The sequence below is a fragment of the Microtus oregoni genome, unplaced genomic scaffold, assembly GCF_018167655.1.
Source record: "Microtus oregoni isolate MIOR12 unplaced genomic scaffold, Mior012 000008F_ref0000371, whole genome shotgun sequence".
NCBI lineage: Eukaryota > Metazoa > Chordata > Mammalia > Rodentia > Cricetidae > Microtus > Microtus oregoni.
In genome coordinates this window covers 33,055,251-33,107,710 of record NW_024543067.1, presented here as the reverse complement: position 1 = coordinate 33,107,710, position 52,460 = coordinate 33,055,251, and the positions used below count along the sequence as shown (strand labels likewise).

Sequence of the window (52,460 nt, the reverse complement as noted above, 5' to 3'; positions counted from 1 at the left end):
GACACACATGGAGGGCCCCAAGAAGGGGAAATAGTTAAGATCTCCTGAGTAAACTGGGAAAGGGGGGTAAAGGAAGGGGATGTGGATAGGAACATGAGGGATAGAGATGGCCAAGTAGTGGGAGAAAAGGAGAGGGAGAGCGATGAAAGCAGTATCTGGAAAGAGGGGACCATATGATGTTAGGGAGAAACCTGATGCTAGGGAAACTCCCAGGAATCCACAAAGATGACCCCAGCTAGAAGTCCTAGCAATAGTGGAAAGGGTGCCTGAACTGGCCTGCCCTTGTAATCAGATTGGTGACTACTCTGTCATCATAGAACCCATATCGAGTAACCGATAGAAGCAGATGCTGTGATCCACAGTCAAGCACTGGGATGAGCTACTGGAGTTCAGCTGAAGAGAGGGAGGAGAGATCATATGAGCGAGGGGGGTTAAGACCATGATGGGGAAAACCAGAGACAGCTGACCTGAGCTAGTGGGAGCTCATAGATTCTGGACTGACACCTAGGAAACCTGCATAAGACCAAACTAAGCCCTCTGAATGTGGGTGACAGTTGTGAAGATGCTGCTTTGGTACAATTAAAGTAAAGTCAAAACTCTATTTGCCTGAACTCAACAAAGAATGTCTGTGGTGTGTGAATCAGGGAGCAGGACACCAAGAATGTGCAGGTGACTGTTTTGATGTCCTAGGCAGTCCCGCCCTACCAACCTCCAATGAGCTGAGCTAAGAGTCTGTCCTTTGGTCTTAGTATCTCTGTTGGTCCACAGAGCACGTGACATCCCATGGCCCTGGTAAGTACCTGGTGAGCACAGCACTGCTCACAAGGAAGATACATTGTCACTGCATTATAAGCCACTGAGTGACACCTCAATGCTAGGGGAAACAGTTGGGCCAAATCTCAACACTTAAGGGAGTTACTTCCCAGACACCTCCCAATATCATCTTTAGGCTATCTACACTAAGCAAGAATTCCCTATCTTCCTAGATTTCTATAGCTCTAATCTCTAACACAAATGCATGTGTAATTACTAAAATGAAAAAGAATTTATTGGAATAAGTTCCTTTCTTTAAAAAAATGTTTGGGCAGCTAAGGATAGGGAACCTGAAATGACCCTATCCTATATTAATACTGACGAATGTCTTGCATATCACCATAGAACCTTCATCTGGTGATGGATGGAGATAGAGACAGAGACCCACACTGGAGCACTGGACTGAGCTCCCAAGGTCCCAATGAGGAGCAGAAGGAGGGAGAACATGAGCAAAGAAGTCGGGACCACGAGGGTTGCACCCACCCACTGAGACAGTGGAGCTGATCTATTGGGAGCTCACCAAGGCCAGCTGGACTGTGACTGAAAAAGCATGGGATAAAACTGGGCTCTCTGAACATGGCGAACAATGAGGGCTGATGAGACTCAAAGGACAATGGCACGGGGTTTTGATCCTGCTTAATGTGCTGGCTTTGTGGGAGCCTAGCCAGTTTGGATGTTCACCTTCCTAGATATGGACAGAGGGGGGAGGACCTAGGACTTACCACAGGGCAGAAAACCCTGACTGCTCTTTGGACTGGAGAGGGAGGGGGAAAGGAATGGGGGGAGGGGGAGAAGGGTGGGAGGAGGGGGAGAAGGGTGGGGGGAGGGGAGAAGGGTGGGAGGAGGGGGAGGGAAATGGGAGGCTGGGAGGAGGTGGAAACTTGTTTTTTTTCTCCTTTTCTCAATAAAAAAAAAATAAAAAAAAATGTATTACGTTTCCAAATTGACAGTGAGCCATTTTTACACATAAGAAGACATGTTTATTGTGTATTTTGTGTTTACTCAATAGTGTCACTCAATTTCTGCTTAGATAACCATAACACAGTCACATTTATAGTGCTCTTACCCCGATGGTGAGAATTTATGTTTCTCTCATCTGCTTACATGGTTTCTAGAAGTAAGCAAAAAAAAAAAAATGTGATCTCTGTCTGTTCATTTCAACGAGTATGTCTCTCATTCTACCTTCTATAACTGTTCTAAGGAAAATTTTTATAGCTTCTATCATTATAAAAAAAAAGATGACTTTGGAATGAACAAGAAAGATCACTGGATAACCTTTCAGTGAAAGGCAAAAGGCTCCAGGAGTTATGTAACTCCACTGAGAGGTTACTTTACTATGCTATGCAATTCCAAAGGTGTGTGCTAACCTCTAATAAACTGACAGGAGTACAAAATGGTTGTCATGGAAATTTAAATTAGATGGAACCAGCTGGAATAAAACTATTGCCTTATAGGTAGACTAGTGTGGCAGCTTCATTTAAACATTTCCTTACTATATTACAATGCATATACTCATTCAATAAAACCTTCAACATGTGGATTTATATCTGGAAGTAATAGATCCTCTAGATTTTTGAAAATTAGCCTCTGTGGTCACAAATTTCAGTGAATTAGTATTGATTTATTTATTAGTAACATCAGGATGTGGAATATATTTTGATCAGCTATTCAATAAAACAGATACAAACTTCTTAGGACTTGGCAACATCAGGCTTTCTTTGTTGGTAGAACCCAGTGCCTTTTACCCAGATTTCTAATTGACTTGACAGGGACTCACACACTGGCTGGTCAATCCATTGCCAGTGTCACAACAGTGATAGAGACAGCCAAGTGGGGTGCTAGGAGGGTTTCCTTGTTTAAAATGTACATGGGGATGATGCCAGGACCTGGGGGAATGCTTGGATGAATCTAACACTTTATAATAACTATTTCTTCAAGTATCACAGGTCAACTTAGCTTTGGACTATTTAATGGTCTTACAGTAAGGAATCACAGCAAACAGCATTCTCTGCAGCAGTCTGTCAAACACCACTTGTCTGCATGTGGGTCGGTGAAAACAAATAGCAATATTGTTGGAGAAATGGGCAAATGCATAAAGCCATGGGCATCCATAGACCTCAGACAGCGTGTTCTGGATCCATCAACTACACAGAACAGCAAAGCTATTTGGAAGCTTGAGGACTGTGCAGGTGTCTGTCTACCAAGTTCCAAGGAAACTGTGCAATGCAAAAAACAGTAAACTAACTGTAGGTAGGTTTTTTTAACCACCTATATTTTTCCTGTGGAAACAAATAAAATGTATGGGAAAAGCAATAAAAAAAATATGGTAAGGTGGGGAGATCTTGTTCAAAAGTTTGAACCATTTTCCTCTTCTCTTTATGATTGTCTTGTCATACACAAAGAGCAAGTCTGTTGACACAAATCTATCCAGATCCCCGAAGACCTCCCAAATTGTCATCTCTCTTGTGCTGTCTTCAAGAAAAACAAGTGCAGTCTCTGCCTGCAAATGGCACACCAACATGGGGCAACTACACCCACATAAAACCTGAGAGATCTTGGGAAGGAATCCTAGACACAAAAGAACAGTTAAGCACAGCTTCTGGTAGCCACATTTTTTCATAGGCTCTGTTTGTTGGCAGCACAAACTCTGGCCTTTTGGGGAGGTCCTGCACTTAATGGAGTTTGTAAACAGCATGCTACAATTTGCTTAATGGCAACATAGACCTGCCGTGTCCCTGGAGCTGGAGTAATGAGCATGGTTGGCAGAGATGGTGAATGTACCTCCGCCATATTAAAAGGCCAAGAGAGGCAGAGCCAGGATCCAGGGCTGCCGCAACCACACTGCTTACCATTTTAAAATGCTCCTTGTGAGAAGAGGAATTCAGATACACAATAGGACAGATTCAAACACAAAAGACTTCAACACAAGACATAGTAAAAAAAATGTATGTAGGCTTGAAAGAGAGAAAAAAGAGTAGAGACTGTTATAAAAAGACAGACAGTCACAGATTAAAGAAATAAACGTAATAAAATAAAAAAATTTAAATGTAATAGAAAAAAAAAGCCCCAGAAAGATGGAATTTACACACAGAGTCTGGATTATGCATATTATTGTATTTTCTTTGAATTTTGATTTCAGAGAGATATTTGATTCTGGGGGCTCCTATGCTAAACCAGCATAAATGTATCTTGACTTCAAAATTTGGGTTTAAGGATATGTTACTTTGGAAAAGAGGTTCTGTTTTTATTTCCACAGAGGATTGAAACTGGCACATTCCTTCCAGGATAATGTGATTTGATGGGACAAAACCCCAAAAGGTCTCTATGAACCCTAAAAATACTTCACCCAACAAAAAAACAGAAAGCAGTTTCTAGAAAACTATGTCCAAATTCCCAAAATGAGTGTTTATAATTTTTTGTTTTTCATTTAAAGGGAGTTGTTACTAAGTGATTAATGGTCACAGTCAATTTCTTTAAAAAAATAAGGGAAATATGATATAGAGATGGATATTTTGCATTGGCATGGATCTTGGTCTATTGATACAAATTTAAGATTGATTTTGTTATATGTATTTCTGCTCTTGTTTAATGTGTTATGTTTGTGTGCAGTCCATTTAAAATGTAATATATAATTAAAAATTACAGATTAATAGATGGCCATTTATAATGGCCAAACTTGTAGTCATGTTAGTTAGTTTTTCTAGATATACAAAGATGTATTTCAGAGGTTTAGGTACTCTTCAAATTTTTCAAAGACCTGCAGATCACGGCATTTAAAACTTTTAGACTTTTTTCATGGTTAGACATGTCTGCTTCTGGCAGCACCAATTACTTCAGAAAGGTTGATGGGCATTGAAGAAACTCGTTATGGAATTTGCCTCCAATGTGACAAGGCTAGCCATTTGGGCAAGAAACTGCTCTTGCATGGTTTGCTTGATGGTATGCTGTATGAACTGGACATGCAGGCCCCCACAGAAAAGTGACTGTTGAACTTTCCAAGAGACAGAATGGTCCTTCACAGAAGAAACTGCCAGATATTCTGCAGGACACAGAAGAAAGTGACTGGCAAAAATGACAATATAGGAGAAACAGTCTTTTAAATTTCCTTCTTCATGGAAAAATTTTCCAGATGCTAGGGGCCTGTAGGCTGAAGATGGATGCTCTAACATTACAGAAGAACTTTGGGTGACTGTCCAGGCAGCAAGATGTCTCTGTCAATTCTAGACTTTGGAAGTTGCTTACAATGCACTTCCTGTTAACTTAGGTAATATTTTATCGTTCTGGGGTTTCTGGTGGAGTTGAAGACAGATAATTATAATTTTCCTTAGTTATGATAAAAGATAAATTAGATATAAAACTTTAGACTCACAAAGATAGGATAGATGATAGAGTATTTTCCTTAATTTACCAAATACAAATGAACTAAATATTGTAACTATAATTCTTGCTTGATAATTGTTTTGTATATGTAATTTCATTATGTTAAAGTTAAAACCTTTCTTTTTAGCTAAATAGGAAAGGGGGGATGATGTGGGATGTCCTTCTGTATATGTGTTGCTTTGCTGTTTTGTTCAATGGCTTAGCACAGTAAAACCAGGCAGGAAGTCCAGAGAGAGAGAGAGAGAGAGAGAGAGAGAGAGAGAGAGAAGAGTGAGAAAGATGCCATGTAGCTGCCAAAGGAGAAGGACATGATGGAACCTTAGGAACTTTACTGGTAGGCCACAGTGTTGGAGTGATACACAGATTGATAGAAATGGGTTAATTCAAAATGTAAGAGCTAGCTAGGAATATGCTAGAGTCATTGGCCAAACAGTGTTATAATTAATATAGTTTCTGTGTGATTATTTGGGTAGGGTAGCTGGAAAAACAAGCACAGTCTTCACCTACACTTTGTATTATCTTTATCTGGGTTTTGGATCAGAAATTTAGTGTGTCTGGAGCACAGAATGAATTACATTCTAATTGGTGGAAGTGTCCACATTTCTAAACTAGGGCAGCTTTCAGAAGTGGTGGTTGAGGTGAACTGCACAGACCTTCTGAAGACAGGCTTGTGACTAATTTCCCTGGCTCACTAGAAACGTCCACACCCATCGGCAGGGAGGTCTACGCTACCTAGGTTCTGAGAAGCTCCATATCTGCTTCTGCAGCCTCGTTAGGATCACTTTCTGCACTGGACTTACCTGCTGTTGTGTTTCCTGTATTTACACACTCTCAACGACATCATATTTCAGGAGTCCTTTATTTGCTGATAACTCTCCTGTAATGCTCCTTGCTTTAATGCATTTACTTCCTTTGATGTCTCTACTGATCTTTCAAAGGGGTCTCACAAAGGAGGTGGGCCCAACCTTCCATCAGGAGATGGAAGCCCACTGCTTCTCCTTGATTAACCCATGCCAGACCCAGCCTCAGTGTGTATGTAAAGCAGAATCAAATTTACTACCATAAAGTAGTACTTTGGAAACTAGATTATGTCGCCTAACTATTACCCGAAGATTTTCATATTTACAGAATGAGAATATCATTTGATTTGCCTTATAGCCCCAAACATGCAAGACAAAAACCACTGAACTCAGTTTTACAAGTTTTCATTCTAATCATATAAACATACAATAGAAGAATTTAATATATTATATATTATTCTAATTTGCTATCTACTTCTGTGATAAAGACTATGGCCAAAAGCAACTTGAAGAAGAAATATTTATTTGGCCTTCGGGTTCCAACACTGAGGGACCAAGGCAGGAACCAAAGCAGAGACCATGGATGGAGTCTGTTATTGGGTTGCTCCCCCTGGCTTGCTCAGTTTGCTTTCTTATATACCCCAGACCACCTGTTCAGATATGACGCCACTCGCAGTGAGCTGGGCCCTTTTCTATCAATCACCAACCCAGAAAATATCCCACAAACAGGCACACAGGCCAATCTGATGAAGGCAAGTCTTCAAGTGAGGCTCTCTCCTATAACAGGTGATTCCAGTTTGTGTCAAGATGGCAAAGAAAGAAAGCAGTACAAACACACACATGTATGTATATATGCACATGATAATATTGATATTTATGTATATGATATATGTGTATATGTCCATACATATATACATATCTGAAATTGTAGCTGTAAATTGATACTGAAATATCACATATGTTGGCCCTCTTTATTGTCTTTGAATTCTTAAATAGCAGCAAAATATTACCAAAACCTAAGTTTTTAAAATAATTCTTACATTCAGCAAGAATGGGTACTATTTGATACTTCCTAATTATAAAGATATTAGACAAATGTTATCAAGGAGTTAAATTTGAGTTTGGGATTTCCTTAGTAATGACAATTCTTCATTTTTAAAATTAAAGTCAACCAGTTTCTCCTGCAGTGGGCTGAGTACTTTAAGCCTTCTGAGGATACTTTAACATATTTCTTCATCATAAATTTCCATAGTTATTATACTCATAAGAAATTCTTCTGGCTCCAGTTTGAACTCGTCTCCTTCCCTCTTTTGTCTCCTAACATTTTGAAGGAGACCAGAACATACTGAAGGCATCACATAATCTCCTCCAAGAAGTCACACCTACCACGTCGTGTGACTTTTGAAAAATGCCAAGGGCTATTATCGTTAAAGTTGAACACCGCCATAGAATGATAATTAATTTGATCTTTAATGGTTCAGTGTCACCCCCTGCACAGAGAAGCAATGTAGGGGTAAGGAATGCACTGGCTAAGGGCACAAGGTTTCTAGTGGGTCAGGCAGAGGGTTTCCTCCTATCCCCGTGGGCATGCTGCAGAGCCTTATTGACTCCCATTTTCCTTTCTTGAAAATGGTTCTAAAACTAGTGCCACCTTTGCATGACTGTAAGGTTTAAGCAGGTGTGGCACTAGCCAGAAAGAGCCCTGCACTGACATGATCTGTTCCTTCCCTTGACTTGTTCTATCAGAGCATCCCATGTCCTAGACTGGGTCTGTAAAGCCAACCTAAAGATCCTTTCCATTTTCATCACTCCATGTGATCAAAGATGAAAGCAATGATGGAATTTTATTTATTTGCTTCGAAATTATTCTAGGTTTGAGTATGGGGGGGGGTAAATGTTTTTCACAAACTTTAAATAATTTTTAATGAAAATAAATATTTTCACACAGATGATTCTGAGCATGTCTTCCCTCCCCCAACTCTCCCCAGATCCTCTCCACATATTCCCCCCCTCCCCACCACTTTCACAGCAGTGTCCTCAAACCTGGCTGGCCAGGTAACAGTGGTACTCATGAAGTGACTCTGTTGGTCAAGAGTTTGTCAGAATTAAACGTGATAATTCTTAGATTGCTTCATTCAGTTCACTAGACAACTATGAATTAGTATCAAAGTAAGAAGAGGTAGCAGGATAAATAACATCCAAGCTATAACACACACACACATAGGGATTAGACAGCACTATTTTCAGGGTAGTCAGACATGGCATGGCAGGGGACAAACACAGGGATGCGTCAGTACGAGGACCTCAGCCTCTTTACTGCTCCAGCTGCCCTGTTCTGACATAGAGGGCCCGTTACTCTGGCATGCCCAGCCTGGAAACCACACACGGAACCTGGAACCCTCCAGAAATGAGGCAGCATAATCTATGCAAACTATGCTGATCATAAAACGGCCTATTGGGTTTGTTCCCTTTGCAAGCCAAAAGCAGATAGTTTAGCTGAAGTGGTAGCCACAGGTGAGAACCAAGCTCGAAAGAACAGGTCACAGGCCTTGTCTGACTTGGATGGGGTCTCAGCCCTGTTGTGAATGACGTCTGGTTGCTGTTTATTATCTATTATTTAGGTGAGGCAAAATTCCAAGAACGAACTACTTACCAAGAAAAAGAAGGGTTCCGTTCATTGATGTTGAAAGTCTGGTGGGGAGGAAGAGGAAGCCAGAAAGAGGCGGACTTCCACATTCTCTTCTGAGGCCCTGCTTCCTGAGACACCCTTGTCACTCTCCAGTCCACCTCTTTAAGGGGCCACAACGCCTCCACACCTCAAACCTAGGAGCAGCCCCCAACACATGAACCTTTCGGGAGAACAGATTTAAACCATACTCAAACCACACCAGGCACTTTTCACATTACCCATTTCCTCCAAAGGCATTCTCTTCAGTGTTGATCAAACCATGCTTCCTACTAAAAAATACAGAACTTATAGCAGGTACCCACGTCCATCCATGCCATGACTGCACATGCTACTAAGAAAGTCTCTGGAAATAATGTGAAGACTCCAAACAGCAGGTTTAATTACTGATTTTATCTTTTAATTTAAAACTGGTGGAGCTTCGGGTCCTGCAGTGTTGAGTCCCTGCATCTGTTCTTCATTCATCAAACGTTTATTGGCACCTTCTGATACCTGGAAGGGAAATCTAAATTCGTAACGGCAGCTGCACTCCTGGAATGGTGCTGGCATAACTCTGAGAATTGGGGGCTGGAAAGGAAAAGGTAGATGCAAATTTCAGAATCAAAATACCGTGGAATATATTCCATATTCTCTATAGTCAAGATTTCTTTGTTGATTTTGAATTCTAAAACCTGAATATAAGAAAGGGAATAATCTGGGGAGAGGAAGAACATGGAGACAGAAAAGTGGGGCGTAAGGAAAGGATGTGTAACAGATGTATAAAAAGTGCCAACAAGGAGGCCATTTCTTGTATGGCAACCTATACTGGTCAGTTTTTATGATCAATTAAAATGTAGAGTCACCTGGGGAGGGAAAACCCCAAATGAAGAGTGGCTTGGTCAGACTGGCCTGTGGCCATGTCTGAAACGAATTGTCTTGATTGATGATTGATGTGGGAGGGCCCAGCCTACTATGAGTACTAGACAGATGGGACATAGGTGGCATGCTTTATTTATTAAAACAAATGATATACCACTATATTTTCCCTTTTTGTCTAAAATAAAAAGGCTATAACTAATATAAAAACTATATACAATAAAATCAGTAACTATATGCAATATATACAGGCAATGAGTATATCAACAATGTCTAGTTCATTTGTATTTGACAAATTCAGAAAAAATACTCCATTATCTATTCTATCTTGATGAGTCCAAAAGGTTGTACCTAACTCACTTTCTATTCTAATTTGTGTTATCAGATTCCCTTTTAATGTCAATTCTTTAGTGAGTTCCTTTTCTGAGTCTAGTAAAAAAGGAAAACTATAACTATCTAGTCTTAAACTCCCTCAGAGACCCAAGAAGGAAATAATATTAACTGAGTAAGCAGAACGTGCAAGCAAGTGACTTCCAAAAGAATGTGAGAAATGACAGAAACAGCTGGCTGCCTGGACAGTCACCCAAGTTTCCTCTGCAACATTAAGTCATCCATCTTCAACCTAAGCAATGGTAGAAATTCACTTGCCTAGGCAGATGGGCATCTGGTGTAAGAAAACTAATAGAGAGCAATACAGAGAACAACCCAGCAAGCAGCTGCGGTGGATTGAATGAAAATGTCCCTAGGCTCATATTCAAGAGACTGATCCCTAGTGGTGGAACTGATTTGGAAGGATTAGGAGGTGTGTCACTCGGGGGATGGGCTTTGAGGTCTAATTAGTCCCAGTTAGTTCTCATTCTCTCTCTCCCTCCCTCCCTGCCTCCTTGCCCCTCTCTGCCTCTGGCCTAGGGATCAGATGTAAGCTCTCAGCTGCGGCTCCAGCACCATGCCTGCCTGGTGCCATGCTCCCCACCATGATGGTGATGGACTAACCCTCTGAAACTGTAAGCCTCCACTTAAATGCTTCCTATGGTCATGGTGTCTCTTCACAGCAATAGAAGTTATCAGAACAGCACCTCTCATCCACGGGTTCTGCCGCTGCTCCTGCTGGAGTTCTTGCCCTGGCTCCCCTCAGTGGGGGACTGTGATATGACATAAGCCAAAGTCTTTCCTCTCCAAGCTGCTTTTGACCAGGGGCTTACCACAGCAACAGAAAACCAGACGTAGAAATCTAACCTTTGAAAACGCTGAAGAGCCCCATTCCTCCCCACCTTATTGTAACAAACAATCCCTGCACCAGTGCCCCCTCAGAGTCCCATGTCGATGCTGGTTCTAGTCCAGCCCAAGTCTCCACACCTCAGGAAAAGGGTGTGTGGGTAGGGATGCTCTTGGTGTGGCTGTGATGGCAAGGCTGCTCTGGCACTCCAGTGCTTATGATTGACACAAAAACAAACCATGTGGACGCCCGGGAGTTTTCTCGGGGGTCCACAGCATATCTCAAATAGGGATCCTTAAATTCAAATTTTCTTAACTGCACTATGCTTTAGTTTTAAATTTCATATTTCAAAATTATACTCAATAGATTTGTTCTTTAAACATAAAATATTCTTATTAGAGTCTCATATGAAACTCAGTATATGTTCTCAATCCTACTTCCTCTTCCTACTGGCTCTTTCCCAGCTCCTCTTTTGACTAGTAGCTAAAGACCACGTGATTAGTTCCAGGCAGTAACATGAAGGTTGTTGTAGAATATTATTTTAAGGTGTGGTACTTTTGTTTATGCTCTGGAACATTTGTTTAATGATGCAAAAAAATGTGTTTGATTAAATAAAATTCACCTGCAGTCAGGAGGCTGCGGCCCAACTAACTGACCGGAAGTTGTAGGGAGGAGCCAGATGGAGAAGGGCTTATAAGGAGGGATGAGGAGAAGCACTAAAACGTTTGAAGGGGCGGTTAGTGGGGACTTTTATGTCAAGCATAGAAGCCACCCTGACATCCCAAATGAAAACCACTCCGTTGAATTCTTAATTTAAAAAAAAAATACTTTTACAAAATTGAAAACACTCTAATACTCTTGCTTCAGGAAACTTCTGACATACTAATAGTATTGTCTTAGCAGTAGCAGAGAAAAATCCATGAACTCAGACTCGTAGAAGGTGAATCAAGAGTTATCCAAAACGGATGCCCCCTGGGCATGAGAACTTCTTCTTTTTTTTTTTTTTTTTTTTCATGAGAACTTCTTAAGAGACTGGAGGAGGTGAGCTAGGGGAGCTGCTTGATATTCAGCCTAGTTGGGGAGCAGGATTTGACCTCAACCTTTGAACCCTGAGTTCTTCGGAGGGACAAAGGTTTAGATAAATTGCTCTGTAACTGAGAGTAGAGCCTGAGGGAGCAGAATTTCCCCAGGCTGTGGCTCTGGCAGCCTAACCTGCTGGTGGGGTGGAGCTGCAGTTACTGACAGGACAGCTCTAGCTTAAAAGGCGGCAGCAATTAACAAAGAGAACAAAGGTAGAAATGGCCCATCTCTCTTCCTGTCCATGCTTATTCTTTCCCTCCAGTGGAGACTGCAAAAGCCATGTTCTGAGTGTGGTGCTGGCACTGGTGAGGGAAATAAATAAATAAATAAATAAATAGGAATGGATGCATGCTGCTTCCCACATGGAGAAGGGACCCGGATTTCAGGACCTTCCTTCTAACACAAACTAGGAATAGACTTTATTAGGTTTAGTCACAGATGGTGGATGATTGGACATGGCTTCTCATTACGGGGACATACCCTACATATTATGATGAAGAGATGGGGGGCTGTTCTCCTGTTTCTTATCTTGTGGGTCAAATGTATGTTCTACTTACAAGAGACTTTTGTTTCTTGGTTTTGGTTTTGAGAGAGGATCCTCTTCTGTAGTCCACATTGACCTGGAATTTTCATCTTTCCTCAGCCTCCTTATTATGTATGCATCGTCTGCCCAGGGTGCTTTACTCTTACTTTGTTGTTGGTTTGTTTTTAGTTCCTTCTCTTGAGGTTTCTCATGCTCTTCAAGATGTCCTTGTGGAAGTTAACAGGAGCAGAACTCCTGGAGTCTCTGTTTCCTTTAGTAGGAGGTGGGATAAAGCTTTCAGAAACCACTGCCCTATTTTTATAAACCAGGTGATATGACTGAAACCCGACTGCTTCAGTGTTTTTCAATGGCAAATAAAAATCATAAATATCTTTGGGGTACAAGATGAGGCTTTAATACATGTATAAAATGCGTACTATTCAAGTCAGGGAGCTGACATGCTCATCATCTCAAACGTTTATCAGTCCTTAGTGGTGGCAGCATTTAACGCCCCAGAGTTTTTGAAATTAGAAAGAAACGGTAAACTGAGTCATGCACATCACTGGGTGCATAGGTCTGAGGGTCCTTTCATTCATAATCTACTTTTAGACCTCTGAGGCATTTAATAGCCATAAAGACTGCTTACACCATTCGTCACATCATGAAAATATTCAGGCATCTCTCTTCACACACAGTAATAACAATGAAATGAAATTTAAGCAACTAAAAAAATAGGTGGGGACAGCAAAATGGCCACGTGATTAAAGACACTTGCCACGCAAGCCTGAGGACCCAGGTTTGATCCCACCCGCGTAAGAGGAGAGCCAACTCCACAAAGTCTTCCTCTGAGCCACACGGAGCATGTGCAGCCACATAGCCGGGTGCACACATACGATAATAACAAATAAATTTGGACACTTCACTTGTGCATTTTTAGCTAGGATATTTTCCACTTTATTTAACCTTATAAATGAAAAACTTAAAAGGCATTTAATAGCAAGCAAAATAATTATACTTTATTGACAATTCAGAAGTCACAGTACTTTCAGACACTTTCCAACTTCTTTTACAAAGAATAATAAATTATAAGACACAAGTCCAATGACACTTGACTTTCAATAAAGCTAACAATGAAAAACAAAGATCTACAGCCCGACTTTTTCATGTCACGAACACATGTTTTCCCGTGTGATCATCATTCTAGTCCAATCTGTGGCAGAGTAGCTGAAATGGAGTCAGCTGTGAGTCCCTCTGGGGTGACGTGCATGGATACACCCAGAGAGTAGCCAGTTCTAACAGGAAATCTGAGCAGTTGGGTGATTTGTCATTCCGCTTGCTAGGCAATCAATTCTACACCTAGACATATTTCTTTTATATGCTGGGTCTAAACCAAGCCAATCCAGGAAGTAAGTCGTGCGTGCTCAAGTACATACAGTCATTTAACGAGAGGAAGCAGTCTGCTACCTCCTAGACAAATTTCTCACATCTTCTTAATTAAGGGAAGATAACTGGGCTGAGCTGATCAAAATAAACCCATTTCCAATATTTTATAATTTTACACTATTGATGCATTATATTTTAACCAATGGTTTTATTGCTCTACGGTTAACATCTGTTGATATAAACAAGTGTATTTATTATCTCCATTGGCTTGTTCTGTATCTTTTCCATCTTGGAAGGAAAGGGAGCTGTGCACAATACCTAATGTATGTTGCCAGCGATCACCGCACTGGCATCTGTGGGGACTGAAGTGGAACAGGGAGCTGTTAAGACGCCGTGAGACACGGCAGCCATATGCACTTAAGCTGACATGTTCTAGGACTAGGAACATGTCAAAGCTCAAACCCTGTTGGGTAACTCACAAGTGCACTGCCATAAATGGATTACAAACTCTTCAAAGAGTCCATCTCACAAGACTCACCCGGCTTTAGTGACAAGTCAGAGAGAGCAGAACGGGGTAGTGAGGCACAGCAAGTGCTAGTTTGCTTTCTATGACTATCTAAGCTGAAACTCTCTCAGCTCCTGCTTCTTAACCGTGAAGAAACTGGGCCACATGTTAAAAGCTGTGTGGGACCAATGTTCTGACGAATGCCCTCAGATGCCTGGGAACACTCTCTGGAGCTCAGGGAACAGAAGCAGGTGGCAGATAACTGAGGCTAGCCCATAGCTTTCCTCTCAGCGCCCCACAGTGGGAATGGCACCCACACAACTGACTAGCTCTCTGGGAAAGTTCCCAGTGTGATGGGAAGTAGCAAACATGAGTTCAACATGTGTGGCAGCTTCCCCTTCTTGGAGCCCCCCAAACAAAAGAAACAGCAGCTAGAATCAAAATATCTTCTCCAAAAATCTTTAGTAAATTATGTAAAACTAAATATTATAGAAAAATGATGAAATGATAAGTATATCTTTGGGCACCCTTAAAGAACAAGAGTGTATGCCTTTTACAGTTTATATCTAAACAGTGTTTCAGAATAAAACTAAAAACTTTCTCCTTCTGTCAGCCTACGCTCCTGTCAAGGACTTCTCTTGTGTTGATAACCTGGGGACTTCCACATGGGTGCTGGTGCAGCAGCCCACTGTGTGGGAAATCCTGGCTAAGGAGATGTCACACTGTGGGTGCAGAACCTAGAGTCATGCAGTGACCCATTGTGTAAAAACCCATCGCACCTGGTGAATTCCACAAGTAACAGGTGGAGATACAAAACTAAAACTGAGCACTCAGAGCGGAGAATACGGCGCGAAGGCAGCTGAACAAGAGCTCGCGCTGCCCCGAGCTGTGAGCTTTTAACCCCTGTACACCACTGCACATTTTAAAATATCTACCACAGTGCTCACAGTGGAATTCCTATGAAACTACTGTCCTCACAACCTCACCCACTGTCTCTGCACAAGACTAGAGACGTGGAGTAATGATTTAACATAAAATATCATAAACAACTATTAGAAATATCCAACATAAATGTTTTTAAACTTTTGGTTCTTATGAATTCATACCAAAATAAAGCTTCTGATATATTTATAGGCTCACAGTTGAAGACAAAGTAATGACGTAAGCAAAGCTGAACCTGAATACGTTAACGTATAAATAGAAAAATAGAGAATTCCACAGAGAGCTTGGTGACATCTTACAGACTAACGCACAGGAGAACCAAGGGCTGAGAAGTCCAGAAGACCCAGCACTCGTTCCTTTAAACACCAGAATTCCCATCTTCATCATCAAATGAGCTTGTTTGCCTTGGCTAGTGTGTTTGGAGATGGAAGGAAGGAGGCATTTTCAATGACAATGCCTGAAGCATCTCAGTTTTTTCTAGACAGTTCCTAATTGTTTCAAGTCTCCTAAGTATGCATTTTGGGTCCCTCTGCCCATTCAGATCACGGAGAGATTACAGTAAGGACTTGCTTCAGGGCTAGGACGATCCAAAATCCTGTACTTTGTCACGTACCTATAATTCCCGAAAACCCAGGGGGGATGGGGACATGCGACTTGAATAGTGCACAGCTTGCCAGCTGACCCTGCTGTTCAAGGAGGCCCTACCTCCTGTGGCCAGCACACTCCACAGCTAGCTAGCCAGCCTCCCTGTTTAAGGAAATGTTAGCTTCTCTTCCTGTATGAGGTCTATAAAGTCACAGGCAGGATTCTTGGATTTTTCTGTCACATATATTCAAATATATCAGGCACACACTCTCAAAGATGAAAATATAATTGAATAAAATCTACACTAAATTAAGCTGTATGTAATTTTTCATCTTTCTTGACTGTGACATGAAAAATAATTTTTAAAAGATCTTTGTATGGAACAAATTTTGGGTTCTCTTGACTAGGATAAGTGCTCTTGACGAAGTCATCTGACATTCTGAGATCCCATTTCCTACAATGGTAACTGCCCTGTCTTGACACATCTAGAGTCAATTTGGAAGAGAGACTCAGCTGAGAAAATGTCTCTGTAAGACTAACCTGTAGGTAAGTCTGTGGAATAGTTCTCCAGGTTGATGATCAATTAGGAAGGGCCCAGTCCATGGTGGGTGGTGCCACCTCTGGGCTGGTGGTCCCGGGAGCTATAAGAAAGCAGGCTGAGCAAGCCATGAGCAGTATCGTCCCATAACTTCTGCATCAGCGCCTGCCTCCAGGTTCCTGCCCTGAGTTCTTGTCTTGACTTCCTTTGATGACGGCTGTGATGTGGAGCTATAAACTGAAATCAACTCTTTGTTCCCTAGGTTACTTTTGGTCATGATGCTGTGTCATAGCAAGAGAAACCCCAACTAAGACAGTAACTAAGAGAGGGGAATTCCAGAAACCTCAGCGGCCTTTTTGCCCACAACCCAAACAGATCAGAACCTTGCTCAGTACTTCCCAGTGACTATGGAGCCCTACTGTCTGTAGAGCCTAACAGTGAGGTGATTCTGGCTCTGTGAGCTTTCTAATGTCTACACAACGGTCAGTGGGAATCGTCTGTCCTTCCAGCGGCTGTCAGAAGCATTACCCATGCAATAAAAATGCAATTGATGCATTTTCATAAACATACACAGGAGGCTTACTTTGCTTTATGGGAATCTCCAGAAAGATCCTATTAACTATGTCCCTATTTAATTTCCACAATGTTGAATGCCTTTATCTTCTCAATAGTGGCAAGAAAGATAATTCTTATTCACAGTGTTTCTTACAGAAACAAATAATAGGATATGCTTATTGTTTTAAGGTTTGAATTTTAATTTTTTTCAGTTTTTCAAAGCTAATTTTAAATTTTTCATTGTCATTAGATAAAAGCAAGAATCTGCCATAGTTTACCACAACTGCAAAAGATGGCCAGGTCCCAGTCCAACCGCAATACTCTGCCAACCAAAACAAGAGTTTGGCACTGTGCTTAAATGCATGGTGACTGTACTGGTTCTTAATTTGCTGTTAGAATGGGACAACAACCGAAGACTCACAGCCCAGATGCTGTGCATGTGGAGTTCACATTCAGAGAGAGACTCTGGGAGGTGCCTGCTACAGCTACTGTAGTCGGATAAATAATCTCTTCAACAGTGACATACGTGCCCAACAAGAAGCCGACGACTCCAGTGAATGCTATGGAGATGTTTTTCAGGATCATCCATATGTTGTAATGCTCCTTAGAAAACGTAAGGATTTCCACGAGCGGCGGCAGGATCAGGGCCAGCGTGCTGCTGCTTACAGCCCCAACGAAGGAGATCACGATGTCGAGACGAGGAATGAGAATCGCCCCAGCACCTATTAAAAAATGGCTTCTGCTGACATGGTTGCTATACAAGGGACTAACTATAGACAATCATTTTTGACAATGAAAGTGGTTAGCGGAAGTTACTGCTTATGGGGAAACTGACAATTTATTCTGAGCTAACGAGGGACAAACCAGAGAAACACTTCCTGGACTCATTCTTATCAATAACATTTCTCATGTTAACAACTATTAAGTTTTTGCTATGAGATTGGAGCATCTAATTCAGAGCACTGAGTTCCTCTGCCCGCCACACAGCAGAGTCTGTGTCATACAGAACAGCGTGGTGTGCCATGAATAACCGGGAGCAGAGAGAGCATCAGCTCTTACAGCAGAGCTCTAACCAGCCTCTCTAGGACAGCACACCAGAGGTGATGACCACCAGCATGAGGCCAAGCTGCTAAGCAAGAGGAGTCAATGCAGGAGGCAAAATGAGTGGGCAAAGCAGGGTGAGCTCTGTGGTAGTGGAAACCTGAATCCCAGAAACTGGGCTTCCGAGACAGAAAATCATGAAATTCAGGCCTGCCTGGGCTACATAGCAAGGCCCTCAAAAACAACAAGATCTGGGGATTAACTGGGGGTACAGTGCATGACCGGCATGTGTAAGGCCTTTGTTTTTAGTACCAAAAAAAAACAAAAATCTGGATGCACATATAGCTGCAAATCATCTCCCTAAGACACTGTCTCTGAAGCAGAAAAATCAAGGCCACATTACCCTCGTGAGCACAGCTGGCGTTCTGAGGGGGTACACTGAGCAGTCCCCAGGGTGCCCCACTCTGGTACATGGAGCAGTGCCCATCTCACTCCTATGGAACTCCTGCTAAGTGTTAAAGGCTAAGCCACGAGTGGCGGTGCAAACCTGCCATCTTGGAATTTGGGAAGCTGAGGCAGGAGGACTGAGTTTGAAGCTGCCCTGATCTACACAAATGCAAACATAGCCTGTGTCTTAAAAAAAATTGCAAACTATATAATTTAAGCAGTTCTCATTTTAACACATGCAAGTCAACTATTAGGACAGTATGCACGGATACTTACAGGTGATACTAACCAAGAAGGACCGTATCCCAAATTCACAGATGCGCCTCCATTTGGCATGAAGTCTGGCAGTGACTCCGGGGATAATGATCTCTGCTGGAACATAGAACTGAATTGAATAGGTCACGAAAATGCCAAAGGAATACAGAATTTTCACAGACTGATACAACCTGTTGGAAAAAAAGAAATTCAACATTTAGTTTCTTAATGTGACTGACTTTCCTCTTTTTTAAGTTTTAGAAGCAAACAAGAAATAAACATCACAAGCCAGTTTAGAGACCTCCTAAGCAAAGGTGAAAAGCCAATAAGGTAGATATGGTGGGGTTCGATAATGCTAGCAGCCAGTAAGCCACTGCAGGACTGCTCTGAGTTCCACGTCTGGCCTACATACGTAGTAATTTCTAGACCAAACCAGTGGCTACAGACTGACAACTCTGTCTCAAGGAAGAAGAAAACACAAAGCCAAGCATAAACTAACCCCCACTAACTCCATTTCTAGTCCTCGTACAGACAACTCCTTCTGACCAGCCTGGTGAGGCTGAGCACGGACTTGGGGACACGGTGCTTAGAAGATTGTGTTTAGGGCCAAGCCAGTGCTCCAGCTGGCACTCCGTCCCATGAAGATACTTTTAAAGTTTTCAAAGCAATAATTTTTTTCAACTTTCTTTCAAAAACTTGAATATCCTTATATTTCTTTGAAATACTGAGTCACAGCCCCAGTGACCTACATGTGGAAGAAAATGTCAGATTAGGCTCTCAATCTGAGCTCTCTTTGCTTGACATTTCTGTGGGCAGAGGACACAGGGAGGCACACCTGGATCACCTCAACCAGCTGAGTTCTCTAAGCTGCACTGCTGCCTGTTAGAATTCTCAGGGACGAGAGAACAGACTGATTGCAGCTTGCTTGTGATGAAAACCTATCCCTTTGAGGTCAGGGCTTCAAAAGTGAACATCAGTGTTCAGCTTTAGATGCGTCTTTAGAATTCTCTAATTACTCAATTTATGTGATTCACAGAGAGCTTCACAGACTAACAGGATCCAGGGTAGTCTGACAGGGCAAGACAGTACAGAGGCCATTTCAGGCTCAACTAGAAGTTGCTTTGATGGAGAAACCCGTAGAAAATCACCCAAGTCAATTCTAGGAAGCAAGGTCAGGACGCTTCTGTTAAACTACCTGCTTGTGCAAACCGCCTCTCCAGCTAACTGCTTATCTTAGCTTCTATTGAACTGCTTGCTTATATAAAATCTCCCCCCTGCAGCTGCCAGGAGGTGCTTTTTGCCTTTAAAAGCCCCTTGCTCTAAATGTTCAGGGCTACAGTTGGGTCCCAAATATTTGAGTGTAGTCCCAGCCAGCTACAATAAAGACTTTAAACTGGCTGCAAACTGTGTCTAAGTGGTCATCTCTGGAGGACTCCATGTAAAGACTAGTACGTCAAGGCATGTATAAACTCTGTGATGGTCTTTAGACTCCAGCCTGATGACAGCCCCTGCCAAAACCGGGCCTGCCCCTCACTGTTTTCTCTTTCGTAATTCATTAATTTAGTATTTTATGTGTTTCACCTACATGTGTGTCTATGCACCATGTGAGTGTCTGGTGCCTTTGGAGGCCAGAAGGGGGCATCAGATCCCCTGGAACTGGAATTACAAATGGCTGTGAGCTATCACCTGGGTACTGGGAATAGAACCAGGTCCTCTGGATGAGCAACAAGTTCTCTGAATGGCTGAGCCAATTCTCCAGACCTCCTCAGGAAAAGCTTAGCAAATTCCTTTGTCTAGAGAAAGCAACGTTTTCAGTGAGGTGTAGGGAATGTGTAGGCTCATAAGAATCAGAGCAACAATAAACCAACGCCTCTGAGCTATCAATGATAAAATTAGTACACTGTGTTTCAATACTTTAACATGTTGACTTTTTAAAATATTTTTTATATTTAAAATAATCTAAAGAAATATCCACTTGCATGTTTTAAGAACAAACTAGAGTGGAGGCTGTGGTTGAGGTGTGCCTGACTCTGGGGCTGAGCTAAGAGGCTGGGCCGCAGCTGGGGCAGTGTGCGCCTCCTGGGTTCTCTCGCTGTGGAGAGTCCGCAGCCTCTCCGAGAGAGTGAAGCATAGGGGAAAGTGTTTCTCCCTGGAATAAATCCTATTATCCTAAAAGGATATACAGGACTCTACTTTCGACAGTCATTAATTAGGGCTTAAGCTTATTTCTGACATCCTAAGACCTCAGCCTTAAGCGTAAACAGCTCTCTAGTCGGTGACTGAATGAGATTCAACAAGCTTTGCCACAGCGTGTTTATCTTAGGAGTGGAAGAAGTAGGACTGAGTAAAAGTAAATTTGAAAATACAGCAAATAACATTAGAAACAAAAAAGTCCTCGGGGCTGGAAATAATAAATCTTAATTAAAAAATTACCCAAGGACATATTAGCTAGGGCCTTAAAATATAACTATAAATGGTTACGGCTGAAAATAGGCAAAATTACCAAATGATTATTTTTTCATGTTCTGATAAGCAGTTGTAGAGAACTAAACAAACATTCTTATTAGTTCATTATTCACTTAAAAGAGAAACATTGCTTTTTCCTAATTACTGTTATGTTTTCAAAGTATGGCTGATAGTATAGTTTAAAATGAAAACACTATTTTGCATATAAATATAGTTGCATTCCACAGACAGAAAACTGGAGTTGGCAGGCTAACCCTGGTTAGTGTCAGCACTGGTCCACATGCCGCACTCTTATCTGGTGTGCTGGGGAGCACTGCTCCAGTGTCTTCTTCACACACTGCACAGGCTGTTTCCAACCCCGGAAGGGTAATATGGCAATGACTGTGTCAAACACTGTGAAAGCACCCATTTACTTCACTTTTACCTATTCTGTTTCAAAAGCCCATTTATTTTTACAGTTGGCATCTGTTCTTTCAACAATATTTAACAGTTTCTCTCAACTTTTCAACCTCTGTTCACACTTTAAGTATCCATAGAGCTGTGCATTCTGAGTTCTGCACAGGAGACATGAGGAAACACCTCATTCCAGGGCCATTCTGCATGCTCACTTTCTGGAACACTCTAACCTTTGAAGGGACAGCGCCACCCTGTATCTCTCGCTGATAGTCTCACTAATAGGACTATTAGCTCCTATTACCTTCCCAGGTCCACAAACCAGAGGACAGGCTGCTCCCAGCCGCCCTGTGAAGAGGTTCCGACAGACTCTTTCTAAAAGAAATCTCTCTCTACCCTGACTTGCTCTCCTACTTTTCAAGATGTCTACTATTTCTCAGGGTGATTTTTGGAGGCTTTTGTCCAGCTGAAAATCAGAGGACTTGCTAGGCTTTCTTGAGGCTCAACTATGCCTGAATGGTCTCTGAGTCACCAAGTCCCAACTTGCTGTGTTCTGACTTTAGAACCACAGCAAGCAGGCATCCGGGAAGGGCTGTGCTGTAGGGAAGGGAAGGGCAGTCACACGCCCAAGCCTGAACTGGCAATACGCACAAGCTTGCCTTCACATACTCCTGCCCCAGTCCTTCCTCGTGTCTTAGCTGGGAACAGGGGCATCTATCTGTCTGCATGCTTTCTCTTCAGTTCCTTCTCCAGTAAGATTTTCTTTAAATACTTCTGTGAATAAAGATTGTTACTGTTTCTACCCATGTCTCATATTTGAGATTTTAAAAGCCTGTCAAATGCATTTTTAGTTCCACAAATAATGAAATCATGAAAAAGTTTAAATGCTCAAATCATAAATCAGAAAATGTATCTTCCCCATCAAATCTTGGTGAACACAGAACACATAAACTATGAGTGGTGAGTCACCTCTACCTACCACATGTCCTGGGGCAGATTCAGTGTAATGCTGCCCTTGATTTCATCACGGAAACACATGTAGCCTAAAGTGGCCAAGCTGATGTATAGTACTGTGACGATCGCCATGCCGATGTTCAGGGCCTGAGGGAAGCGTTTGGACTCCTTCATTTGGTTTTCCAGGGGAAGCACCTAGGAGAATACAGAACACAGCTATTTTTGAAGGAACAGGATACAGAAACTTCAGAATAGTAAGGGTAACTAGAAAAGCTAATCTTTTGTCGTCTCATGTAAAATCTTTTCTTCGTTCCACATATACGTGCTAGTTTCCTTTGTGATGTGTAGACTATGTATGTATGCGTGTGTGTGTGTGTGTGTGTCTGATGTCAGTTTCTTCCTCTATCATTTTCCACCTTAGTTTTCCCCCTGTTAGGTCCTTCTACAGAGTGACTCACTATGTATACTTGGCTAGTCTGTAGACCACTATGTATACTTGGATAGCCTGTTAACTACTACGTAGCCTTGGCTAGTCTGTAGACCACTATGTATAGTTGGCTAGTCTGTAGACCACTATGTAGCCTTGGCTAGTGGGTAGACCACAATGTATACTTGGCTAGTCGGTAGACCACTATATAGCCTTGGCTAGTCTGTAGACCACTATGTATACTTGGCTAGTCTGTAGACCAGCCTGGCCTCAAGCTCACAGACATCCACCTGCCTCTGCCTCCCACATTCCGGGACTAAAGGCATGTGCCCCCACACCAAGCTTCCACCTTGCATTTTGAGACAGATCTCACTGAACCTGGAGCTTCCTGGTTGGGCTAAACTGTCTAGCTGTGAGCAATAGGGATTCCCAGTCTCCGTGTTCCAGCACCAGCATCACACCTGCACGCAGCTTTTTACGTGGGGGGTGGGCTCATCCTTATGCAGCAAGCACTTACCAACACACCTCCTCCTCAGTCCCTGCACTCAGATTTTTATATTACATTATTTTTTGATTCCTAAAAAGATTTGAAGATCAGCTCTCAGCAGGCAACCTGCAGATTATTTTTATACACCTTTTCTGGTCAGATTAATTTTAGATTTGTTTTTTAAATGCCAAGGGAAACACAGATGGCTCCCACGTGCCCCCGGAGCATCTCTCCCATGATTAACACTTTATATGCCAGTTGTCACACTGAGCCAACACTGGCCAACCAGAGTGACTGAACTCCGAATTCCGTTTCAATTTCTCTAGCTGCTCCATGGATGACCTTTCTCTGCAGCAGGAGCCCAGCCAGGACACCGCACTGACTGCTCTGAGTCTGTCCGTCGCTCCCTCGGTCTCCTGTGGTCTGGCTGGCTTCTCAATCTCTCTGCTCGCTGTCTTGACTTGTGAAACTGCTTTGTACAATATCCCTCTAACTGAGTTTGTTCCAGTGCCTTCCTTGTTACCAGACAGGACCATGGTTTTAGAGAAGGACATCGCACCCTGCTGTGCTTCAGTCATCACCAATGGAAAGCCACCTCCCACCCCCTCATCATACTCTGGGTCTCTAACTCTACCAATTCCCTAAGAACTATGTGAGAATGGCCTATACCTGTTGGAGGGAGGCGGCTCTGCCAGGGAGTCTGCCTCGTAGTCATTAGCTCAACCCTTTACATTACCGTGGGCTTCTAGAGAAGCCATGCACACTGCACCACAACCCGACATTCTATCATGGACTCTGTCACTTAACCTACCAGCCTGGGTCGCTGTGTACTAGCAGGCGAGTGACTAGCAGATGTGTAACTAGCAGATGTGTGACTAGCAAGCATGTGTGCAGCCCCGGTGCCCACTCCTCACTGTTGCTGTGAGCACCCCTTCCTCTCTGGCCTGTACAGAGCCCCACATTCATGCTGAATTCCATGGTTCAGTCTTCATCAAACATTCTTCCCCACAGAACACGATTCCTTCCTCAGAGCATGGCATCTAGAATCAAGATCTCCGAGTCGAGTGTGCTGAGTGAGGAGTGTTGCTTCTGAGCCCTCAGGAGACAGAGCCAGTTAAAGCTCGTACACAGATGAATACACACACGCACATCTGTAACTGCTCTACAGCTCGTGTAGGGGGAGCAGGAGACAGTGAAAGCTCGTACACAGGTGAATACACACATGCACATCTGTAACTACTCTTTGACAATAACTCTGTAATTATTTCCACAACCTTCAAATATTCTAGTCCATAGCATGTGATGTTTGGGCTGGCTGGCCGACACGCAAACCTGACGGCCTGAGTTTGGTCACCAGAACCCAAAAGGGTCGGGGTGTGCTGGCTCACATCTCTAATCCCACCATTCCTGTGTGAGGTGGTGGGTGGAAACAGAGAATTACCTAGACGCTCTCTGACCTAGGGCCCTGGAGAACCTCCCAGAACAACAGACACAAGAGGGTCCTCACCCCATAACGGAAGAGGAGAGAACCAGCTCCTGGAAGTTGTGCTCTGAACTCCCCTGACCCACACCAATACACGTGCCTTCTTAAAAATATGCTACTTGGGGGCTGGAGAGATTGCTCACTGGTTAAGAGCACTGACTGAATCCCAGAGCCCATGTGGTGGCTCACAAACAGCTGTGACTCCAATTCCAAGGCTCAGCAGAATCTCCTGGCCTCCATGGAAACCAGGCATGCACACGGTGCACAGACATGCTTATAGGCAAAACAACCCCAACGCACAATAGAAAAGAAATGCTAGAATATGTGGGACACAAACAAAAGAAACTCGTCTGTGAGTTCCACTTTCTGAAGTTATGTTATACTTACAAGAGTTCTCAGCATAACACTCTAAGGCTTTTAGAGGCTTGAAATTTTTCCCAATAAAAATGCTTTTTAAAAAATCTAGCTTAATATTGTCACTTAAACTTGTTAGGATGCTGGCCTGTCACCTGACAGGATGCCCTCAGGCAGTACCCTGGCCAGCCCAGGGCCCTACGGCTGCTGTGTCACTATGCAGTATACACGGGCGCACAAAAGGTCCCTTTATTTTAAGAGACAAGTTCTGCCCATTCAGGCTCTCTCTTTCCTTCTTCTGAAAAAGCAAGCAGGTCGCTGGAAAAGACTTGGAGAACCTAAGAAACATGTCTAAGAATAAGTTTCTGGTCAGTAGAAAAACCAAACTACCTGACTGCTAGGTCTCAGACCTAGAATAGGTCTTATTCAGTTCCTGGCTCCTCCCAGCGCCCCTCACTTCACCCTACCTAAAACCTCCCCTCCCAGGGGCTGGGCTCCCCCAGCCTGATTCCTACCCAAGCCATTTTGGCTACACTGGCCTCTTGGCCTAGGCCTGGGGCTCCTCCCTTGCTCCCCCCACGCCCTCCTCTCCACTCAGGGTCTGGTTTAGCTGGGCCATGGGTCCATTCAGCCTGGACTCCTCCCTTGCTCCCCCCACGTCCTCCTCTCCACTCGGGGTCTGGTTTAGCTGGGCCATGGGTCACATTCAGCCTGGACTCCTCCCTTGCTCCCCCCACGTCCTCCTCTCCACTCGGGGTCTGGTTTAGCTGGGCCATGGGTCACATTCAGCCTGGACTCCTCCCTCTGCTCTTCTCATCCTTATATCTACAGTTCACATCTCCACACCTTAGGGGCAGGCATGACCTCCTCCTTTTCTCTCATTTTTTTCACTCACCCACCAAACTGGGAATCATGTTCTATGAATACAGGAAACTAAGCCCCACCCCAGCCCCCAAAACATGTATTTTTATACAGTTGACTATAAAAATTCTTGTGTTAAGAGTTTAAAGACAAGTAATGGCTAATTCTCACCACTCCTATGCCTTCAAAAGCAAACACAGCAGTACCAAAAAACAGTGGGTATTTCTTCCAACCGGCCACAACTGGAAGATTGTGGGGATCTGGCATGTTCTGCAGAAAAGAGAAAGAAAGAAAAAAGAAACCAAGTTACAGTTTTCTCAGGCTTCACAGAGCAGCTGGGCTTATGAATCTCAGTAAACATTTTACATCCTCCATTAAGGGTTATGCTATTAGGATACTGCAATGAAACAATGGCTGACCTTGTGTCACTGGCCAGTCCCAGGCAGCCCCTGGGCTACATCTCCTCCACACCAGAACTACGCAGGCGTACTCAGAAGTCAGAGCCCACAGTCAGCAGGCGTTACTGTGGTCTCCATGCACCCCCACTTCTTCAGTTCCCTAGGACACCTGGCTCTTCACTACTGCCCTAGTTGTCCACTGTGCAGGTCTCCTGGTTTCAGTGTGAGCTCTGATATGACACACACAGCCTGCTCCCCATGCGGATGACCCCACCGCCATTCATTACCCACGGTAATGCTTCCACTCTGAAATCTAGACAGGACTGCAGCATACCTGACCAGCATACCAAACCACCGACCACAACAACCTTCCTTCCGGACTCCCCAATCTGCCCCCCCACCACCACAATCTTCTCTGAAGTAGAACTCAAGGCCAAGGAACGAGACTGTGCAAACCAGAGTGTGAAAGCATGGGGGTAACGCGGGCAATGTGGAGGTTGGTGGTGATTGAGGCGCATGCAGAATTCCATGCTATGAAGAGACGTGTGACAGGGAAGCCAGGGTAGGGTGAGCAGGATGCTATGTCAGCCACTTCCCTGTGCCCTTCTCTCCGCTGAGGGATCCGCCTTCTCTGCCCCACCAAGTCTAACATGTCCAGCTAAGCGATTGTGAATGTCAGAAAGACTCAGGCAACCTCCTTCCCAACCAACCCTGTCTGAGAATCCAGAGGGAGGAAAAGTGAAACGCACCCGGTATATGAGTTTCGGTGAACTGTTCGGAAATCTTATGATTATCTTGGAAGTAACATCTCTGATAGATTAGATCATGCGGAAATAACACAGGATCCTCGACTATCTTGGGGTCCCTGGTCTCTGCCTGACATAAGTGACTTAAGAGTCCGGAGACTTCAAACCTCAGTTCTGACTGCTGCATGATCTTCAAACAGAGAGTCACAGACGTGCGCCATGGCAGTCGACTGCACGTAAGAGCAAGCCAAAGGTTGTACAGAATTACATTCATACCCATCGCTGTGACTCAAAGGCATGTGCTGTCCCGGGAGGCTCTATACAGCAGCACAACACTCACTCTCACAAGAGCGCTAATAGGGAAGGTGGGATGTTTGGAAACACTGACGTGAACCCACAAGCATCCTCATCAACATTCAGGCCAGATGTGGCCTCTTAGCATCTACATTAACATTATCTCCTGCAGGGAAATCAACAATGGCTGCCTGCCTGTGTGCCAGGTGTGGGCAGGTCTGTCCATGTCACCTCCAAACAAAGCTTCATGTATATGGGAACAAGATGGTGGCTCAGAGCATACTTACCCTGACAACATACTGGTAAATTATCACAAGACTGGCGGCCATGGAAATGTTGGCAAGGAAGGAAAGTATGAAGAGATTCTTCAGCTCACGAATGAAGACCAAGAGAATTATAAATGGGAGGAAGCAGAGCATATAGACCCTGAGGTCCACACTTCTTCTCTCACAGGCAAGAGATGGATCTGTGCTGTTGGAAATCAGCACTGTGCTCCCCAGAAGGCCTTCGTGAACCTGCAGGACAGTCACCGGGGAGGACGAGGAAGGAGATTACCCATCCGCTTACAGTCATGAGAGACAGCTAAAATAGAACTCACACCCTCTATGATCAAGCTCCATGACAGCAGTGACCAGTGAGGTCATCCCTCAGTGTCTAACAGCAACGGTGGTAACCAGTGAGGTCATCTCTCAGTGTCTAACTGTGATGGTGGTGACCAGTGAGGTCATCCCTCAGTGTCTAACAGCAATGGTGGTAACCAGTGAGGTCATCCCTCAGTGTCTAACAGCAACGGTGGTAACCAGTGAGGTCATCCCTCAGTGTCTAACTGTGATGGTGGTGACCAGTGAGGTCATCCCTCAGTGTCTAACTGTGGCGGTGGTGACCAGTGAGGTCATCCCTCAGTGTCTAACTGTGATGGTGGTGACCAGTGAGGTCATCCCTCAGTGTCTAACTGTGATGGTGGTGACCAGTGAGGTCATCCCTCAGTGTCTAACAGCAACGGTGGTGACCAGTGAGGTCATCCCTCAGTGTCTAACAGCAACGGTGGTGACCAGTGAGGTCATCCCTCAGTGTCTAACTGTGATGGTGGTGACCAGTGAGGTCACCCCTCAGTGTCTAACTGTGGCGGTGGTGACCAGTGAGGTCATCCCTCAGTGTCTAACTGTGATGGTGGTGACCAGTGAGGTCATCCCTCAGTGTCTAACTGTGATGGTGGTGACCAGTGAGGTCATCCCTCAGTGTCTAACTGTGATGGTGGTGACCAGTGAGGTCATCCCTCAGTGTCTAACTGTGATGGTGGTGACCAGTGAGGTCATCCCTCAGTGTCTAACAGCAACGGTGGTGACCAGTGAGGTCATCCGCTGTGCTAACCAGTTGACTAGTAAGGTTCACCAGTGTGTGAACACTGTGAACACTGTGCACACTGCCAAGAGCAACAGTTTCCAATCTTACACTTCTGTGACCACTGCCTGCCCTGCCCATGTGGGTGTTCATTGCTGCCTCGGGCTGTTTGCTAAGTCTGACTTCATGTTTTTCTCTGTGTTTCGCTTTATGCTTCTAAAAGCCTTTTATCATTCCAGCTAGAAAATACAAGTTCTCCTCCCAACCAGCCAGGGAGCCACTTCTTCTACCTCATCTCCCCATGTCTTAAAGTCTCCATTAAACTCTAGAACAGACAATGTTTCATAAGAGAAAGGCATTAAACGCCCTTAGATGTTTCTTCCTTCTCCCACTCCCCAACACACACACACACACACACACACACACACACACACACCCTACCCAGTGATAAAAATCACTACCCAAGGTGACTAACCAGGTGTGGCAGAACGTAACTGGAAACTCAATGCTTAGGAAAAGAGACACCAAGATCCTGAGTTCAAGGCCATGCACAGCTAACAAACAACATACTAGGGTAGCAACTGTGACCAGGGGCTCCATTTCAGGAAAATGGCCAGTAAGCTCAGGGGATGTCAATCATGTGCACAAGACTTCCCAGTCATTACTCCAGGGAAACAGTAACACTTAAAGTCACATTACAGTTCATAAACATAAACCCCAGGGCACTGTTCCTAGAGTCACACAGGGCTTGTTGGCTACTCTCTTGAGAGAACAAGAAGAACAAAGCAATGCCCAGTCATGGTGGCACACATCTGTGGTCCCAGCACTTGGGAGGTAAATGCAAGAGGATAAAAAGGTTCAAGGCCAGGCTGAGATACACAAAAAGTTCAACATGAGTCTGAATTAGGTAAGACCATCTCAAAAGCAAGTAAAAATGGTGGGGATAGGATAACAGCTTCATCCCAGCCATCTTGCCTGATCCCAAACTCTTGCCATCACGTTCCACATGAATGATGGCAGAATGGCATGTGTCTTCAGATCCTTTGTCAACAACAGCAACTACTGGACCTTAGGGATAAACACTCATCTCTCTGTCCCATGTTCTTAGCTGTTGCCTACTGTCCTGTATCTCCTACACAGAACATCAACAAGAAGACTGTGACCCCAAGTATCCATGTGCATACTTCTGAGATCTGAATTTGAAATAATCAAGAAATAGTAAGCCACACCACATTCTGGTCGGAAAAAAAAAAAAAAGAGAGCATGGTTGATATCCTGTCAGGAGTAACAATACCAGTGACAATAACATCAGAAGTCCTACTTGTGTAAGACACACCAAAAAAGAATCTATAAAAATGACAGCGAGTGAAACACGCTGTTGTCTTCAACCATGAGAAGACAAGCTGTACTACAACGAGGCAGCAAAACAAGCATCTCCCCGACTGCAGAAACGTACTCACTTGTTTCACATTCTCGGCTAAGAAGACGATATAGACACTGCAGAATCCCAGCTGCGTTATCACCAGAAAAAAGTCGACCACGCTCCTGAAAAGTCCCGGAAAGAGTGTCACTGGGGGTTCTAGCCAGGCAGCAGGCCTCATTTCTCATTTAGCTCTTCTAAAACATTTTATAATAGCATTTCTTCTTTTCCTTCCTAAGATAATGACCACTTAAATATTTGTCTCTCATGAAGACCATGTCAGTCAGTAAGGCGCTAGACATGACAGTGAACATACACTTCACTCGGTTCAAAGGCAAAGATTTTTACATCATTTCCTTCTGTGATTCTGCTGTGTAAGAACAGCTGCTTGTAAAATGATTCCACAGAACTATGTTCAGGCTTAGGGTGTGGCTCACGATGGAGCCTTTGCCTAGTGTATCTAATGACCTCCATTTGAGCATCAGCACTGGAGAAGAATTCATGCTTGGACTACACCATCCCCTCTATTCCTCAAGACTGTCCTCACCCCAGCTCAGTGTATTTCCACCCTGCCAGACTCCTGGCATTTGCACAAAGGAGAAGCACATTTGCTACTTCCTAAACCAATAAGAATGCAGAATGCAAAGAAGCATCTTTGGTAAATTTTCTCTGTTCTTATTTTATATTGAGATGCTCTAGAAAGTTCCAAACACAAAACAGTTATATAGAAAGAGGGAGCAACTATTGCCAGACATCATCTGGACATGGCTGGCCCCAGGTACAACATCTTGCACGCTGGTCTTGGAGCATGAAGAGAGTACAGTGTCAGACTGACTGATTGGTGATTTATAACTCCTGTCAGCCGCCATCACCATCATAAAACAGTCAACAGGCAGAGACTAGAACCAGAGTCTATCCAACTGTAAGGGCCACTTACTGCCTTCCCACAACTGCCATACTTTGAGTTATGTCTTATTCAGTGAAAACAGTTAAAATTAGCATAATTTCAGCACAGAGACATTAGAAGCAAAGCCAGTGCTCACCGCCCCCACGCCGCCTGCCGCTGAAGACAACTCCATGGGCTGGCCTCCATAGCAAAACTCACAGTGTCACTGTACCCCAGTGTTGACTTCTTAAACCTGCAATTTAATGGCACAAAACAGAGGGAAGCATTAAATTGGTCTATAAGGCCATCCCATGAAAACAGCATCACATACAGATGTGTGAGCTCAGGATATACATTAGCAGATCCATTTGCAAAGAGCAAATAAATATCCTTGTGCCCGTGAACATGAGTGAAGCAATTTCAAAATATCATCAGCCCTGTTGCAGGCATATAAAGTTTTATCTGCTGCTGTAGTTTTCCTATCTGTAGAATTCAGACAGCTTTGTATTGGTGCTTCATTGATTTAAATACTTCAAGCACCTAAAAACACCAAGTCTACAGTTCATCTGCAGAAGAACATCCTGTGACAATCCATAGAAATGGGCTCATGCGCCGGGCAGTGGTGGCACACGCCTTTAATCCCAGCACTCGGGAGGCAGAGGCAGAGGCAGGAGGATCTCTGTGAGTTCGAGACCAGCCTGGTCTACAAGAGCTAGTTCCAGGACAGGCTCCAAAACCACAGAGAAACCCTGTCTCGAAAAACAAAACAAAACAAAAAAAAAAAAAAAAAAAACAAAAAAAAAAAAAGAAATGGGCTCATGCAATCTTCAGAACATGTCCGTGAAGCCAGTGTCACTTCTCGGTTCTCTACTCCACTGTCTTCTTTAGAGTACGCATCATTATTTAAACAACATACATGATACGAACAGCTTCAAGAACATTTAATTAAAGTGCTGGGGCCAGACCACTGGTTTGCTATAACAGTGAGCATTTTTAAAGGCCGATTTATTGTCCAGTAGAACATTTCATGATATGGAACTAAAAGGGGATATGTTATATTTCTAAGCTCTGCCCCAAACTGAATCACCAATGAACTGAAGACCCGGAACCATCATGGCAAGTGCACAGCAGCTTGGCTTCCTCGTCCACTAAATACAAGAACCACCCTTGTCCCCCGTAGAGCACCTTTGGAAAGTCTATAGTCACGATGACTCAGCAGCTAAAAGCCCCCAACAGCCCGGGTTCGAGCCAGGAAGCCTGGACAAGTGGAGGAAAGTACTGACTGCACAGAGTCCTCTCATTTCCCATGTTCACTGTGTCATACAAGTCTTTCATATATACATCATATACACACAACAATATCTAACACGAGGAAAGAAAGTACAGTCATCCCTTCTTACCCACAAGTTCCTCATGTGTGGGTTAACTAACTGCATACGGAAAATTCATGAAAAATCATATCTGTGATGTTTACATACACAACTTTATTCTTCTTGTCATTATTTGGTGAACACTTTAGAGTAATAATGTGCATAGCATTTACACTGTATTAAAAATGATTACAGCATCTGGAAGGTTGTACATCATCTTCTGTGAGGAACTTGAGCACTTGCAGGTTTCCATGGGGATCCTGGAACCAGTTCTCTAAGAACACTAAGGGATGACTATGGACAGATGCTGACCATATTAACTCCAGAAAATGCTAGCCTGTGCCATGGTCACCCACATTAACTCCAGATAATGCTGGCCTGTGCCATGGTCATTATTAGCTGTGTCAGGCAGAGGAAGAAACAACCTCCAGATGCAAAGCACAATAGATACATGAGACAAAGACGCTCTAAGCAAACAGAAGTTTTACAATGAATCAAATCAACTTAATGAGTCCACATTTACCTCTGACATAGAAAGTGACTGCAACGTACCAATATGTGCATACAGTGGACGGAAATAATTCCTATAAACACAAGGCTGATTGGTCCAAGCTGTGGAGAAGAAAACATGGAAGGTTGAAATATTCATTTTTATAAAGTGAGTGAGTTTGTAAGCAATGAGTCAATGGCCAATTTATTTACAGTGAAAAAACTGTTAAATCCATTGATTAAATTGCCATAGGCATGGGGAAAATTAGTAATTTTAACACAGAGATTTTTTTCAGGTAATATTTTAGAAAATGATGCTATCTTGCAGACTTGGTGACTAAAGCCTGTGTTACTGAGTACAGACACTCAGCAAGGAATACAGAATACAATGTCACATCCAGTGCTGGAGGACACTCTGTAGTACACACTTACATCCCCTGTCTAGACAAAAAAAAAAAAAAAAAAAAAAAAGATCTTTAACCTTCTACAGATTGCTCATAGAAAACCCACATAAACGTCAGAGACAGCACTTAGGAGATAACTGTTTCAAACGATTCATGAAAAGTTTCAAGTGTGTACTCTCCAGACTCAAAGGGATGCCTGGATCAGAGTGGGTAGAAGATGCAAAGGGATGCCTGGATCAGGGTGGGTAGCAGAACCAGGCAAAACTTACCTGAACAATCAAAATCCTTTACACACAGGACTATTAAACCCAGAAAAAATGGGATAGCTACAACCTCTATGGAAGCCAATACATTTAAAAAGTTACGTCTAATTTACTTCATCCATGAACCTGCCTCAACATGGTTCTCAAATGCAGCAATTATACTGCCTCTAGCACTTTTTTGATATCTGTGTTTAAAAGACATCGTTACTCATTTCAACTATTTTTCTTAGGTATGAATACTGCATGCACACTTACTCTGAGTCTAAAATACTAATGAAGTTACACCATGAATATAATCCATTCCCTTAATATATTAGCTATTGTGGGCACACTGCGTAAGCCACTGACAGCATGCCAAAAATGAGACACAGCCATCTTCAGAAATCAAGGCTTGGGTTAGGTTTGAGAGTCTGTTGTTGCTAAATGTTAAAAATAAGCAACCACATAGAGATGAAAACAGTAATTCCCACTCTGGTTTAGGTACCATGATTACAGTTCACATAATTATACCAGAACAGCGGTCAACGCCACCTACATGCCACCTGGCCAGGTGACACTGGACGAGGTGAGAATCATCCTTACAGACAACTAACTGTCTCTGGCGTGGAGAGCACAGACAGCCTTACCACAATGCCGGCATTCTTTATTGCCAAGGGGAGTCCTAAAAGGCCGGTTCCAATGTTCCCCTTAAGAAGATGCATCAGCGTCTGCATGAATCTGGAACGAGAAAGCCATAAGAGTTAAGCGTTTGACCTAGGGACCTTGGCAACGAACAAAACAATGGTTCCCATCCCACCAGCAGGCAAGAGGACACCCTAGGGTCGAGTGCCATCTTTACTCAATAAAAGCCAAGTACAAAGAATTACTGTGGAAATTAAACGAAATGTTTAGTCAGTGTTGGGCATGTAGAACCGTAATTTAAGCCTGGTTTTCTTACATCTGCTTGGCTGCTCTGGTGTGGAGAACCCCGAGGAAATGGCTGGTAAAACAGGACTTCCTGGCCCTGATAACTACGGTTCTAAACATCTGATCTATGATTGTCAGTTATAAAACAATTATTTATACAGGTTTTAACACTGTACTCAGGTAATTTCTACTATCACGAGCTCCCCAGGACTTGACTGGAGGAGATCTTCTTGACCAGGAAGAAACAAACTGAAATTAAGAGAAGCACAAACTTCAAACTCACGGAAGAAAAATAGCTGGCAAGAGTCACTCGGTATTTTAGTTCATACAGGATCAAATTTCAGGTGAGTGTGTTTAACCACTAAGTTACTACTAAAGCATAGATTCGGTGATGACAAGACACCAACAGTTATAACCCACTCTGCCAGCAGCCTATCTCCTCATTCTGCAGGAGCCCCACCCTCCGAGAAGCCGTTCTCCTAACACTTAACCCTTCTGTCTCCTCGCTGGCACGGTTCTTTGAGGGACACAGGATTCGCTATCTCTCACCACTGGAGAAATCCCCACGCTGCTCAGTATCCTGATCTCCTTCTCTCATATACTACAAACATCTAGAATTCTGAACTCCTCATCTTCTGCATCACCTCTGTCATCTGTAGCATCCTGTCAAACACCCAGAGCTGTGGGAGACCAAGAAACGCACACGGTGTCGGCAGAGCAGAGGGCCCACAACACTTACGAAATCCCATGCTGCCCGTCGAGCTGGTAGTGCTTCTGCACTGGCAGGATCATCTGTTCCTGCTCCTCGTCCGACGTCCCATCGAAATTCTGCTCGTTTATTAAGGGCCTCATCACGTCCATATCTAAAAAAACAGAAACAGTCCAGTACCACTGCTTGTAAATCTGAGGTAAGGCTACAACTCGTGAATTTTAAGTATCAGGAAGTACCAGGCTAGAGAGATGAAATGGCTCACTAGATAAAACGACGAACCCACAAGTTTAAGGACCTGAGTTCTGATCCTTGGCACTCACACAGAAGCCAGGTAGCCATGGCTGCTGCTTGTAACATTTGCACTAGGGAGACATAAAGACAACAAGCTGAGTGGCTAACCAGACTAGCAAGATACCATAAACTCTGAATTTAGTGAAAGATCTTTTCTCTATAAATAAAGTGGAAAACAACCTAGGAAGACACCCAAGGTCAACTTCAGGCCTATACACACACACAACACACATGTGCACACACACACACGTGCACACCTACACATGCAAGCATTCCTACACTCTACAATGCTCACACACACACACGTGCACACCTACACATGTAAGCATTCCTACACTTCGTACTGCTCACATGCACACACACACATGTGCACACCTACACATGTAAGCATTCCTACACTCTGCACTGTTCACATGTACACACACACGTGCACACCTACACATGTAAGCATTCCTACACTCCGTACTGCTCACATGCACACACACACACATATGCACACCTACACATGTAAGCATTCCTACACTCTGCAATGCTCACACGCACACACACACGTACACACCTACACATGTAAGCATTCCTACACTCCGTACTGCTCACATGCACACACACACACATATGCACACCTACACATGTAAGCATTCCTACACTCTGCACTGTTCATATGCACACACACATGTGCACACCTATACACGCAAACATTCCTACACTGTGCATTGCACACATACAGGTGCATGTGTAGCTACACATGTGCAAGTATGAATACACTCTGCACACACACACATGTATGTGCACACCCACACATGCAAGCATGCCTACGTTCTACCATGAGCGCACGTGTGTGCACACACACACACAAACACACACACACACACACTATGAAATGCCATCTGTATTCATTGCAACTGAGTGTCTTAGTTCATGTTAGCCCCGAGTCTTGATACTGTCACAAAGAAAAAAATCAGACTTACTTTCTGGATGTTCTATTGGATTACATACAGTGTAGAAGAAAAAACTTAAGAAATACAGAAAGTTCTTGTTTTATACACATGAAGTTTACAGGACAGGAAATGTGAAGAAATAATGAAATATATTTTCCAGTGTTCTCATCTCTAACAATGTTTTTGTGTGACTATTCCTCGCTGCCCTCTTACTGCAATAGAAACCACTCAATCTGAATTAAGACTGAAATACAAAGCCAAGCATGGTGGTGCACACCTTTAATCCCAGAGCTCAGGAGGCAGAGACAAACAGGTCTCTGTGACTTTGAAGCCAGCCTGGTCTACAAAGTGAGTTCCCAGACAGTCAGGACTGTTACACAGGGAAACCCTGTCTTGAAAAAAACAAAACAAACAAACAAAAAACAATGAAGTACAGAGATTTTAAAGGCAAACACTTTGATCTACCACTCACAGTGAGCTGACACACCAGGGGATGGAATACCTATAGCTAGAAATGATCAACCTCACTCTTCAAACTTCTCATTTTACAGTAATTTCAGGTTTAAATCTGCAGCAACAGGAAACATACTAACTTTCGCCATTTGATGCAACTGCTTTTTCCCTTTCAAACGAAGACTCAGTTCCATCAGTTACTGCAGCACTAACACACATGATCCTGTTCACTCTGTCTTGAAATTCCACACTCGAGTGCTCTCTTCCCCAGGAGTTCCCCATCAACTCCTCTGAGCTGCTTCAGGACAGGTCAAGGGCACAGCCACAGACTCCATTGTCCTGGGCTCTTCTGCTGGTCACCTCTGTCATTGTGTCTTTGGGGATGTTTGTAGTTCTCCTTACCTTTTTACTGTCTATAGACAGTTTGAAGATGTTTAAGTCATGTGTACGTGTGCATCTGTGTGTGGGTCTGTGCGAGACTGAGTGCAGTGCCTGCAGAGGACAGCAGGAGGCCTCAGATCCCTGAGAACTGGAACTACAGGTGTTGCTAGCCACCTGTGTGGGTACCAGAACCTAAACGCAGGTACTCTGCAAGAAAGAGCAGTGTACACTACCAGCTGAGCATCTTTCTAGCCTGCCTTGACAGTTTTGAATGTTATACAGTTTCTACCTATGCATGCTATCGATCAAATGTGAACTGTCCACTGGCTCTGCTCCCCTGGGCACTGCTGCTTAGGGAGACTGGACCTTCAGAGGTGGAGCCTGACTCACAGTGAGTATCTAGACAGGGCGGGCCCTGAGGTGCACAGCTTCAGAGGTGGAGCCTGACTCACAGTGAGTATCCAGACAGGGCAGGCCCTGAGGTGCACAGCTCAGCCTGCTTTCTGCGGTCTCTACCTCTTGACCCACTGAAAAGCGAGCAAGCAGCTCACGCATGCTCCCACCAAGCTAGGGCCACTTGAAACCATGTGCCATCTGCCACCATGTTTTCCCTGTCATGACAGACTGTAGCCCAGGAGACCTGTTGCCACCTCGTATTCTGTTTCCGAATGTATTATTTTCTGTAATGTTCTTCCCATCATGTCTCCATCTGTACCTTAGATTTAGATCTATAGTTCTCTGACATTCCCTCAACCATCCAGAAGCTTATGCCAACTAGAGTGTCTCAGATAGGCCTAGGAAGGCTCGCTAACAAACTGACATGCTCCACCCCTGAACAATCTCAACCAATCACCTTGTTTGGGGGGGTGTTTGCCCCGGGGCCCCAAACAGCCTATAAAACCATCCATGTGCGCTTGTTTGTTCCCTTGTTTCCTGCTCTTCACTGGAACCCTGGTTTTGTAAGCTCTCCCCTTATTAAAGCTAAATATATTATATTAAGCTAGCCTGGTTAATTCTGTTCGCCATTCGTTTACACCGTATCATCTGGCGCCCTAAAGTGTGTTTTTTTTAACTACCCCAGTTGCTCCACGTTGGGCGCCACTCTGTAGTAGTGCGAGTGGCGGGCTGTGTTCTGCCTGGCTCCCAACCGCCTGGCTAGCTTATGCCCCGAAATAATTACACAGAAACTATATTCTTTTAAACACTGCTTGGCCCATTAGCTCTAGCCTCTTACTGGCTAACTCTCACATCTTGATTAACCCATATCTAATAATCTGTGTAGCACCACAAGGTGGTAGCTTACCAGGAAAGATTCAGCATGTCTTAACCTGCGTCTGTCTCGGAGAGGAGAATCATGGCGACTGCCTGACTCAGCTTCTTTCTCCCAGCATTCTGTTCTGTCTACTCTGCCTACCTAATTTTCTGTCCTATCAGGCCCAGCAGTTTTCTTTATTAATCAACCAATGAAAGCAACAGATAGATACAAGACCCACCTCTATCACACCCCAAAGTTTCTGGCTCAGGTCCTTGGCTGGAACTGCAAGTCAGGCCTTAAGACCCTGATGTGGGGGGACTTGCTCACTCTCAGAACACAGTCCTAGCAGGTTCTTCAGAAAGAACTCACCTCTACGCTATTCTCTGGGGATTCAACCTTCATTCAAACTTAGCATACAAAGTACTGGGTCTCATGATACTTCCATACATGCTCTGTTTTTGTTCATCTTCCCCCTTACTTCCCCTGCTTTCCTCCCCTGACTCCCCTTGCCAGGAGCCTCTTCTGTTTCTATACCACTCTCCTTTATCCCCTCCCCAACTCTTCCTTAAGACCTCATTTTCCCCCTCTCATGGTGCCCTTCCTAGTTTCTAGTCTTCCGGGACTCTACACAGGACTAGCATAGCCAAGCCATGGGGTGGCTCGATTTTTGTCTTTTGTTTTATTTTGCTTTGGATTCTGGGTTTTTGTTTTTTATTTATTTATTTATTTTTTTAGGAAAATCTGGTATTTCCACAACAGCTGTGCCAGCTCACATTTCCACCAGCAGGAGGCACTCTTTCCCACGTCCTCACCAGCACTTGCTGGCTTCTGCTTCTCTGCATTTGGTTAATGTGTCCCACAATCCAGCTATCTAAAGGGCTAGGTGTAAAATCCTCAGCTCGCACTTGCCTTGCCTTTCTATAGCTTTTCCTGAGTCCTCCAATACCAGCCTTATCTTCTTGGTCACTCAGTGATTTGTCCTTTGTCCTAGAGGGCCTAATGACCTATTGTATCCTTTTTCTCTTTAACTCCTTATTGATTCTTTGTGGATTTCACATAAAGCACCCCAACTCATCTCCCTGTCCTTTTGTATCCACCCTCTGCTCTTGCAACCTCCCCCACAAAAAAAAAAGACAAAAATTAAAAAGAAATCTCATCATGGAAGCTGGAGCCCTGCCATTAGCCACACAGTCCACCCTCAGTCTATACATCTTTACTTGTAAGTCTTCACTACAGTGAGTCATTGGTCTGGCTCCTGCTACCTTGGCGTTGGCTCACTCACACCTCCACGACCAGTGCGGCTCTCCTGTGCTGCTCAGGTGCGGTGCAGGGCCTGCTCTCCTGTGCTGCTCAGGTGAGGTGCAGGCCCTGCTCTCCTGTGCTGCTCAGGTGCGATGCAGGGCCTGCTCTCCTGTGCTGCTCAGGTGCGATGCAGGGCCTGCTCTCCTGTGCTGCTCAGGTGCGGTGCAGGGCCTGCTCTCCTGTGCTGCTCAGGTGCGGTGCAGGGCCTGCTCTCCTGTGCTGCTCAGGTGCGATGCAGGGCCTTCTCTCCTGTGCTGCTCAGGTGCGATGCAGGGCCTGCTCTCCTGTGCTGCTCAGGTGCAATGCAGGGCCTGCTCTCCTGTACTGCTCAGGTGCGATGCAGGGCCTGCTCTCCTGGGTTCTACAGCCTAGGGTAAGGGGCAGGACCAACTCTCCCACTCTCATGTGCCCAGGTCCAGTTCTCCTGCCTGCTACAGGTGATGAGGGGCAAGGGGGTAGGACATCTTTCTCTCACCCATGCCACCACACTGGGCAGATGAGGGACAGAACCAGATCTCCAGCTCTCACACCCTCAGAGCCAGTTCACCCACACCCTTGCCAACAGGGTCAGTGCTACTGTGCTGCCCAGGCAAGGTGCAGGGCCCACTCTCCTGAGTGCTGCAGGTGACGAGGGGCAAGCAGGGAGAAGGTATCTCTCCCTTACCCACATCAACACACAGCATATGAGGGATGAGTCCAGCTCTCCTGCTCTCACACCCTCAGAGCTCTCCTGCCTCCAGGGCCAGCCCACTGTGCTGCCAAGGTGAGGTACAGGGCTCACTAGTGCTTCACCCCATGAGGGGCAGGGGCGGATCAGCAGCTCTCCCTAGTGCTGCCCCCAGTGAGGGGTGGAGCCAACCCTGTGCAGTCCTTGGATATCATGGTCCCAAGCAGCAGACCAGGGACATCCACATGGCCTTTGGTGGTAACATGGGCCATGGACATCATCACAGACCCGGACCTGACCTTCAGTGGCAGCAAGGGTAGGGACTTCACCATGGCCCCAGGAAGCTGTGTGGGCCGCTCACATCAGGCTGTCCCTCTCCACCCTCGAGTCTCCAGACCCCTCTCTTCACAGTGCTCAAGCTGTTTCTCTGCTCTTTCTCTCCCATCTCTACACCCCACATCCGCACATTGTGGTAGCTAGCTCATGCTGCAAGCAGGATCTCCAGGTGTCTTCTTCCTGCCCACTCTACGTGGTGGTGGGTGGGGGTTCTCGGTGTCTTCAAGCATTTGTCCAACCAAAAGTTTCCAAAGGAAATAAATCTCTGGCCAAAATTGGGCAATACAGTAAAACCAATTCAACACAGAGTCGTGCAGTCTCATGAACTGCCACCACAGCCAACTACAGGGATCAGCAGAGAGGCCAAGTATTGCCCAGTTGTGGGTCTCCATTCTGCAGGCACTGCTCCTCTACCTGGCTACGATGCATTAGCATTAGGGGCAGCCCCTGCTTCCATTGTTAGGAGTCCCACAAGTAAAACAAGCTACACAACTGTCAACTGTCATACGTGTGTGTGTTATATGTATGTATGTATGTATGTAGAGGTTCTAGGCCGGTCACATGTAAGCTCTCTGATTGTTGGTTCAGACTCTGTGAGTTCCTATGAGCCAAGTTAGTTGTTTCTGTGGCTTTTCATACCCAAAGATGCTCAATCATACCACAAGATACTTGCTCAACTATGTTCACAGCATTTTTATTCGTAATAGCCAGAACGTGGAAACAACCTAGATGCACCTCAACCAAAAAAAAAAAAAATGGAAAAGGAAAATGTAGTACTTTTACACAATGAAGTGTTATTCAGCTGTTAAAAATAGACATCATGAAATCTGCAGGCAAATGGAAGGAACCGGAGAAGCACGATACCCGGGCTGCAGTGGAGAGTCTGGAGAAGCACGATACCCGGGCTGCAGTGGAGAGTCTGGAGAAGCACGATACCCGGGCTGCAGCCGAGAGTCTGGAGAAGCACCATGCTCAGGCTGCACTGGCTGCCATTGTCATCTTGAGTCTCCCCTACCTGTATCCTTAGGCCCAAATACTTTACTATGGGCATCTGGATCTGGTCACCCTGAGTTCATCTGTCTAGGAACTGAATGTGCCTTCTCGACACACTGATTCTGGTTTTCTCTTGGATTTCTAAAAATGTATCTTGGACTATAGTTCTAAACCTTTGCAGGTTCAAATGCTTGCTCTTCTCTGGGATTCCAACTGTAGGCGTGCCAGCTCTCCCTTGCCCATCTTTCACCTCAACGCCTTTCTCTCTGATCCTTTTGATCTCTCTCTTTTCATTGCTTTGGCAAGGACACATCACTCTTGTGTTTCACAACACTCTCCCTTGGCAACGTGTAATCTCTCATCTACGTTCCATTTCACGATCCTAAGTACCTCACATACAAGAATCCCAAAGCAGGTGTCCGGCTTAGGGCCTGGGTGAGGCTGAGCAGGGAGCACAATGTCTTCTGGCTGCATTAGCTCTGCAATTAGGTTCCCAGTGATCTCTTCCTCTCTCTCTCCCTTCACCGGAGGGTGTGGGGAGCCTCTTTTCTCCTCCTCTAGCTCTTCTCTATGAGAAATCTTAGCCAAGGCTACCCCTCAGTCCTATTAGTAATAAAATTAATTTTCTAGCCTCAGGCCCTGAACTGCTAAGTTGAAGACCAGAGGTCTCTGTTCAGACCCTTAGCACTTTAAGACGTTCACATTGAAGGAGATTTCCAGTGTTTCTTCCTAGACTTCTAATCCCACCCTTACATACCCTGATACTACCCCTGTTCACTCTCCACAGTGTACCCCTGTCCATTCTGCAAGCTGTCCCCCCGTACACTCCACGCTGTCCCCCGTACACTCCACGCTGTCCCCCCCCCGTACACTCTACACGCTGTCCCCATGTCTACACCACACTGTCCTCCTGTCCACTTCATGCTGTGCCCCTAACTACTCCATGCCCTGTCCATTCTCCATTAACAACAACTTGATAATAACAGTGTTTCTTTCTCTGCTTGTCAATGTCTTCCTGCTGGTAATACCCTTGGGTTTCCTGGTTTCTTTCTCTGCTTGTCAATGTCTTCCTCCTGGTAGCACCCTTGGGTTTCCTTGCACTGTTCCAAGAATTATTTACTTTTGTTCCTTAACTGTTTTCACAGGCTCGGGACTGATGTGTTCATACATTAGCTCAGGAGCCCAGTCTAGCGCCACCTGGAATACAGCCTATGGATCTGTAATGATTTGGCAAGGCTCTACAATACGGGAAGATGCTTTTAAGTCTATGCTTACATCATTCTTCCTGAAGTGATACAACTAACAGAGAGAGGCTAAAACCATCTCAGCTGTGGAAAGCTCCAAATTCCTGCCATCCATCTATTCCTGAGGATTTTATAATTTAGACTGCACTGCCTTTTGTCTTTGGGTGGTTCCGCTGACGCTATCATCCTCCGTGTATTCTATGTGGGTTACTTTGTGGGGCTGCCTTGTTTCTTAGCCCCTAGTATCAAAGAATTTACAGGCTGGACTTAAACACAGTGAAAGCTCGCAAGGGGATAGTTAATTGTTCCCCCATGGAGGGTCTACTGCGATGCCATCTCATATTACCCCAGAAACACATGAGGATTAGCTGTATGTATCCTTTCTTAGAGCAGTTCCTACTTCCTCTTCTGCTCTGCTTCATGCAAAGCAATGTCACTGCTTCCCTATAAAACCAGTGCTGCAGCTTTGTGAGGGTCACCATAACAAAACAGACAACAGAAATCCACTATCCCAAAGGTCAAGAAGCCTGGAGCCTGAAACGAGAGTCGGGGAACTGGAGAAGTGAATTCCTCTCAGGAGCTGGGAAAGCTCTGCCCCAGGCCTCTGTCCTCTGTCCCATCTTATACGTGGTTGTTTTCACGTCCATGCAACACTCCCCCATAACTAAGCCTGTGCCTAAGTCCTCCTCTGAAAGGACATCAGTCACACTGCCTTCTACAGCAGGTCCTATCTCGAGTAAGTCACCTCCTGAGGTACTGAACCAGCATATGACTTCCGGGGAAGCTAGTGAACACTGTCAGTCATCCTGATTATTTTCATCAGCTTTGGTTTTATGCCTCAGTGCACCCCGCTGCCCTGTAGGCTCTTGACTTCATCGCTTTGATTAGCTCGGCTTGTCCAAACTACCAGTTACGCCCACTTTCTCATTTCTTTCTGCCCTGGGCTGTGGCTGCAGTGAGTTCACTGTGTTCTCCATAAAGATAGCGATCACTTCCAACATTTCATAAACCTTAACCATCTATTATTGGGAGCCGGCTGCCGGAGAGATCACAGCCGCCACGAAAGTCAAAGAAAAGGTAAGTTCTCTCGCGACTTTAAAAACGTATCAACGCTAAATGAGAAGTCTGTTTGTATTGTATGTATGTGGAATTTATTTTCAGATAAAACCTGGGAATCTAACCTACAAGTATAGAATGGCGGTAAATAGCAGTTTTGTAATTTATGGTTGACTTTCACGTCAGCACCACAATGTTCACTGGACTCACACAGGTCGGTTGGGCTCAGTCCCTCCAAACTAAGGTTGTTTAGCAACTGACTTAAGTTTGTTATTCCACCCCAAGTCCCACTTTCCCCTGGTTCTAAAGTCATTCTCGATGTTATAACTCCTGGAAACATTAGCCATGTCTTAATGTGAAAAAAAATCTGGTATATTTCTTTGCTTTCAATCCATTTTCTTATCCCTCATATTTGAACATCTTAATAAAAGTCAATTATTCCAGAACACTCCTCTAACCTCAGGATGAGATTTAAGGGAATTGACTTGTAAACGTTGAGATTGACAGAAAGGCACTTAAAAGGTTAGGAACTCAGGAGTCTCCATTTATGCAATGCTTTGACTCTGCCACTGCAGCCGACTCAGCGGCATGCTGCACGGTCCCCACGTCCTGCCTCCACGCCTAGAAGATTCTAAGAGCAGCCGGAAAGGTCTGTGACTTCCCGTGTTCCAGCCTTCGTTACAGGAGAAGTGCTGCATACTAAGAAATATTTATCTCCTTTAACTAAACTAAGAATATGTGAGGGGTCAAGTTCCAGAAATGAGTATATTAGCAAAGAGGTCATAGAGTAACTCGAATCTCAAGAATTAAAAGATACTCAGATGCTAACACAAGGAAAGCTACAGCTAAGAAGTTCCAACTTAAAACATTCATTAATATCCCACTCCAACCAGAACCTCTAAGGGCAGATCTGCGCCAACAAACTCAGAAACCCCACCTATCACTACGAGGCAAGGAGAAACTATTTCCTTTTGAACCTGAGGATACAACATGTCTTGCGTTTGACCCCCTAGAAGATGCAATAGTGTTTTCTTGCATGTGGTCTCCAGCACTAACACTGGCCTTGGTCAGCAGACCACACAGCACATGGCCTGAACCTCTGCCTGCTGGTGAGGACATGCAACAGTCTATTGTGTTTAATCTCAGGAGTCCAACATACTGCCACCTGACCGGATAATCAACAGAAAAAGTAGGGTGTTTTACATCCTGTTTTCTATACTAAGTACCTGAAATCCAGGACACACACACTGCAAATACTCAGAGACCAAGCTCATGTAGCCAGTGGCTGCTGGGTTGTTAAACGCAGAGGAATGAAGTCAGCTGCATGACATCTTACCCAGAGGCCTCTGGGCCTGTTGTATCATACACATAATGAAAGTCACAATGCCTACCTCTCAGAGGAATAGACAAGGAGACGACACAGCAGGCAGGAAGCATTGAGCCCACTACACAGCACGTGAGCCACCCATGAACGGCAGTTCCACCCTCGCTGTGTAACAATGCTACAGGCAAATTACACTTTCTCGGGCTTAAAGTACTAATCTTTGACATAAAGTTAGAACTAACTTAATAAAAATAATTGATAATGATCATTTTGGAGCAATAAAGTGTCCAATAAGACTGAGTTTGCAAAAACAGTAAGTTATACCAACTAAAGGGAAACAGAAATAGAGACGAGTGTTAAAAATCAGCCCTGAGGAGAGTCAGAGAGACAGCTCCATAGGCTCAGCAGGTAAGGGTGCTAGCAAGCCTGAAGACCTGAATTTGATCCCTGGGACCCACAAAGTACAAGGAGAAAACTGACTCCCACAATTATACCCTGGCCTGCACATGCATATACACACATACACACGTATGCACACACACACACACACACACACACACAGACACACAAGGAATTACTGCATTAATCCTGTAATAATAATCATGGTGATGATGATACCTAAAAACCCAACATGGTAAAAGCTGTAACAGAGTGAAGAACTGTGGTGATATCTTGTTCGTACGAATAAAGCTTGCCTGAAGATCAAGGGCAGAGTTAGCCACTAGTTAACCATAAAAGTCTGGAGGTCTATGCAGACAGACAGGAAGTGATATGGCTGGGCAGAGAGAGGAAATGGTAAGGAGGGAGGAGACAAGAACTCAGTCTCTTTTCGGCTGGGAAGTTGAGGTGGCTGTGATTTTGCTCCTTCACCTCTCTGATCTTCAGGCAAGTTTTATTTGTACAAATAAGATATCACCACAAAGAGCACATGAAATAACGTCTGAATCCTCTACATTAAGAAATTAAAAATCACATGAGCCATGTTGTTTATACATAGTCTGTTATTTGCTGGTGTTTTGATGTAATTTTTGATCAAGCAGTAAATCAGACAGTTCTGATAAAAAGCTATGGTTAAAATTAATAATGCCTTATAAAATAGTAGTAAGCAGGAGATTTCAAACTATTGGGGCATGATTATTTCTATTCACAAGTGTATAACTTATATGAATAAGAAATGCTCATTTGAGTCAGTGTTATTCACCCTGGACATACTATGCTCCATACGGACTCACCAATGAAACTTGGACGAGGCAGAACATGAATGATCTCTTATGTCACGCCGATTCTTGTTTCAGCCTCAACTGCCTACCCTGTAGCTAAAGACTGAAAACTTAGCAATATGTATTAAAGTCTCACAGTGCTCATTACTGGCAAGCTACTGATAAAGTCGTTTGCCGAAAACTTGCTAAGTATATGCAATAAGCAGCTTGCTCTACTCACTAGGAAGCACCCTGACTGCACACTGTGGTGTGAGGTACCAGACACACGGAGGTGGTCTCTACTCAGTAGGAAGCACCCTGACTGCACACTGTGGTGTGAGGTACCAGACACACGGAGGTGGTCTCTACTCACTAGGAAGCACCCTGACTACACACTGTGGTGTGAGGTCCCAGACATGCGGGGACGGTCAGAGCTTACTGTAAATCAGGAGAGGGACTGTACGCTCACGCCACACTGCAATGTTTAAAGAGCGAAGTGAAAATGAAGAAGAACATACACCAAAGTGGAAATAAGCTAATGAGGGTGCAGACGGACCACAGAACCGTCTGTATCCTTTTCTTTCTATGAAAGCATTGAAAACATGATGCTAAATGGCTCTCGTTGTTCTAGTGAAGTAAGAAACCACTTATAAGTGGTCAATGACAACAGGATGAAGGACACATGGTTTCTTTATGTCATCACCCAAACCTACGCCACGATCTTCATCATGAATAAGAAGACTTTGCTCCTTTGCTCCTGTGGTTGAGAGAGTAGTATGTAAGGACAGTTTGGAAATCCCCAACGACTTGTGACATAAAGTCCAGCCTTTGAGAAAGACACCAAATCCTCTCCAGCCACGCTTTCCACAGATGTCACACTGCATAACACGCGGCCACTTTGGAAGAACGGAACACGTGTGGGTAACAGTGTAACAACACTTCCTAAAACTCATCTGGCCATCCCCACACTACCTCAGCAATAATTCAGAGCATCTGTGTATCCATTCTCTTTCCCCTCCTCCCTCACCTCCTCTGCCCTGCCCTGCCCACAGCTTAGGTGCTACCTACATGCTGACAGCTTCCAAGCCTCCCCCTAGACCTCAGCTTCCTGGAACTCTCCACATGAACAAGCTCTCAGCCAACTCCTCACCTCCTCTCTAAACCTATGCGGCTCCACCCACCAAACAAGTCACCTCTTACATAGGATCATTTCTACTAGTGGTACCAGCTATTTTTTCTATTATTTAAAAAAAAAATACAAGGCTGGGCAGTTCACACCTTTAATCCCAGCACTCGGGAGGCAGAGGCAGGCACATATCTTTGAGTTCAAGGCCAGCTTGGTCTACAGAGTGAGTTCCAGGAAAGGCTCCAAAGCTACACCGAGAAACCAGTCTTGAAAAACCAAAAAGAAAAGACAAAGAGAGAGAGGAGGGAGGGAGGGAGGGAGGGAGGGGAAGGGAGGGGAGGGGAAGCCGGAAGGAAGGAGAAAGGTCTAAGCTTCTATCAGGATGCCTCCAGTCTGTGCCCTACCTCACCCCACAGACACTGTCTCAGGCTGCCGGAGGATCCTCCTAGCGTGGCCTGTGGCCTCCCTTCAAGTGAGCAATCCTAATGAGAGAGCAAATAGGAAGGCACAGAGCTTCTTACAGTCTAACTGAAGAGGTAAACCATCAACAAAGTCCAGCACACACATACTCAAAGGAGAGGAAACGAAGCCCCTTCTTTTAAAGAGGGAAACGTACGTCTGGACACATCATTAACCTGCTGTAAGCCCTCAATCCAAGGCACCTTCACTCTTCAGATGCAGACCCCTGGAACCAGCCTGACCACCTCTGCCCAGTCTCTTGAGAAAGCAAGCTGGTCTGCATCTTAACATGCATAGTCCAATCACCACTGTCTCCATTGCTGCCTCCGTGGGAGTCTGGAGAGCATGCCGGTCTGCATCCTAACATGCATAGTCCAATCACCACTGTCTCCATTGCTGCTTCCGTGGGAATCTGGAGAGCATGCTGGTCTGCATCCTAATATGCATAGTCCAATCACCACTGTCTGAATTGCTGCCTCCGTGGGAGTCTGGAGAGCATGCTGGTCTCTGTCCCAAACCTGTGGAACGCCCTCCAGCTGCTGCTTATGCCCTTTAGTCCGCTCTTCACATGGAAACCACCAGAAGCAGGCTTTATTTTGTATGGTATTGTCTTTAAAAACAAGGTCTCACGTGGACTAGGCTGGCTTCAGACTTGCTACGTAGCTGAGGATGACCCTGAACTTCTAACCCTCCATCTAGCTCCTGAGAGCTGTACTGCTGTGCCCAGTTGATGCCGTGCTGGGAATCCCACCCAGAGTTTATGGCACATAGCTACATTCCCACTGCCCTCCACCATTAGCCTTTTAAATCCTAGCTCGTGCAAGGCCCACCCTTTAATCCTGACACTTGAACTCAGGAGGCAGAGGCAGGCAAATAGATCTCTCAGTTCCGAGACAGTCGGGGATACACAGGAAGACCCCGTCTCAAAAATATGCAAGTAGCTCAACCTAAGTCAGTCACGTCACTGTAAATACTCAGCTAGCCCACCCTCCCCTCAAATTCCCTCACACTGCTCCTCTTCCACAGTGCCCCTCCCTGGCCAGGCTGCATAATTCCCTGCTCGGTATCTCCGCTGCTCATCTGCTTACTAAACCCAACGGCCATGGCAGGCATCCTGATGGGTTCGGGTTGGGGTCTTTTTTCATGATGTTTCCTGTGCGCTGAGCTACACAGTGAGACCTCACCTCAAAAATTCAAAAGGAGGAGGGCTGGGGAAGATGAAACAAACGTGCTTTTCCAGTTAATGGTCATGCTACACGGTGAACGCTCTTCCGTGCCATGTTTAAGAGCTAGGCAGTAGATGACTGCACGGCTAAACCGTATCTTAACCCACGGCCTTTCACTGGACACTCGGACAGTAACTACCTAGACCTATTACAGATGCTGCAACTAATGTCCTCCGGCAGACATTCGTGTGTGTGACACGTGACTGTGAGAGCACATGCGCCAGGGCACGCGTGTGCGTCTGTGCACATGTATGTGTGTGTGCGCACACGTGTGTGCGTGTGTGTGTTCGTGCGTGTGCACATGCGTGCGTGTGTGTTAGTTAGAGGACCACTCTGAGGAGCCTATTCTCACTCCCACCTTGCTTGAGGCAGGAACTCTCTGGTTTCTGCTGCTGTGTTATGCACTATGCAGCTGCCACTAGAGCGAATGAGTAATTCTCCTGCCTCTGTCTCCCATCTCAGGGTCCAGGGATAACAGACAGCCATGCTCCACCTCTGTACATGGGTTCTGGGGGGTCCAAATTCGGGCATCAAGCTTGCATGGGAAGTGCTCTTCCACACTGAACCATCTTCTCAGCCTGATGTAAAATATTAGCACAGGATTTACTTCCTTGAGAACTAGCCTAGACGTAGAATTGCTGAGTGAAAAGTTGTACTTTCTGGGGGTGAAGAGGTGAGTCGGGATCTCCCCCTGTGGACCACACTGGCCTAGAATTCACTGAGCACAGGTTAGCAGCCCTCACTCAGCCCAGGAGCGCTGGGATTGCATCACCACGCCAGCTATCTAGGTTTCAGTGATAATGTGCTATCCTGCTCCTGCCAATCTCCTCACACCTCGCTAACATGAGTTATGGATGAACTGGAAAGTCATATGAACTTGGGTTTGCAGTTACCTGGTCCTACCTTTAATGAGCTTAATTGCAAGACAAAAGGACTTGCCTGGTTGAGCTCCTGGGGGAGATCACGTGGACCCTGGGAGCAATACAGCACCCTGCTTGAGGCTCTCAATGAAAGTTACTTTCCACTTAAAGTTTCTATCTTTATTGTAACTTTAAAGAAAACAACTACAAAGTGCTGGCACGTTATTACAGGAATGCCAGCCTATAAATTAAAGTACGTTTTCATTTCACCTCTTTCCTTGCAGTTAACATCCTGCATGGAATTAGAAATATTCCTAAACGCAGTGTGCAGCTGGGAAGACCTTGTTTTATCCTAATCCTGGTTTCTGTTTTTCTGACAGCAGCAAACAGAAGCAAACCTTCCAAAACCGTGGAAACAGAACACGGAAAGGTCACCAGCCAGGTGCTACATCTTGTGCCCCCTGGCACCAATGTCCCCATTGGAACAGTTGGGAAGCAAAGAGTTAAACGAGGAGACACCCGGAGGTGAGATACAGGCTTAAAAAGAAAACAATGGCAGCTTCCTTACAACATCCTGGAAAAAACCAGTGACAGCGGCTCCCGCCTTCCTTTGACGTGGACAAACAGGGCGACTCCCCGCGCGGGCGCACAGTGCTACCAGCACTGGCCGGTGGACAGACAGACTGACACACACAGGAGCCTTGGAGACACACCAGCAGACAGACGCCAACACACACGAAGCAGCGCTCCCTGCAAGGCCGGGCCAGGCCTAGGGACCACTGTGAGGTGCTGGCCCTGGAGGAGCTCACTCCGGCCCGACTCCCCTACCAGCCTCTGCCTGGGGTCTCTGCAAACCGCGCCACCCGGTCACCAGTCACCCGGCGCCCAGTGCGCGCAGGGACGCCCCCGCCAGACGCGCGAGCCACCGGGAGCCCGGACGCCGCCGCTAACGCAGAGGTCCGCACCCTGGACTGCGAACGCGAGGAACACCCACGCCCCGGGTCCGGGTCCGGGTCGGGCCCCGCAAACACCCACCGAGCTCCTCGCATCCCGCCGCCTCCGCCGGCGCCGGCGCTTCCATCCCTCGGGGGTCTCCAGGTCGCCGCCGCCCGCTCGGCCGCCCGCACTGCCGAGCATGCGCAGAGCCGCCCCGAGGGGCGGGGCCCGAGCCAGCCTCGACCGTAGCCCACGAGGGACTGCGCCTCGCGAGGTGTCAGGCGCGGTTCCGAGAGGTCAGGGACCAAGTCTCTGATCCCCGGGGCTTCGCGTGCCGAAAAAAACAGGGCCTCGGACCGACCGCGCAGAAAGCAGGCAGCCTGCAACTCCGACGGCCGACATAGTCTCTGGCCCTGCCCCCCCCCCCCCCCTCTCTCTCTCTCTCTCTCTCTCTCTCTGTCTCTCTCTCTCTCTCTCTCTCTCTCTCTCTGTCTCTCTCTCTCTGTGTCTGTCTCTGTCTGTCTCTCTCTCTCTCTGTGTCTCTCTCTCTGTCTCTCTCTCTCTCTGTCGCAGACCAGGCTGGCATCGAACTCACAGAGATCCACCTGCCTCAGCTTCCTGAATGCTGGGATTAAAGGAAGGTGTGCACCATCACCTCCTGGCTTCGGGCACTGGCATTTTAAAGCTGACGCTAGGGTTAAGGCTAAAAGGGATGTGGCCCGCATTGTCAAACACTACACACATTGCTGTCTGGATCTCTGGGCACCGGATACACAGCGCGATGCAGTCTGTTACCCACTGCGCTCACTGTCCACGCAGAGGGAAGTCACTTCACCACGACAGGAAGCCAATGAAGGCAGGGGAGGAACCGTCACTGCAGCAGGGACTCTCGCGTGCAACGTCCTAGGGTGGACGGCAATAAATATATGATGAATCCACAGAAAAAGCATACTTCTGATTAGAAGGAAAAATGTTCAATTTTGAGATTGAAGATTGTATGGTGAGAAAAAGAGGCAGTCAATTTTCTGTGCGCTCGAGGCCAGCCTCGGCTTCATAGGGAGTTCCAAGACACCCGAGGATACATATACAGACCCTGTCTTACATAAAATTAAAAAATTTAAAACTACCATGGTCACACATATCTGCTGGAGTTTCA

General features: G+C 45.2%; 1 protein-coding gene across 3 annotated transcripts; it reads right to left on the bottom strand.

The window, feature by feature from the left end:
- Window positions 1-13,279: 13,279 nt before the first annotated feature.
- On the bottom strand, window positions 13,280-51,602 carry Slc36a4 (solute carrier family 36 member 4). Of its 3 annotated transcripts, none has more exons than XM_041657085.1 (11): window positions 51,404-51,599; window positions 35,286-35,409; window positions 34,267-34,357; window positions 33,008-33,096; window positions 31,272-31,367; window positions 30,269-30,353; window positions 27,755-27,982; window positions 26,201-26,299; window positions 22,443-22,612; window positions 18,626-18,795; window positions 13,280-17,583 (listed from the first exon to the last, which is right to left on the bottom strand). In XM_041657085.1, exons 1-11 carry the CDS (start codon window positions 51,447-51,449, stop codon window positions 17,279-17,281), a joined length of 1,503 nt encoding a protein of 500 aa, XP_041513019.1. In that variant the 5' UTR covers window positions 51,450-51,599; the 3' UTR covers window positions 13,280-17,278. The 3 variants fall into 3 exon arrangements, with proteins under 3 accessions (XP_041513019.1, XP_041513021.1, XP_041513020.1); XM_041657086.1 differs by having other exon boundaries at window positions 17,407-17,583; window positions 18,639-18,795; window positions 51,404-51,602; XM_041657087.1 differs by lacking the exons at window positions 35,286-35,409; window positions 51,404-51,599 and having other exon boundaries at window positions 33,037-33,096; window positions 34,267-34,346.
- Between the last annotated feature and the right edge of the window lie 858 nt (window positions 51,603-52,460).

Excerpts from the sequence above, each read along its gene's own strand:
- Slc36a4 (XM_041657085.1), bottom strand. The coding sequence starts at position 51,449 with ATGGAAGCGCCGGCGCCGGCGGAGGCGGCGGGATGCGAGGAGCTCG. Across the intron at positions 18,796-22,442 it reads AATCTGCCCCAGGACATGTG|GTTGTATCAGTCTGTGAAAA; the intron begins GTAGGTAGAGGT and ends TTTTTCCAACAG. Across the intron at positions 17,584-18,625 it reads CTTCTTGGTTAGTATCACCT|GTGCTGGGGCGATTCTCATT; the intron begins GTAAGTATCCGT and ends ATTTTTTAATAG.